General features: G+C 39.6%; 1 protein-coding gene and 1 pseudogene across 1 annotated transcript; both read right to left on the minus strand.

Annotated features, from left to right (window-relative positions):
* Positions 1–26344: 26344 nt before the first annotated feature.
* LOC142162319 (uncharacterized) lies at positions 26345–28091 on the minus strand. Its single transcript, XM_075218660.1, has 3 exons — positions 28053–28091; positions 27060–27293; positions 26345–26878 (listed from the first exon to the last, which is right to left on the minus strand). The coding sequence occupies exons 1-3, from the start codon at positions 28089–28091 to the stop codon at positions 26345–26347; spliced, it is 807 nt and encodes a 268-aa protein (XP_075074761.1).
* A 9113-nt stretch (positions 28092–37204) lies between these two features.
* Positions 37205–38313, minus strand: LOC107821489 (mitogen-activated protein kinase kinase kinase 20-like; annotated as a pseudogene).
* Positions 38314–72089: the final 33776 nt, after the last annotated feature.

Below are 72089 nucleotides of genomic sequence, written 5' to 3' on the forward strand. Positions count from 1 at the left end.
GACGAGCGTGGGATCGTGCACTATTGGGGATTGTGACTTAATCCATCCCGAGTGACTATTTTACCACGTATTTGACTGAAATCTATTTGCAATCATCATGATTTGGGCTGAGTGCCATATTTGGGCCTTGTGCCAACGATTTGAACCCTTAGGAGATTTTTGCTGGTATTTCTTCACTACTTTGACTTTATACTTGAACTCAATCATGTTATACTTCACTGTTTTCGTACTCAGCCATGTTTACTCCGTTTTAACACTTAAATGATCTTTTAAATGATAATCGGGCTTAGAATCACTATTTTACTGTTGCCCGAGTAGCTTGTGAGGATTTTGACTGATTAAGGTCGAGGACCTATGTTGTGAGGAAACATTTGATACTGATTATGAGGTCTAGGGCCTGAGACATGTATGCCACGACGTGGCTTGATTGATATGAGGCTGAGGGCCTAGTGATGATGCATGAGGTGGCTTGATATTGTGCTTGGGCCGTAAGGGGCCCCTTCAGGAGTCTGTACACCCCCAGCGAGCGCGGGTACCCATTGTGATGTGAGACTGAGCCCGAGGGGCTAGTATAGTTCTATGTGATTGTCCGAGGGGCTGGTATTGTTCTGAGATGTTGCCCGAGAGGCGAATTTGTTGATACTGTGCCCGAGGCGCGAATCTTTATGTGTTTATTTTCATAATTTACTGTCAATTACCTGCTAAATTGTTGAAAAAGGCTTCTCATGAAGTTAAATTAAATTAAAGGATTTTTACCTATCTTTCACTGGTTTTTACTGTTTTTAATGGTTGTACTGCTTCATTATAGCATGTTTTTGTGCCTTACGTGATTTCCTGCTTTGAGTCTTTATTTATGATTATTACTCTGAGTTGGAGTACTCACTTTACTCCCTGCACCCTATGTGCAGATTCAGGCATATCTGGCACCGCTCCCGAGTGTTGATCATTCCGGCTCAGGCGGATCTGAGGAGTCTCTAGGTAGTTGTTGGCGTTCGCAGCCCGGAGCTCTTCCCTATCTTATTCCTTTCTGTTCTTAGTTTCTGTATTAAGCTCTGTAGTTATATATATTTCGAGTATTCCGTTTTGTTAGATGCTCATGATTAGTGACGCCCTGGTATCGGGCTGTGTTTCGGTTGTATTCCACGTATTATACTATCATTTGCTTAAACTTTAGTTTATTTATTCATGTTTAGACTATTTCTTAAATGCTTAATTGTTAATAATCGGATAATGGGAAGTGTCGGTTGGCCTTATCTTCACGAGAGGAGCCATTACGACCGGGTCCGGTTTTGGGGTCGTGACATATAAGATCTTAGGTCTAAGGGTGATGTGAAAATTTTCAGTAAGTCCAGTTAGAGATTTGAAACACGAATAATTGGCGTGGGATATGAAGAAGAAAATCAGTTCAGTAATGAGGGAAAATTATATAATTGCCACAAGGAATATGTCTAGCATGTGTAAGAAATACAAAGTGAGTAGTATGATCACCGAGCTTAGTTATTGATGATAAAGTGATCACAGAAAAGCTATAAAATCATGCCTATTTATGTGTTAAGAGGGTAGTGCCATTGCACGAGACTCTAAAATTTAGAGTACATGTCAAATACTAGTTCATAATAATACTATAAGTGTTTTCAGGAAGTGCTTAAGAAGATAATCATGTGTGGAAAGTATAGCTCATGAAAGAGGTAGATAAGAGGACTATGTTGAAAGAAGTTCACTGCTTAGTCAAGGTAAGAGTTCGACTTTCGGACACCAAAGATAGTGGAGTTGTTGTCTTGAACAGGACCTGTTCCTCCTTAGTAGCCGAAATGTGACGACCCGGTCGGTCATCTTAAGAATTAATGCCCCGATCCCCTATTAACTACTTTCCCCAAGTTTATTTCTGCTATTTCGATTTTCCGAGATGTTCGGTTTTGAGTTTCGGAGAGTTTTGGGACACTTAGTCCCTAAATGAGAGCTTAAGTGTTGGAAAGTTGACTGTAGTCAGAACAGTGTGAAGAAGGCCTCAGAATGGAAATATGATGGTTCTGTTAGCTCCGTTGGGTGATTTCGGGGTTAGAAGCGTGTTCAGATTGTGTTTTGGAAGTCCGTAGCTAATTTAGGCTTGAAACGCCGAAAGTTGAATTTTTGAAGTTTTCGGTTTGATAGTGAGATTTTGATCCGAGGGACAAAATGGAATTCCGATAGTTGCAGTAGTTCCATCATGTCATTTGGGATGTGTGTGCAAAATTTTAGGTCATTCGGAGGTGGTTTGGTTGGGTTATTGATCAAAAGCTTAATTCGGAAAATTTTGGAAAACTTAGGCTTGAATCCGATGTGTTTTGGTTGATTTGATGTTGTTTGAGGTGTTTTGAAGATTGGTACAAGTTTGAATAAGGTTTTAGGATATGTTGATGCCTTTGGTTGAGGTCTCGTGGGTCTCGGGTGTGTTTTGGATGCTCAACAGATCATTTTTAGTTGTTAAAAAGTTGCAGAATTGCAGGTTCAGCTATTGCAGATATTCACTCTTCGCGTTCGCAAGTAGACCCTCGCGTTCGCGAAGAGGCAGTAGAGGTTAGTGAAATTTTAGCCTTCGCGTTCGCGAAGGGCTGGATACTTGTGAACCGCGTTCGCGATTGGGCTTCGCGTTCGCGTAGGAGGAAAATTGGCCCAGTAGAATTTACTCATCGCATTCGCGATTAGAGAAACGCGTTCGCGAAGGCTTGTCTGGGTAAATCATTGCGTTCGAAAGGGCCTTGTCACGTTCGCATAAGAGGACTTTTGGTCAACATCATTTTTGTGCTTCGCAAACGCGAGGCCTTGACCGCGTTCGCGAAGAAGGAATTAAATGCGTGGGCAGAATTTTTAAAAAGTTTATTTCGCGAATTTTAGCCTAGGTTCCTCAATTGTTAGGTGATTTTGAAACTTTTTGAAGAGGGTTGAAGAGGGATTCAAGGGGAATCACTTCGAGGTAATATTTTTGACTTCATAACTCGTTTTTATTTGATTAAGGACCTAATTAGTGGTGAAAATTTTTGGGAAAAATGAGTAATTAGGGTTTGAGTTTAAGAGACCTTTAAATGAGGATTTGAGGTGTCATTTGGACTCTGATTTCAATATTCTTTTTATGTAAAGACTCATGAGAGTACGAGGTTTCTAAAAATGTAAATTTTACTCGATTCCGAGACATGGGCCCGAGGGGCATTTTGGTCATTTTACCTAATTTTGCGTATTAGCTTAGAATTTAATTGTAGAGTCAGTTACTTGAAGTGTTATTTACATTATAAAATTGAATTGAATAGATTTGGGCCATATGGAGTCGAGTACTCGTGGCAATTTTTGAGCCGGTTCGAGGTAAGTGGCTTGTCTAACCTTGTGAAATGTGACGACCCAAAGGGTCATCACCGTAATTCTTCCTTGTTCCGTGCTTCCGAGGCCTTGAAAACTTCGCTTTTAGTTGCCTCGATATTGCGTGCGCAGTCCGGACGCGAAGCCGGAAAGCTTTTATGTTGAAATATGCGAATGTTGCGAGAAATTTGATGAATTTTGATATTTAATACGCATAATATTGACATTGGTCAACATTTTGGGTAAACGGACCCGGACCTATGATTCGACGGTCCCAGAGGGTCCGTAGAAAAATATGGGACTTGGGCGTGTACCCGGACTTAAATTCCGAGGTCCCAAGCCCGAGAAATGAATTTTTGTGTGAAATTGTTTTCTGAAATTAATTAAGGAAAATGAAGAAGAAAATTGATCAGAAAACTGTGGTATCGGGCTCGTATTTTGGTTCCGACGCCCGGTACAAGTCTTAAATATGTTTTAAGCACTATCTGTAAAGTTTGGCTAAAAACGGACGTCATATGACGTGTTTCAGACTTAAAATGGGGAATTTGAGTTTTTATGAAAGTTGAAAGAAAATCATGTGTTTGAGGCTTGATCCTATGTATATGATGTTATTTTGGCGATTTGATCGCACGAGTAAGTCCGTAAGATGTTTTAAGGTTGTGTGCATGTTTGGTTTGGAGCCCCGAGGGCTAGAGTGAGTTTTGAATGGGGCCCGGGAGGTCTTGGACTTAAGAAAATGTAGGTTCAGGTGTTGCAGACACCAGCGCGGCCGCGGTCATTTCCGCGCGGTCCGTGCTGGTGCCGCACGGCTGCGATGCCTTTCTGTGCGGTCCGCGTGGCTGAGTCTGAGGGTAGGGTTCAGGTTAACCAGCGCGGCCGCGCACCAAAACAGTGTGGTCCGCGCTGGAAGGGTTCAGAGAAGCCCCAATTTTTCTCCCACTCGGCGCGGCCGCAACACATTCTTGTGCGGTCCGCGCCATGTCCTCAGAAAGGTATACAAGTCCGGAAAATCTTAGTCATTTTTCACTTTTCAAAAACCCAAAACCTAAGAGGCGATTTTCCAAACAACGTTTCTTCTTCAAAACGATTGGTAAGTGATTTCTAACTCATTTTCTTCATTTCTTAACATCTTTTAACATGATTTCAACGTCAAATCAAAGATTTTCATGGGTGAAATTGGGTGTTTTGGGTAGAACCTAAGTTTTCTACAAATTGAGGAGTTGGACCTCAATTTGGGGTCCGATTTCAAAACAACTCATATATTTGGATTCATGGGGGAATGGGTAACCGGGTTTTGGTCCGAACCTCGAGTTTCGACCACGTGGGTCCGGGGGTATTTTTGACCATTTTGGGAAAAACCTTGTAAAATTTATTTTCATGCAGGGGGAGTGATTTATTTAGTAATTATTGATGTGATTAAGTAACTTATGACTAGATTTGAGCGGATTGGTGGTGGAATCAAGAGGTAAAGCTATACTAGAAGCGTGAGTTGAAGTTTGGAGCATTCGAGGTAAGTGTTTGTTCTAACTTTGGCTTGAGGGAATAGGATTAGGATGATATTTGCTACTTGCTAATGTGGAGTACGGTGTATAGGCATGGTGACGGTTATCTATGCACTGGAGTCTAGCATGACCGTGAGTCTTGATTGCTTTTAATTCGAATAATGTGACACAAGCTCCTTTTTTATTTGATAAGTTTCATATAATGTGAACGGTTGAGGAAGAATGATTTAAAAGGAGAATGTGTTGTGAATACTCCCTTGCCGGGATGTGTAGACTGATATATATATTCTCCCTTGTCGGGATATTTTGGGTTGTTAGCTGTACCCTTGCCGGGTTAAAGGTATTGAGTTGTTATTCTACCCTGAAGGGGTCTACTATATGAAGTCAGATATTACGATCTATATTATGGGATCGTGTGGCACGCCGTCCACTTATATATGATATTATAGGATCGTGTGGCACGCCGTCCACTTATATATGATATTATGGGATCGTGTGGCACGCCGTCCACTTATATATGATATTATGGGATCGTGTGGCACGCTGTCCACTTATATATGATATTATGGGATCGTGTGGCACGCCGTCCACTTATATATGATATTATGGGATCGTGTGGCACGCCGTCCACTTATATATGATATTATGGGATCGTGTGGCACGCCGTCCACTTATATATGATATTATGGGATCGTGTGGCATGCCGTCCACTTATATATGATATTATGGGATCGTGTGGCACGCCGTCCACTTATATATGATATTATGGGATCGTGTGGCACGCCGTCCACTTATATATGATATTATGGGATCGTGTGGCACGCCGTCCACTTATATATGATATTATGGGATCGTGTGGCACGCCGTCCACTTATATATGATATTATATATGACATTATGGGATCGTGTAGCACGCCGTCCACTATATATATATATATCATGGAAACCGGAGTTTCTTCTATTTATTTCCGATATTTCATTTTTATCTGTTACTCCCCGATAGCATGTCCCCTCCCAGTTTTACTTTGTATTATCTTGTTATTGTTTTCTTGCACTTGTTGTATATATATCTGTACATGTTAATTGTGGTAGGTACTGTCTAGCCTCATCACTACTTCGCCGGGGTTAGGCCAGGCACTTACCAGCACATGGGGTCGGTTGTGCTGATGCTACACTCTGTGCATTTTTGTGCACAGATCAGGGAGCAGCTTACGGACCGCAGCAGTAGGACTTCTGGGAGCTATCTTCAGTCCAGGGACTCTCGAGGTAGCCTAGCTGGCATTCGCAGGCCGAAGTCCCTTTCCATGTTTTTTTTGTTTGTTTATCTTGTATCAGACAAACATGATGTATTTTCCCTTCAGACATTGATTGTAGTATTCTGTAGTAGTCCGTGAGCTAGTGACACCAGACTCTGGGTAGCATTTTGGTTCAAACTTCCGCACTTTTGGTTTTCAGTTGCTTTAGATTTAAAGTCTTCCGCTTAGATTTTGTCTCGTTTATTATATTGTTTGAAAGAAAGCAGGAAAGGTGTTTTAAATATTTGGCTTGCCTAGCTCCGATAGTAGGCGTCATCACGACATCCGATGGTGGGAAATCCGGGTCGTGACAAGTTGGCATCAGAGCACTAGGTTACTTAAGTCTCACAACTCACGGACAAGCTCAGTAGAGTCTGAGGTATCGGTATGGAGACGTCTGTATTTATCCCGCAGAGGCTACTAAGTTAGGAAAACTTCACCTTGTTCATTCTTGTCGTGCGATTCTGTTTCTCAAGTATTGATTGTCTTTCCACTCTGTTCTTTCACAGATGGCGAGGACACGTGCTTCCTCTTCTACCGCGCAACAGCCTGAGCCCCTAGCAGCAGCCCCTATAGGGGCAGAGGGCGAGGCCAAGGCCGTGCCCTAGGCCGAGGCCGGGGCAGAGCTCAGCCCCGAGCAGCATTTCTAGCGACGGAGCCTCAAGTCGATTTTGAGGAGAAGGTTCTGGTCCCAGCTGTTCCAGTGGGCCCAACTCAGGTCCCATAGGGTTTCATAGCCACTCCAGTGCTTCAGAACGCTTTGGTCCAACTGGTAGGCTTTGTGGAGGGAATTTCTAGAGCGAGTTTGCTTCCCGTAGCTCTAGCCACATCTCAGGCTGGGGGAGGAGTTCAGACTCCCGATACTCGTACTCCAGAGCTGGTAGCTCCTCAGGCTCAGGTTCCAGCAGTTCAGCCAGCCGTGGCAGTTCAGCCAACTGTGGCAGCCCAGCCAGGTATTGCGGCTCAGTCCAGCGATGATATGGCTATGTCCGCGGATGCTTTGTGGAGGCTTGATCGTTTCACCAAGCTCTTCACAACCACATATAGTGGCAACCCCTCAGAGGATGCTCAGGATTTCATATTCAGCTGTCATGAGGTTCTACGAACTATGGGCATTGTAGAGACCAATGGGGTCGACTTCGCCACTTTTTGCCTGGCAGGATCCGCCAAGACTTCGTGGAGGGATTTCTGTTTAGCCAAGCCAGCAGGGTCGCCATCATTGACCAGGGATCAGTTTTCAGAGTTATTTCTGGGGAAGTTTCTTCCAGTTACTCAGCGAGATGCTCTTCGCAGGCAGTTTGAGCGTCTCCAGCAGGGTCATATGACGGTCACCCAGTATGAGACCCGGTTCATTGATCTTGCTCGTCATGCCATTGTGATACTCCCCACCAATAGAGAGAGGGTGCAGAGGTTTATTGATGGGTTGGCCCAGCCGATCCGTGTTCAGATGGCCATGAGTGCCAGTAGTGAGATTTCATTTCAGGAGGCGGCAGATGGTGCCCGCCGGATAGAGATGGCACTTGCTCAGGGATGTGGTCATGGGTCTAATAAGAGGCCCCGTCATTCTGGTGGATTCAGTGGTACCTCGTCTGGAGGTAGGGATTCTTATGGTAGAGGCCATCCTTCGAGGCCCTTTCAATCAGCTCTCCAGGCTTCTCATGGTACACCAGGTGGTCGTGGTTCTCATCCGCAGTATTCTGACCAGCAGCTCTTCAGTTCACCATCAGCACCTATCAGTGCACCACCACTTCGTTTTTCTCAGCAGCCGAGGGCTTGTTGTACTTGCGGCGATGTGAGTCACATTGCCAGATATTTCCCTCGAGCTTCCAGCAGCTCGTAGCAGCAGGGTTCTCGCCCGATGATCCAGGCACCAGTTGCCCCACCGCCTGCCCAGTCGGCTAGAGGCGGGGGTAGAGGACATAAATGTAGAGGTAGAGGTCTTAGAGGTGGAGCTCAGACCGCTAGAGGTAGGGGTCAGCCAGCAGCAGATCGTCCCAGGGATATGATTCAGGGAGGTGGGTCCCAACCCCGTTGTTATGCCTTGCCAGCCAGGCCAGAGGCTAAGTCATCAGATGTTGTGATTACAGGTACTATTCTGGTCTGTGATAGGGATGCTTCTGTGCTATTTGATCCCAGATCTACGTATTCATATGTGTCATCCTATTTTGCACCCTATTTGGTTATGCCTAGTGACTCGTTGAGTATTCCTGTTTATGTGTCAACACCGGTGGGTGATTCTATTATGGTCGACCAAGTTCATCGTTCTTGTATCGTAGTGTTTGGGGGTCTTGAGACCCGTGTTGATTTGTTGCTTTTGGACATGGTCGACTTCGATGTTATATTGGGGATGGATTGGTTATCCCCGTACCATGCTATCTTGGATTGCCATGCCAAGACCGTAAACTTAGCCTTACCGGATTTACCCCGTTTAGAGTGGAGGGGGACTTCTGGTCATTGTACCCGTAGTGTTATCTCGTATGTGAAAGCTCGGCATATGGTCGAGAAGGGATGTTTGGCCTACTTGGCATATGTTCACGATTCTAGCGCGGAGGCCCCTTCTATTGATTCTGTGCCTGTTGTTCGGGAGTTTCCTGAGGTTTTCCCTTCAGACTTGCCGGGTATGCCGCCCGACAGGGATATCGACTTTTGTATTGATTTGGCCCTGGGCACTCAGCCTATTTCCATTCTGCCATATCGCATGGCCCCGCCAGAGTTGAAAGAGTTGAAAGAGCAGCTTCAGGACTTGCTTGATAAGGGTTTCATTAGACCTAGTGTTTTGCCTTGGGGTGCGCCGGTGTTGTTTGTTAAGAAAAAGGATGGTTCGATGAGAATGTGCATCGATTACCGGCAATTGAACAAGGTTACAATTAAGAATAAATATCCACTGCCGAGGATGGATGATTTATTCGACCAGCTTCAGGGTGCGAGGGTGTTTTCAAAGATAGATTTGAGATCTGGCTACCACCAGCTAAAGATTAGGGCGTCTGATGTCCCTAAGATAGCATTTCTCACTCGGTATGGGCACTATGAGTTTTTGGTCATGTTATTTGGGTTGACCAATGCCCCAACAACATTTATGGAATTGGTGAACCGAGTGTTCAGGCCCTATCTGGATTTGTTTGTGATTGTTTTCATTGACGATATTCTGATATACTCCCGCAGTCAGGAGGAGCATGAGCAACACCTCAGAGTGGTTCTTCAAACCCTGAAGGATAGTCAGTTGTATGCTAAGTTCTCAAAGTGCGAGTTTTGGTTGAGTTCGGTCGCATTCCTGGGTCATGTCGTATCAGCAGCAGGTATTCAGGTAGACCCGAAGAAGATAGAGGCAGTCAAGAACTAGCCTCGACCAGCTTCAGCTATGGAGATTCGGAGTTTCCTAGGGTTAGCAGGTTACTACCGTCGGTTCGTGGAGGGGTTTTCATCCATTGCAGCCCCTATGACCAGATTGACCCAGAAAGGTGCCCAGTTTAGATGGTCGTATGAGTGTGAGGCGAGCTTTCAGAGGCTCAAGGTAGCTCTGACCACGGCACCGGTGTTGGTTTTGCCCACAGGTTTAGGGCCCTATACAGTCTATTGTGATGCATCTCGCATTGGACTGGGTGCAATGTTGATGTAGGATGGCAAGGTCATTGCCTATGCTTCGAGGCAGTTGAAGGTTCATGAGAAGAACTATCCAGTGCATGATTTAGAGTTAGCAGCCATTGTTCACGCATTAAAGATTTGGAGGCACTATCTGTATGGTGTGGCGTGTGAGGTGTTCACAGATCATAAGAGTCTTCAGTATTTGTTCAAGCAAAAGGAGTTGAATCTGAGGCAGAGGAGGTGGTTGGAATTGTTGAAAGATTATGACATCACTATCTTATATCACCCGGGAAAGGCCAATGTGGTGGCCGATGCCTTGAGTAGGAAGTCAGCCAGTATGGGCAGTCTTGCTTATATTCCGGTCGGTGAGAGATCGCTTACTTTGGACGTTCAGGCTTTGGCCAATCAGTTTGTGAGGTTGGACATTTCTGAGCCTAGTCGAGTATTAGCTTGCACGGTCGCTCGTTCTTCGTTATTGGAGCGTATCCGTGATCGGCAATTCTATGATCCCCATTTGTGTGTCTTGAGAGACACGGTGCAGCGTGGAGGTGTCAAGAAAGTAACCTTAGATGATGATGGCTTATTGAGATTGCAGGGGCGAGTTTGTGTGCCCAATGTTGATGGGGTTCGAGAGTCGATCTTAGCGGAGGCCCACAGTTCTCGGTATTCTATTCACCCGGGCGCCGCGAAGATGTATCAGGATTTGAGGCAGCACTATTGGTGGTATAGAATGAAGAAAGATATTGTTGCATATGTGGCTCGTTATTTGAACTGTCGGCAGGTTAAGTACGAACATTAGAGGCCCGGTGGTTTGTTTCAGAGGATTGAGCTTCCCGAGTGGAAGTGGGAGAGGATTACTATGGATTTTGTTACTGGACTTCCGATGACTCGGAAGAAGTTTGATGCGGTTTGGGTTATTGTTGATAGGCTGACCAAGTCGGCGCATTTTGTTCCTGTTGCAGCCACCTATTCGTCTGAAAGGTTAGCCGAGATTTATATCAGGGAGATTGTTCGCCTTCATGGGGTGCCGCTATCTATCATTTCGGATCGGGGTACGCAGTTTACCTCATATTTCTGGAGAGCGGTTCAGCGAGAGTTGGGCACCCAGGTTGAGTTGAGTACAACATTTCATCCCCAGACGGACGGTCAGTCCGAGAGGACTATTCAGATCTTTGAGGACATGCTCCGAGCTGGTGTCATTGATTTTAGAGGCTCGTGGGACCAGTTTTTGCCTTTAGCAGAGTTCGCCTACAACAATAGCTACCAGTCCAACATTCAGATGGCTCTGTATGAGGCTTTGTATGGTAGGCGATGTCGGTCTCCAGTTGGATGGTTTGAGCCGGGAGAGGCTCGATTATTGGGTACGGATCTGGTTCAGGAGGCCTTGGACAAGGTCAGGATTATTCAGGATAGACTTCGTACAGCTCAGTCCAGACAGAAGAGTTATGCAGACCGCAAGGTCAGAGATGTTGCTTTCATGGTTGGTGAGCGGGTATTGCTCCGTGTATCGCCTATGAAGGGCGTGATGAGATTTGGGAAGAAGGGCAAGCTCAGCCCTAGGTTCATCGGTCCATTTGAGATTCTTGATCGTGTGGGAGAGGTGGCTTATAGACTTGCCTTGCCACCTAGCTTGTCAGCTGTGCATCCCGTGTTTCATGTATCTATGCTCCGGAAGTATCGCGGAGATCCATCGCACGTGTTAGATTTCAGCACTGTCCAATTGGACAAAGATCTGTCATACGAAGAGGAGCCGGTGGCTATTCTAGACCGGCAGGTTCGACAGTTGAGGTCGAAGAGTTTTCCTTCGGTGCGTGTTCGATAGAGAGGTCAGCCTCCTGAGGCATCGACCTAGGAGTCCGAGTCCGAAATGCAGGGCCGTTATCCTCATTTATTTCCCGACTCAGGTACTTCATTCTTTTGTCCGTTCGAGGACGAACGGTTGTTTTAGAGGTGGAGAATGTGACGACCCAAAGGGTTATCACCGTAATTCTTCCTTGTTCCGTGCTTCCGAGGCCTTGAAAACCTCACTTTTAGTTGCCTCGATATTGCGTGCGCAGTCCGGGTGCGAAGCCGGAAAGCTTTTATGTTGAAATATGCGAATGTTGCGAGAAATTTGATGAATTTTGATATTTAATACGCATAATATTGACATCGGTCAACATTTTGGGTGAATGCACCCGGACCTGTGATTCGACGGTCCCGGAGGGTCCGTAGAAAAATATGGGACTTGGGTGTGTACCCGAAATTAAATTCCGAGGTCCCAAGCCCGAGAAATGAATTTTTGTGTGAAATTATTTTCTAAAATTAATTAAGGAAAATGAAGAAGAAAATTGATCAGAAAACTGTGGTATCGGGCTTATATTTTGGTTCTGACGCCCGGTACAAGTCTTAAATATGTTTTAAGCACTATCTGTAAAGTTTGGCTAAAAACGGACGTCATATGACGTGTCTCGGACTTAAAATGGGGAAATTAAGTTTTTATGAAAGTTGAAAGAAAATTATGTGTTTGAGGCTTGATCCTATGTATATGATGTTATTTTGGCAATTAGATCGCACGAGTAAGTTCGTAAGATATTTTTAAGGTTGTGTGCATGTTTGGTTTGGAGCCCCGAGGGCTAGGGTGAGTTTTGAATGGGGCCCGGGAGGTCTTGGACTTAAGAAAATGCAGGTTCAGGTGTTGCAGACACCAGCGTGGCCGCGGTCATTTCTGCGCGGTCCGCGCTGGTGCCGCGCAGCTGCGATGCCTTTCTGTGCGGTCCGTGTGGCTGAGTCTGAGGGTAGGGTTCAGGTTAACCAGCGCGGCCGCGCACCAAAACAGTGCGGTCCGCGATGGAAGGGTTCAGAGAAGCCCCAATTTTTCTCCCACTCGGCGCGGCCGCAACACATTCTTGTGCGGTCCGCGCCAGGTCCTCAGAAAGGTATACAAGTCTGGAAAATCTCAGTCATTTTTCACTTTTCAAAAATCCAAAACCTAAGAGGAGATTTTCCAAACAATTTTTCTTCTTCAAAACGATTGGTAAGTGATTTCTAACTCATTTTCTTCATTTCTTAACATCTTTTAACATGATTTCAACGTCAAATCAAAGATTTTCATGGGTGAAATTGGGTGTTTTGGGTAGAATCTAGGTTTTCTACAAATTGAGGAGTTGGACCTCAATTTGGGGTCCGATTTCAAACCAACTCATATATTTGGATTCATGGGGGGAATGGGTAACCGGGTTTTGGTCCAAACCTCGAGTTTCGACCACGTGGGTCCGGGAGTATTTTTGACCATTTTGGGAAAAACCTTGTAAAATTTATTTTCATGCAGGGGGAGTGATTCATTTAGTAATTATTAATGTGATTAAGTAACTTATGACTAGATTTGAGCAGATTGGTGGTAGAATTAAGAGGTAAAGCTATACTAGAAGCGTGAGTTGAATTTGAAGCACTCGAGGTAAATGTTTGTTCTAACTTTGGCTTGAGGTAATAGGATTAGGATGATATTTGCTACTTGCTAATGTGGAGTACGGTGTATAGGCATGGTGACGGTTATCTATGCACCGGAGTCTAGCATGACCGTGAGTCTTGATTGCTTTTAATTCGAATAATGTGACACAAGCTCCTTGTTTATTTGATAAGTTTCATATAATGTGAACGGTTGAGGAAGAATGATTTAAAAGGAGAATGTGTTGTGAATACTCCCTTGCCGGGATGTGTAGACTGATATATATATTCTCCCTTGTCGGGATATTTTGGGCTGTTAGCTGTACCCTTGTCGGGTTAAAGGTATTGAGTTGTTATTCTCCCCTGAAGGGGTCTACTATATGAAGTCAGATATTACGATCTATATTATGGGATCGTGTGGCACGCCGTCCACTTATATATGATATTATGGGATCGTGTGGCACGCCGTCCACTTATATATGATATTATGGGATCGTGTGGCACGCCGTCCACTTATATATGATATTATGGGATCGTGTGGCACGCCGTCCACTTATATATGATATTATGGGATCGTGTGGCACGCCGTCCACTTATATATGATATTATGGGATCGTGTGGCACGCCGTCCACTTATATATGATATTATGGGATCGTGTGGCACGCCGTCCACTTATATATGATATTATGGGATCGTGTGGCACGCCGTCCACTTATATATGATATTATGGGATCGTGTGGCACGCCGTCCACTTATATATGATATTATGTGTATTATCTTGTTATTGTTTTCTTGCACTTGTTGTATATATATTTGTACAGGTTAATTGTGGTAGGTACTATCTAGCCTCGTCACTACTTCGCCGGGGTTAGGCGAGGCACTTACCAGCACATGGGGTCGGTTGTGCTGATGCTACACTCTGTGCATTTTTGGTGCACAGATCAGGGAGCAGCTTATGGACTGTAACAGTAGGACTTCTGGGAGCTATCATCAGTCCAGGGACTCTCGAGGTAGCCTAGCTGGCGTTCGCTGGCCGAAGTCCCTTTCCAAGTTTTTTTTGTTTGTTTATCTTGTATCAGACAAACATGATATATTTTCCCTTCAGACATTGATTGTAGTATTCTGTAGTAGTCCGTGAGCTAGTGACACCAGACTCTGGGTAGCATTTTGGTTCAAACTTCCGCACTTTTGGTTTTCAGTTGCTTTAGATTTAAAGTCTTCCGCTTAGATTTTGTCTCGTTTATTATATTGTTTGAAAGAAAGCAGGAAAGGTGTTTTAAATATTTGGCTTGCCTAGCTCCGATAGTAGGCGCCATCACGACACCCGATGGTGGGAAATCCGGGTCGTGACATGGGGGGGACCCCCTCCCCCTAGGATATGATATATTTGATAATTGAAATGCCTTTTACGTGAGGTGATGAGCACGTACTTGAGCTAATTGTTGAAAAATCCGGTTTTTTCCTTAAGTATTTCAATTGAGTTCTTTTTCCTGTTTTATTCTACCTGTGAATTTAGCCTGTTACTTGTTTAGAAAAGCATGTTTAGTTGACTTAATTTCCTATTTGCTTAAACTTCCTTAATTGCATTACATGAAGCATGTTAGGCTAGAATTAATTGTTTACTTGGTACAAAATTTAGCTTAATTGGGTATTCTTGTGTTCCTGCTGTGTGTTTTTACTTTGGAATTACGGGATGGCATCCCGGAAGATCCCCTGTATGTATTTATGATCTGAACTAAGGTGTGGGATACCAAGAGATCCCTGACACATATATTGAGGATACCAAGAGATCCTCGGGATATCAAGAGATCCCTAACATATATTGAGGATACCAAGAGAACCTTGGGATACCGAGGGATCCCTAGCATATATTGAGGATACCAAGATCCTCGGGATACCAAGGGATACCTAGCATATATTGAGGATACCAAGATATCCTCGGGATACATTGAGGATACCAAGAGATCCCAGTTATCATCCTTGTTATGAGTGGTACTTCCTTGTGGTTTGCCTTCATCTCTGTTTCCGTTATTGTACTCTTATTATCCTGTATAGATTCTTACTGTAGATTCTCAATTGCACTGCTTATCTTATCCTGTCATCTTTATATTTTATTTAACCTCAGTAGGGCCCTGACCTTCCTAGTCACTACCCAACCGAGGTTAGGCTTGGCACTTACTGAGTACCATTGTGGTGTACGTATTCCCCTTCTGCGCATGTTTTTCATGTGCAGATCCAGGTACTGCTACTCAGGCCTATCATACTTGAGGAGACGACTGCTCTAGAGACTTCGAGGTACATCTGCCACGTCCGCAGACCGAGAAGTCCCTTTCTATTCCTGCTTTTAGTATTTTAACCCTTCTGTATTTTTCTGTTCTTATTAGACATTCCGGAGTTAGAGCCATGTAGTGTTTTTTTCTCAGCTTGTGGATCCGTGAGTTTCCGGGTTTTGGGATAGTGTATCATATTTCGAGAAGTTATGTATATATGCCGAGCGGCATTTAAATATTGTTTCCTTCTGTTTTTTCAGCTTTAGATTATTTATTCCGCAAGTTAGTTCATTTTTCGCATTTGTTAGGCTTACCTAGTCGTAAAGACTAAGTACCGTCACGACAGTTCACAGAGGGAGAACTGGAGTCGTGACACGAAGTGAAGGAGAAATGGCTTGAGGATACCTATTTGTTGCAGCTGAAAAAAAGGGATTCACATGCATAAGATGATGGCTTTTGAACAAGGGGGAGATGATGGTACTTTGAGTTACCAAGACAGATTGTATGTTCCAACCATAGATGGACCTAGCGAGGGAGGAAGATGTTAGAAGCCCGAAATTCCAGGTATTCCATCCACCTAGGTTTCCCAAAGTCGTATCATGATCTTAAGGAGATTTATTGGTGGAACGACATGAAAAAGAAGGTTGCAGACTTTGTGGCCAAGTGTCTGAATTTTCAGCAAGTGAAAGTCGAGCAGCAGAAAACTAAGTGTTTATCTCAGAACACACATATCCTTTAGTAGAGATGGTAAATATGGACCTTATAATAGGATTATCTCGATCATTTTGAAAGCATCATTTTTATGGGCGAAGGTATAGATTGCCAATTAGTTGGTTCGAAATTGGCGAAGCAGAGTTGTTGGGACCAGATTTGGTCAATCAGTTTATAGAGAAAATCAAGTTGATTTAAGAGCATTTGAAGACAGCTCAGAGTCGCCAAAAGTCCTATTCGAACATACAACATAGAGACCTAGAGTTTCAAGTTGATGATTGGGTGTTTCTAAATGTTTCGCCTATGAAAGGTGTTATAAGTTTGGGAAGAAAGTAAAGCTCAATCCCAGATACATCGGCCCATATAGGATCCTATGAAGGATTGGGTAAGTATCTTATGAGTTAGAATTTCCACAATAAATCACGGTTGTACACCAGTATTTCATGTATCATGTTAGAACATTCAAGTCAATTCAGTACTCAGATACTCATGTCAATCTAGTACTCAAATATTCATGCCAGCTTAATACTCAGATATTGATGTGAGTTTAGTGATCAGATATTCACGTCAGTTCAGTACTCGATTATTCGTGCCAGTTCAGTATTCATATATCCACGTTAGTTCAGAATTCGTGTATCTATAACAGACAAGTGTTCATGTATATGTATCATGTTATGCATATTATTATTCCCTATGGAGCTAGTGTTATGCTCTGTTAGCTGGTAGGTATTTTGGAGAAATGTCGGAGGTATCTAACCTTCTCATTCAGGCCTTATATTACAATCTCCATGTATTTCAGTATTTAGTCAATTTAGTAGCCATTCAGTCTAGTACCTCATCAGTTCAGTAATCGTGTATTCATTCAGTTTAGTATGCAAGTGATAATGAAAGTTCATGTTCCCACCAGACCCATTTAAGGTCCAGAGTTAGCCGAAGATACAGCCAGGACAATCATTCGAGGACGAATGATCCTAAGGGGGAGATAATGTAACACCCCATAAATTTGAATTAGTTGTGGATGCATTAAATGAGTATTAATATGATGGTTATCAATTGGTTATGATAATAAGTGTACAAGGCATATCATAAGTGATTTGGGGTCCAAGGAAAGACCTAAGTCTAAGCCAAGTTGGAAAATTACATGATAAATTAAAATTCTAAATGAGCAGGCACAAGACTATAATTTGGATGAGCATATCAACATTTACATAAGGTTTTATCTGATTAACAACCTATAAAATGAAAGATCTTCGAGTGTAGTTTCTAACGCTTCAAATGTTCGTCATTTGGACACTCTTACCAGAAGTTATGACCAAATTACCAAACACTGGCAGAATTTTACACTACAGCGCCGCCTCATGCGTCGCACCATGCGGCGTGGCTGTGTAGATTAACAAAACACTGCCAAATTTCGTTTCTAGGCATATTTTTCATTACCGTGCAGCCCCATGCGCCGCAGCTGTGCAAATCTTGTTTTTTTTTTAACCCGGCCCTATTTTGATATAAAACCTTCTAGAGTTATTTTTCCCACTTTATTTGGACGAATTTTAGGGTTTTCCTCCACTCTCTCAAGACCTCCAACCCGTCCCATCTTCAAGGTAAGGAATCTCCATTATCTTGGTATGAATTCCATCATTTATACACTAGTATTAATGAAATCTACATATAAAATACTTAGATCTTCAAGGGATTTCTTCAAGAACTCAAAGGAGGGTTTTGCAAGATTTCTTCCAAAAAGGTAATCCTACACCCTTAGACTTGCATGTATGGATTTATTGAGGGAATATAAGTATGAAAAGTATTGGAACTCTTGGTATGGTGAGTGGAAATCATAAGTTCCCAATTTGATTATACAACTATTATAGAGATTGAAAGATATTTATTTAATGGAACTTTGTTGGTTGGGTGTGGATGGATGGTCATATATGTGTTTTTGGAAGTTATAAATTGGCTAATAATGATGGTGGGATAAATTATTGATGAATGGTGGTAGTTAGATGAACTAATTATATGGTGATGAGATGTAAAGATTTATGCCTACAAGGTGTTTAATAATATGCCTAAATGGCTTAAGTTATAGAATTTGTTACTAATATTGGGTTTCATTGAATGTTGCTATTGTAGATTGAAGGTTCTTAGTATTGTGGATCATTGTAGTATCACTAAGGGGCGAAATTAAGGTATATGAGGCTAACTCTCTATGTTTGGGAACGTTAATGATTCTCCCTACACTACGTTTCTTTTACGACGTTACTAATTGCATAAAAAATAGAGTTTAGCCTAGTTCCTTAAATAATTGTAGAACTTCTATTCTCTAGCTTCATAACTCGTTCATGACTTTCATTCTGAACGTTGTGAGCTCAGTGTGTATTCAATATAGACTTGAGTTTGATGCCCCCGAGTCTTAGTATAGATTAGTCAATATGCCATAAACAGTTGAAATTTCAGTGTTCAAAATCAATTTAAGAATACATGTCTCAGTCTAGTCCTATTTAGTATTCCAGTATTATGTAACTTAGTGTGATCCAGTATTCCAGTATTATATACCTCAGTGTGATTCAGTATTTCACTATCATGTATTGTAGTGTGATTCTCAGTTCCTCATTAAATTCCTGAATATTGAACACCTGTATTTGGGCCTGAGGTCATAGTTTATGCTTTATGCATGTTTGGGCCTGAGGCCGTAGTTTATGTTTTATGCATGTTTGGTCCTGAGGCCTTAGTTTATGCTTTATGCATTTTTGGGCTTGAGGCCATAGTTATGTATACGTATACTTGGGCCAGAAGATATAGCTTGTGCACATATATATTGGGCCCGAGGCCGTATCTTATTCAGATAAACAGGTTGTTCATCATTCAGAAGAGGGAGTATTCGTATCCTTACTTCCTTTGTTCAGTTCAATTATTGATTATCATTTCAGCTATAAGTTATCATTTCATTTACCAGTTATCAGTTCAGTTATCAGTTATCAGTCATCAGTTATCATTTCAGTTTTAGTTTCAATAATTATCATTTCAGTTATCAATTATCAATTATCAATTCTCAGTTATCAGCTTAGTTCCGTTTCAACATTTATAATTCTTTCTTTCAGTTGCTTTACATACTAGTGCAATTCAAATGTACTGACGTCCTTTTTACCTGGGGCCTGCATTTCACGATGCAAGTAATGATTTACAGGTTGTTGATTCAGAGTGCTAGGATTTTCGTACCAGCTATTTGGTGATCCCCAGTTCTTTCAGGGCATTATCATTACTTTACAGTCTTTCAGTGGTTACAGATAGACAGTGTTTTCAGTACTTCAATAGAGGCTTCATAGACTAGAGTAACAGCTAGACAGAGTCGTAGGCTTTTCATATTAAGGTGTGTTGACTACAAATATGTTGCAAAATTGTATTAGTATTTCCACACTTTGATTGTTTTATCATTCAGACTTTCAGTATATCAGCATGTGTTAGTTTATCTTCTGCATTTAGTGTGTTATGATATCACATGTTGATTCAGCCAGCCAGTTGGTTCGCTCGATCATATGTAGACAGGCACCGAGTGTCCTGTTACGTCTAGGCCCAAGCTCGGGGCGTGACATTACTATGTGTAACTAAAATTTACCTCTTCATCTTCTTTAATTGATTTAATCAAAAAGATTTTAATATCTTTTGGTCAAACAACTACGAAGAATGTTATGTGAATATTCTCTGCTTCTCTCGCCTCTGCTACGTAGTGTATTTTTGTACTAGTAAGTATTTTGGTTGCTTAAAAGTTTTGTTTCTTATTTGGCTATTTAGTCTGCGTTTACCCTATTATATTCAGTCTCCTCTCCTATTCCTAAATGGAGTAGTACAAAATTTTAATATGTTACTTCAATTTTATATTATTGTCGCATAAATTATTCTAGAAACTAATAAATTATTTTGAAGATGAAAATCTTGAACAAAGTTTATATAAAAATGAAACTTATCCTCTATTATAACTCGTAAACATTTTTCTTTGTAAAATTGTCCATCTGCATAAATTAATTAAGTTCTCCTCAATTTTACTACCGAATATTGGCCAATAAAAATGAAGAAATTTTATTTTTATATCTAAAATCTCATTAACAGTCCTCTTTATTTTTGCTTGAAAGTTGAAATATACAGAATATTAATGCATAAATCCGTAATAACAACAATTTATTTTAAAGCACAAGTGTGAAGCATAGTTTAGGAGATTTGGCAATTATATCTTAATTTCATTTATTTTAGATATTTCCTTTAAAATAACAATTTTTTAGTAATCTACCAAAACAAAAAACAATTTTGTAGTAATCAATTTCCTATTATCTAATATGCATCTCCAATTCTTCTTGCGTAATCAATTGAAATGTGAATAGGCTTTCTCAATTGAGGTAAACACCAATTATGCACAAGTAGAAATAAAAGCAACCGAGATAATACAAGCATAATACCTTATCTACACTCGTAATTCTATCTCTAAAATTAAATTAGACATGACAAAGGGCAATGTCTTAAACTTGAGAGAGCGGTTTCCAATTGTAGGGCAAATTTCAGCTTTGAAATTAGAATCAAAAGCCCTATAACCATATAGCGACTCTCGCATTGAGAATCCACAAACTATCGAGTCTTTGAATGCAAGTTATACCCGAAATCATTAGATATAAAACACGTCTGTCTGGGCGTCACGTACCACATTGTTAAAAAAAACTGTTACCAAGCACAACGTTCACAACTTCAATTGGATGCAAGCCATCAAAATAGACATGGGCATTCGTCTTTGAACAACCATTTCCTCCCATTTTGCATAAACTTCCAGTTCCACCTTCTTCTATTGATGCAAGTCTGTAGCTTTTAAAGAATAGCTTTTTGCTAGTGATACTCAACTGGTGCTGAGAACGACTCAACTGGTGCTGAGAACGAGTGGAAGATTTTGTGACCATATTAGTTACTCCTATTTTCAATAAATTACTATGTCTAAGTGACTTTCATATTACTTAGGTAAAATTAAATAATTTTTCGTTAAAAAAATATTTTAATTGTTTTTGTCACTAACTTCTTCTTCTCTGTATAATATAAAGGGTCAAATCTATGTCAATCCCATCTCGGTGATTAGTTAAGTGATTCTAATTTGACAAACTAAATTTATAGAAGTTCGGGAGGACTCTTAAAAGAGGTACAAAATGCATATATAATCATCATTCAAATGTATGCAGCTAAACAGAGATGTTTAGATGCAACTCTTATCATTGCATTGTTCTGATGTTGTTATTTATTATTTGTTGATGTAGGACATGTTTACTGCTGGAACTGAAACTTCATCTACAGCTATTATTATTTGGGCAGTGTCAGAACTGATGAAGAACCCAAACGTCATGGCCAAGTAATGTTGTACGGTGGGCCGGGCTGGGATCGGGACCGGACCGGGTCCGCGGTTCTAACGGGCTAAATGGGTCTGGTGGGCCGGTCCTTAGTGGTGCAAAAAGTCTGTGGCGGGCCGGGTATGGTAAAAAAGCCCACGAGCCCGGGACCGCTAAGCCCGGGACCGGCTAGCGGGTCTGGGCCGGTCTTACCGGGCCTAACGGCTACTTTAAAAAAAAAAAAACAACGGTCAAAAATTAAAATTATAGCCGTTGGGCTGCAATTTTGACCGTTTGGAAGTTTAAAAAATAGTCATTTGGCCTTCAAACTTTATTTTAACCCCAAACTTTATATAATTACACTTTTTCCCAATTCTCAACTATAAATACCCCCTCATTCTTTCATTTTTACTCACTAATTCATCAATCTCTCTACTATAATTGCTTGTTTTATTGTTGAAATTTCGTGAAAAATTGTGAAGTTGGTGAATTGAAGTATTCAAGTCTTCAATGATTTTCAATTTTCAAGAAGTTGTTCGGCAATTCGGTAAATGCGTTCCAACTCTTAAGTTTTAATATTATAGTTTTGTTAGTTTTATTTAGTATAATTATAATTAATATGGCATTTTCTTTGAAAAATATTTTTGGTGGTAAGGGTAAAGCTAAAATTGGTGAAAGTAGTGGCCAACCTACTACCCTTCCCCCGGCTCCCCGACCCAGACCTGGTAGACGTCCTGCTGCTCCTATTCTTTTTGATAGTGATAACCCCTGTTTTCAATTTTCTGATAGTCAATTTTGCCATAATGTTGCACCAGGTCAAAATTTAGATGATGAAACTATGAATGCTCTTTATCCTAATGAAACTATCTTTGAAAATGATGAGGAAAATGAGGATGAAGATGAAACCCAACCGGATTTAGATGATATACCTACTAGTCCTGTTAATAACCCAACTGATGTACCGTCCGACCCACCTGTAGAAACCCCTAGTTTTAATAGACAACCTTCTAAACGCCTAGAAACATCATTAGTTTGGAATTTTCTTACTCAAGTAAGAGAACAAAATAAGGCTAAGTGTAAAACATGTGGGAAATGCGCATAAATATACTGGAGACCGTAGTGGCACGGGTAGTTTGACTAGGCACATAAAAATACACCCTAGAGATAAAGCTAGATATTTACAAATGAAAGCGCAGCTAGAGAGAACACATGTAGATTCTGATGTTAACCCTAGTACATGTTCAAATCTAGTTCAACCAGGAATTAACACTGTGACCGGAGGTATTTTATATTACGATCCAAATAGAGATCGTGAAGAATTAACAAAGATGGTTACCGTTATGTGCTTACCCTATTCTTTTCCCTCTAATCCTAATTGGGTGCATTATATTAGAAGAGTTTTTAATCCTACTTATAAAGGTTGACCTCGCGCAACAGTTAAGAGCGATATTTATAAATATAAACATGAATATGAATAGTATTTGCGGTATTTATTTACTCATATAAGTAATCGGATTTCTATTACTACTGATATTGGTAGAAGTGGTAATGATTGTGATTATCTAACTGTTACAAGTCATTGGATAGATGAGGAGTGGACAATACAAAAACGCATTATTGCGTATAGAATAATTAATTCATGTCACACAGGTAAGTTTATAGCTAACACTGTTGCAGATATTTGTAGATATTTTTGCTTTAGAGATAAAATAATGGCAATTTCTATGGATAATGCTTCTAGTAACACTAGTGCTATAGGCATACTTACAACAACACTAAATCCCGCATTTAGGAATATATTCCATGTTAGATGTATTTGTCATATTTATCATTTAATTGTCGGTGATGGTATGCGAATTTTAAATTTAGAAATTAAAAATGTTAGAATGACTCTTAATTGGCTTTTTTATTCAAACCGTAGAAGTAGACTAAGAGAATATTTTAAAAAATGTGATGAATATGGCCTTAGAGAAAGAAAGGTTCCTAAAGCTTGCCCGACTAGATGGAATTATATGTACGAAAGTTTAGTAGTTGCATATGAATATAGAAACCCAATTAATGCAACGTTTAATGCTCGGGTGGGTGGTGAGGATGATGATGAAATGCTTACTACTCAAGATTGGACGAATGTTAAAATTCTTATAGATTTTTTAGAACATTTTCAAATTGCTACAAATGCATTTTCTGGGCAATATTATCCTACTATTTCAAACTGTTTAGTTTATATTGCAGCACTATGTGATTTGTTTGTTGAATTTTCGGAGGGTGGGAAAATTTATCAACTTGCTATAAATGCAATGAAAGAAAAGTTTAAAAAATATTTTTTCCCTATCCCTCCTATTTATGGTGTTGCTGCAATGTTAAATCTTACAATGAAATTAGGAGGTCCTCATTTTTGGTACTCAAATATTTATAAGGCTTTAGATCTTTCAAATGAGGAATTTGCTACACTTGCAGATGCAAAAGTCTCAATTAAAATTAATGCTCAAACAATTTATAATGATTATCAACTTGCCTTAGAGCATGCTAGGTCAAATGTTCCAACCCCTACTTCGTCTAGTTCACAATCGTCTAAAAGAGCTGCGGGCTTAAAAGCACTTAAATCTTGGACGGTAGATTATGGTGTACCTTGTACTTACAATGTAGATTATGGTGTACCTTGTACTTTGGCATATCTTCTTTTAGTTTTTTTTCCCTTTTAATGGTGGTATTAGTACCTTGTTGTGCTCATTCCATTGGGGGGAGGAAGACTAAGAAAGATATACCATTTTTGGTAATAAAAATTATAAGACATGCCCTTGAATATCTTTTTGCAATATTTTTTTGTCTTTAACTTGCAATTATTTATAAGCTATAATATATATACATAACATACAATATATACTACAAGAAAATATATAAGGTAATATATATACATAACATACAATATATACTACAAGAAAATATATATATATATATATATATACATAACATACAATATATACTACAAGAAAATTTATAAGATAATATATATACATAACATACAATATATACTACAAGAAAATATATAAGGTAATATATATACATAACATACAATATATACTACAAGAAAATATATATATATATATATATATATATATATATATATATATATATATATATATATATATATATATATAAGAAATTATATTTGAAAATATATATACATAACATACTATATATAGTATACTATATATACAACAAAACAAGATTTTTCAAAATTCAAAATGAGGGCCCCACCCCCAATGACCACCAACGGCTATATTGCACAAATAGCCATTTTTTTTAATTTACAAAACTAACCTTCTCTAACACTATAAATACCCCCTCCTTCTTCTTCATTTCAATACTCAATACTCATTTCTCAATCTAAATTTCTCTCAATCTCTCAATCTCCAATTTTCAAGACTTCAAGTCTCAATCTTAATTTTCAAGTTACATCATGCCTCGTTCGGAAAGAGTGCGCTTATTTGTTTCGCACTACTATGAAGTGCTTGAAGAAAATGAAGAAGGCCAAATATTAAAATGCAAGAACTGTGGAAAAGTCTTAAATTTTCGTTCAGGGTGTACCACAGGCATTTTAAGGAGGCATATAACGTATTGTGTTGATGCTATTTATCCGCAAATTCATTTTTAAGATATTTCAACAATTTGTGTTATTTTAAAATTATTAGACGTATTTATGCTTCATGTTGTACTTTCTTATTAATTTATTATGCATGGCAATTTAGTTTTACTATTGTTTTGTTATTTTACTTTTTCGTCAAGCACTTTAATAATTAGATTTCTACATATATATTATTTATATAGACATGATATGGTTTACAAGAAATTGCCTTAAACAAAAAAATAAATAAAAAAAAGCCCGGAAATAAAAAAGCCCGTTAGGCCCACTAAGCCCACGAGCCTGACCCGTTTAGCCCAGGACCATATGGGCTTAGGCCCGTCACGGGCTGGTTCCATCCGTTGAGCCCACGAAGCCCGGGACCGTGAGGCCCGGGACTGCCAGAGCCCAGGCCCGCTAAGCCCAGGCCCGTTAAGCCCGGCCCGTTAAGCCCATTTAGACCCAAGCCCGGACCAGAATACAACATTATGGCCAAGGCACAAAGTGAAGTGTGACAAGCCTTCAAAGGGAAATCGAGTTTTGATGAAGAAAATCTTGATAATTTGCCTACCTAATGTTAGTGGTTAAAGAAACATTAAGGCTACATGCTCCAAGTATAGTGCATAGGGAATGTAGGGAACAAACATGTATTGATGGATATACAATACCTTCTAAGGCCACAGTACTAGTTAATACATGGGCAATTGGAAGGGATCCAGAAGTTTGGCATGACCCTGAGAGTTTTATACCAGAGAGATTTGAGAATTCTTCTATTGACTATATAGGAAATCACTTTGAGTTTATTCCATCTGGTTCGGGAAAAAGAATTTGTCCAGGAATGCATTTTTTTTGGTAACTAACTTATTTTTATTAATCACCAAAGAAATATTTACATTCCCACAGCTTAGCTCACACGGCTAGCTATCTCATTAGGCGACTACAGGATACTAAACAGTCATTTCCGACTAAGTTCCAAAATCTACCTATTGAAGAAATTCCAGAACAACAAAAAAAAAACCTATTCAAACTGAAGACTATGTAGATAGGCTTTGGCTCCAGGAGGTATACACACATTACATATGTAAGCAACCTCCTTCGCAATAATTTGCCATTGTCTGCTTCTTTTTTCAAAAACTCTGAGGTTCCTTTCAATCCAAATCTAGTACAAAGCTTCTGCAAATACCATTTTGAACACTTGTGCCTGCTGAGATTTACCTTTACAACAGGTGATGATCCACTGGTTATGTTGCTGCCAATCTATGATTCTAGGACATTGAAGTTGCATCCATTGAAGTAGTTTGGTCCAGTAGTGTATTCACACTTCCAAAATAAGTGTTCTCTATTTTCCTCCTGCCTTTGGCATACACATTGCGTATCCACATTAAGCCCCCATTTACACAACCTATCAGAGGTTAATAGCTTTCCATGCATCATGAGCCACATTGAGAATTTAGCTTTTGGTTGCACAACATTGTTAAACACTAAGCTTTTCCACTCCACTCGACTGTAATCACCAAGCAGAGTCAAGTATATTTGCTTGATTAAGCTTTTCTTGAGTGATTGCGTATATTGTTGATTCTCTAGAACTGTATTGGCCTCAAATACTTTCCTGACCATCCAACAAGCTTGTTGTGGTATTGTCCAATTGGTGAAGTTATGCCCCTTAATATAGTAGGTGTGAATCCATCGAATCCACAATTTGTCCTGCTTATGCGCTAGATCCCAACAAGTTTTGACTATTGCTGCACGATTCCAAATCCTTAGGTTGGTGATGTTGAGTCCCCTCCAGCCCTGGGCAAACACATTATATCCCAAGCAACCAAGTTTTTTTTTTGTGTGTGATTACATTGCCACCTGACCAGATATAAGATCTGCATATTCTTTCAATCAATTTCACCACCTTAGTAGGAATCACAAATAGTTGAGCCCAGAAAGCCTGAATTTCAAACAAAACACTCTACAGTAACGGTACCCTCCCTGCAGAGGACAATGTCTTTGCAGTCCAAGAAGTGATCCTTGCAATCATCCTGGAGAGGTTGCCACTGTAGTATACTGAGTTTCTTTGTGATAGCGGAACTCCAAGGTACTTGAAGGGTAATTCTCCAGCTGTGAATCCTAATTGCTGCAGTATCTGCTTCTTATGCTCTGTAGGAACTCTACCAAAGTAGACTTCACTTTTGTTCAAGTTTGCTTGCAGCCCAGATGCCTGTGAGAATTCCAGAAAAGCAGTTTGGTTTAGCTAATTTTAGATATCCTTTGGCTCGGCTTCTCTACCACTTTAACTGGGAGCTTCCATATGGAACTAGTTCGAAAGATTTGGACATGAGTGAGAAACCTGGAATGAGTGCAGCGAAAGCTAGAGATCTGTATTTAATTGCCAAAAACGATGAATGTTTAGATGTCGTGCTTTAGTTTGGTGCTTAATTGCCCTGGAAATGAGCAAAGAATAAGCTCCACAACTGGTTTTACATTTTTGGTTCAAAAGGTCAGATCAAAGAATCTGTTCTGCCATTTGTGTAATATGTAATTATATGACCACATTTTTGTTTCTCTTTTCTCTATGTAATTGTTTTTGAGCCACATTGATATCCCAGATTTAGTTCAAACGATCAAATCAATTCCCTTATCGATAAATATAGATTCTAAAACTGATTAATGATTTAACATGTAACTTTCTATCAGATCTCATTCATTTGGTTCCCATCATGAAATTATCAGTAATACATTTTTAACATGACCACATTCATATCATTCTAGTTGTATGTATTCTATGAAAGTATTTTATCTTTTTATGTCTTAGCAGATGTCTTGCCTTGTTCTATTTCATTATACATGTCTAATTCCACATTCATCCAAAGAAACAGACTAGATATGGTTAGAAACACTAAGGCAAGAACAAGTTTAATATCTCAAGACTTTACTTGATGAGGAATTATATCTAACCAAGCCAAATAAAGGTGAAAACTTTTGCTTGACGATCCATGACCAAATTGCTATTAACCATGCGGTTTAGATGTAGTATTATATTTTATTCTTTATGAAACAATTGTTTATTTAATTTATTTAATTCAATAAAATACTATTTTAAATAGATTATTTATTACATGTGTGTCCTTTTAATTATGTAGTAGACAATTTAGTGTATGGAGTCTTAGCTCATGTGCAGAAGATTAATTTGTTGGTTCTCATAATTAATAAACTATATTCACCATCAAAGATATCGTTGGACAAAATATCTTGATGATTGTAGCACAAGATTATAGTATAATTTGTCTTGATTATGAGAATAGTTTTACTCCAACTTCTTGTGCTAGTATACTCAGTGTATATTGAACGAATCAAGTAGAGAAAAGATGTTTATTGTACTGAATATATAAAATATTTTCTCTAATTCATTAAATGAGCTTATACTCCTAATCTTGATATAATTATTATGATCAATGTAATTTGTTTATTATTTTGATTTATCAAAAGGTACGACTCTATTTAGAGTTAGTGTATGCATAATAGATTGGACAATAACGAATAACATTTGTGAATAATAATTAGTTGATAGAATCCATGACTCGGTTTTGAGTTTGATGATACCCTTTTATGTAAGCTTATAAGTTTTCATGTGAAAACCTGGCCGATGAATTTTGTATCCGTCACATGAAATGTTTTAAGCGGAATTGTAAAGGATTTAATTAGTTGATTAAATTAAATTTTCAGTGATTTAATTTAATTAACTGGTATTTGAGATCTTAACACGGGGAGTTAAAATAAGTGTTATTGGATTTTCGAAATTCATATTGAGGAGTTCAATTACAGTTTTTTAGTGGAATAAATTGCAATTAATTATAGTAAGAATTAATTCATGCTAATTTTGAATTAGTACTATAATTTGTAGCCTCGTATTATTTTTGTGGTCCCTAGCTCCCTGCTATACTTAGTAAAAACTTGGACAAGACTTGGGTAAAAAATAATTTGGGAGAAAAGTCATCTAATAGAGTTGGAGTAGGATTCTACTTGTAGAAGAATAATCCTACACGTTTTTGGAGGAGGATTTTCGGCCAAAATAACTCTATTAAAGTAAGACTAATTTCACCCAATAACTCATCTTTTTAGAGTTGTATTGTTCTTGCCCACTCAAAAGCAAAATCGTCCAAGGTTTTACTAGGCAAATAGCAGAAGACTTCAACCCTGAATTCTTGCTGTTTGGAAGATTTGTGCAACTATTTCAAGAGGTTAGTGCTTCTAATCTTGTTATTATTGCATTGTCTAGTTTACATGTATTTGATGCCTGAATTGTATGCTTGCTTTCACTGCGCATGTTCTGTCATGGGCGGCTTTCCAGCCATGCCCCATGACCCCTTGGGCGCGCCCCGTGGCGTCCTAGCAAGCCTTCCAATGCCTAGCGCCACGGATGGCCCCGCCAAGGGTGTGCCTCTGTCGCCCCTGTGACTTTTGCTATAAGTGACAAGCACGCATGTGCCTCTGTCGCCCCACCGATATCCCTCGCCAGCGCCCAACCGCAGGCAGATGCCAACAGCACTGCGCGCGCAGACAACGCCGCGTGCGCAGACCCTGATGCCAAAGACTATGCTGCCGACAACGGACCTGTTTTCTGCCTTATAGCAAACTAAGTCTTTTTCATTGTAAATATAGAGTAGTTTTATTTTATGTATTTCCATTATGTTTCTCTAGCTTAATCAAGTCTAGTGTTGTATCTTTGGACTATTTTTTTTAAGCATTATTAGGGTGGATCAAGCAATCAAACTTTCTAGCAAGCAAACAATTCTCTGTACTGGTGTCTCTCCCCCTCGACACTGCGTTGCCTTCCTGTAATAGCTTTCATTAATGCAATCAAGCTTTCTTTCATTCTCAATTCTCATTCCTGTTCTCTCAATTTCTCTTGACATTTGTTTTCCCGTACGTCACTGACAATCTAGTCTAGCGTACGGAGGGGACCTCAGTTGGCGGACAACAACTGCACTGACATCAGTTGCTTAGCCTTACGTCGCCCTTCCAAGGAATCTCAGGAAGGCGCCGCATAATAGTTGGTATCAGAGCCTAGGCTCAACATCGGACGAGGGAACGCATTGCCATTACCACCATTTCTGACCATGGTGAATCATGGGGACCGCATTGTGGCCCTTGAACAGACGGTTGATGGATTACTGCCCATCATGAATACGGTGCCTGAACTAAGAACCAGCCTAGGGCAAAGGTTGGATGACCTGGATCGCAGGGTGCTCCAGGCCGAAGTTGACATAGAAAACATCAGTCGTGACTCCGAGGGAGATCGGCAAATGGCAGCCACAGAGGCAGCCGAAATTTTTGGCAAATTCGAGGGACTCCAACAGGAGTGTGCCGAGGATTTAGCTTACAGGGAACAAGAGGCAGACAGGGTGACTGCCATGCAACAAACTATTGACGACTTGACAGACAAGCTCAATGTTGTCAATTCTGCTTTACAGGGCCTGCTGCGAGGCGGTGGAAACCAGATCGGGGGCGCTGCAAACCCCACTTCCGCGACACAAAACTAAAAATTCCTGAGCCAAAGCCATACAGTGGAGCTAGGAATGCCAAGGAAGTGGAGAACTTCATCTTTGATGTCGAACAATATTTCGATGCTGTTGGGGGCCTAGAAGAAGCTAAGAAGGTAGCAACTGCTGCTATGTATCTTCAGGGTGATGCTAAACTCTGGTGGCGGGTAAAATACGAAGCCATCAAGGCCGGTGAAGATGCTCTCGAAACATGGGCAGAACTGAAGGCAGCCATCCGCCTACAGTTCTTCCCCGAAAATGTTGAATACAATTCAAGGAGAAAGCTACGGGAGCTCCGCCAGACCATATCCGTGCAGGACTACGTGCGGGAATTCTCCGTGCTCATGCTAAGCATACGCTACATGGGGGACAAAGACAAGCTCTTCACTTTCCTAGAAGGGCTGAAACCTTATGCCCGTATGGAGCTACAAAGACAACGGGTAGATACCCTGCCCAAGGCGATCCAAGCAGCTGAATGCCTTGGGGACTATCAAATGGAAGCTCGGAAGGATAGGCCTCAACCGCCTGCCCGATCGGGATTCAAAAGGGGCCAGTCTAGCAATGGTGGCCCTAGCAGAAGTGGGGGAGATCGGAGCTCAACCAAACCTAAGGCTCCTTCCACAGGCAGCAACAGTGTTGCGTCTAACAATAATGATAGGGAGAGGAAGCCTCCTTCAGGATGCCGTCATTGCGGCGGACCACATTGGAACAATGAGTGCCCACATGCACAGATGAATGCCCATCAGACTTTTGATGATGGGACGGATGACGATTCAGACGATGCGGATCAGACTGAACCAGTAGGTGCCTTCAATGCAATTGTTGGCTCCATTTCTGAGGCATTAGCAGAGACTAGTGCTGGTATCCGTAAGAAGAAGGACCCATGTCCAGTCACCAAGAAAGGGAAAAAGAAGGCGGATGATGAGACTCCTCTTAAGCACGAGAGGACCTTAATGTTCGTTGAGATGAAGGTGAATGGCAAGCCCATTCGGGTCATGGTAGACACGGGTGCTACCCACAACTACTTAGCCTCGACTCAGGTGGAGCGCCTTGGTCTAGTTGTAGGGAAAGGTAGAGGCCGTGTCAAGGCTATCAACTCACCTCCCCAGCCAGTGGGTGGAATAGCCAAAGAAGTACCGGTGAAGCTTGGCCCTTACGAAGGAAAATTCAACCTGCGCGTGGTGATCATAGATGACTTCGAGTTGACAGTTGGATTGGAATTCCTGAGGCAAACCAATACCATGCCTGTACCGTGTGCTGACATGTTACTAATGATGGGAGCAAACGGGACCAAGCCCTGCATTATCCCGTGCATGCCCATGAATATGGCCGTTGAAAACATCTCGGCCTTGCAGTTGAAGAAGGGGGTCAAAAGAAATGAACCCACGTTCCTGGCAACCCTCTGCATCGAAGATGTAGAACGCTCCTCGGGTCCCATTCCTGAACCCGTAAAGGAGCTACTACTAGAGTTTGAAGATGTCATGCCACAAGACATGCCAAAACGACTACCGCCTAGGCGCACTGTGGATCGTGAAATTGAGTTGGTGCCGGGCGCGAAGCCACCTGCCCGGGCGCCTTACAGAATGTCACAACCCGAACTCACCGAGCTTCGGAGACAATTGACGGAAATGCTAGACACAGGGATTATCGTGCCCTCCAAATCCCCATACGGGTCCCCTGTGCTATTCCAAAAGAAACATGATGGTAGTCTACGACTCTGTGTGGACTATCGGGCTCTAAACAAAATTACTGTGAAGAACAAGTACCCTATTCCGCTAATGGCAGACTTGTTCGATAGACTGGGTGGTGCGACGGTGTTCACCAAAATAGACCTAAAGACAGGTTATTGGCAAGTTCGGATTGCTGAGGGTAATGAGCACAAGACGACCTGTGTGACAAGATATGGGTCGTACGATTTCCTGGTTATGCCATTCGGCTTGACTAACGCCCCAGCTACATTTTGCACTTTGATGAACCAAGTCTTCCGAGAGTACATTGATGAATTCGTGGTGGTCTACTTGGATGACATTGTGGTATATAGCCAAACATTGGAGGAACACCTGATGCACTTGCGGAAGGTCCTAGCTCGATTGCGGGAGCATGAACTATATGCGAAGCTATCTAAGTGCTCCTTTGCTCAAAAGCAAATTGACTTCCTCGGACATGTCATCAAGGAAGGGCGGATCAAGATGGACCAACAGAAGATTCAGGCAATCACAGATTGGCCGCCGCCTAAGGATATCCACGCCTTGAGGGCATTCCTTGGTCTATGCAATTTCTATCGGCGATTCGTGAAAGACTACTCCCTCATTGCAGTACCATTGACAGAACTCCTCAAGAAGGTCACGCCTTGGGAATGGGGACCCAAGCGAGCGGAGGCCTTCAACGCATTGAAAGCGGCTATGTCTAGTAGCCCCGTCTTGGCCCTTCCTGATCTGGCCAAGCCATTCGAAGTACAAACAGATGCATCTGACTATGCCCTCGGTGGAGTCCTGCTACAAGAAGGGCATCCTGTAGCGTACGAGAGCCGGAAGCTAAAAGATGCAGAGCGGTGCTATGCCGCCCATGAGAAAGAATTATTGGCTGTCGTCCACTGCTTGCGCCTCTGGAGGCACTATCAAATGGGAACCCTATTCGTGGTCAAGACAGAAAACACAACTGTTAGCCATTTCATGACCCAGCCGAAGTTGAATGGTCGACAGGCCAGGTGGCAGGAACTCCTAGCTGAATTCCACTTCAACCTGAAGTACCGAAGTGGGAAGACCAATCAAGTTGTTGATGCGCTCAGTCGGAGAGCTGATCTAGCATCGGTGTTCTTACTCGCCACCCTAAGGGGGAGCGAAGTAGCCACCTCCATCAAGGACCAGATACAAGATTTACTCATCAAAGACCCTGCTGCACAGTATTTGGTTGATTTGGTAGGACAGGGCAAGACTCGCCATGTTCTACATGGAAGATGGTTTTCTGAAAGTGAAAGGGAACCGACTTTATGTTCCTAAAGGAGGAGATCTATGAAGGACTCTTCTGGCGGAATGTCATGATACTCTATGGGCCGGCCATCCCGGTGAAGAACGTACCATGGTGTTACTTCGCCGTGCATATTATTGGCCTCAAATAGCCGATGATGTTGCTCAGTATGTGAAGACTTGTCTAGTATGCCAGAAGGACAAGTCAGACCGCTTAACACAGGCGGGACTCTTGGAACCACTAGCTGTCCCAAAGAGACCTTGGGAAAGTGTTTCCCTGGATTTCATCACCGGATTGCCCAAGGTCGGAGATCTAACAACTATCTTGGTTGTGGTAGATCGGTTTTCCAAATATGCTACCTTTATTACTGCCCCGCAATATATATCAGCAAAAGATACAGCTCGACTCTTCTTCTCTCATGTCGTCAAATATTGGGGCCTACCCAAAGGCATTGTTAGTGATCGTGACTCACGCTTCACTAGCAACTTTTGGACCCAACTCTTTAAGTGCCTTGGGTCGAAGCTGAGTCACAACTCAAGTTTTCATCCGCAATCTGATGGCCAGACGGAGTGGTTCAATGGTATGTTGGAGGAATATCTCCGTCATTTTGTAACCGGATCGCAGAAGAATTGGGTGAAGCTTTTGGATGCTGCTCAACTGTGTTTCAATTCACAAAAGAGCTCTAGTACAAACATAAGTGCTTTTGAAATTGTTACCGGACAGCAACCGCTACTCCCACACACAATCAATGCACCAAATATGTCTAAATCTCCTCGAGCTGCTAGCTTCTCTAAAGAGTGGAAGCAAAATTTGGAGATAGTGCGGAGCTATCTTGTCAAGGCTCAAAAGCGGATGAAGAGGCATGCTGATCAGAATCGTCGCTTGTTGAATACCAAGTAGGAGACAAAGTGATGGTCAAAATTCCAAAGCGTTACTTATTTGCGGGGGTCCATGACCCTCGCTTATTGCAAAAATACATTGGACCCTTGTCCATTAAAAGGCGTATTGGGAAAGTTGCATACCGGGTGGATACCCCAGCTTGGTGGAAAATTCATCATGTCTTCCATGTCAGCCTCCTGAAACCTTTTCGGGAAGATACGGAGGATCCTTCAAGGAGCCAGCTCACAATACCCAGTATTCGAGGGCCCAATTCAACCGGGAAAAGGCGTGTTGAAGCTATCCTTGATGATAGAGTGATTCATGCCTCAAGGAAAGATCACCAAGAGTTCTTGGTGAAATGGCAGGGCTGTGATGCAGAGGAGAACACTTGGGAGAGGGGAACAAACCTCAAAGCCTACAAGAGCCTAATTGAAGATTATCTTGCAAGTAAGGCGCCGAGGACGTCGCCAACTCAGGTGGGGGAGAATGTCATGGGCGGCTTTCCAGCCGTGCCCCATGACCCCTTGGGCGCGCCCTGTGGCGTCCTTGCAAGCCTTCCAATGCCTAGCGCCACGGATGACCCCGTGGTCTTGGCCGCGCCAAGTGACAAATGCGCATGTGCTTCTGTCGCCCCACCGATATCCCTCGCCAGTGCCCAACCGCAGGCAGATGCCAACAACGCCGTGCGCGCAGACCCTGATGCCAAAGACTATGATGCCGACAACGGACCTGTTTTCTGCCTTATAGCAAACTAAGTCTTTTTCATTGTAAATATAGAGTAGTTTTATTTCATGTACTTCCATTATGTTTCTCTAGCTTAATCAAGTCTAGTCTTGTAGCTTTGGATTATTTTTTTAAGCATTATTAGGGGGATCAAGCAATCAAACTTTCTAGCAAGCAAACAATTCTCTGTACTGGTGTCTCTCCCCCTCGACACCGCGTTGCCTTTCTGTAATAGCTTTCATTAATGCAATCAAGCTTTCTTTCATTCTCAATTCTCATTCTTGTTCTCTCAATTGCTCTTGACATTGGTTTTCCCGTACGGCACTGACAATCTAGTCTAGCGTACGGAGGGGACCTCAGTTGGCGGACAACAACTACACTGACATCAGTTGCTTAGCCTTACGTCGCCCTTCCAAGGAATCTCAGGAAGGCGCCGCGTAACAGTTCTAATGCTTGCTTCCGCTGCGCATGTTCTAACACAAATTAGCCTAGTCCATTCAAGAATGTTAAATTGATACTTCCATCAAAATGGTACAGCTAAAACTTCTTTCCATGTATGTTGGCTGTAAATTTACCAAAACCCAGAATTACCAGATTGATCCGACTTTCTGCATTAAATTCTTCAAGCTCCAAATTGGGGCATCAGACAAAACATTTAGGAAAATGGTTACCGTAAAATGGTTTTTGGAGGATAAAACAGAACATTTAGGAAACAAGTTGGAATTGTTATTTATCAAGGAATCTGACCCGCTACTTTTCTGAAAGTCTCCATATCATTTTCTTTGTAGATGGAATTGTCAATTTTGAATAACTAATGTTTCCATCACCATAGCGATCTAGTCTTTTGGAATTCTATTAAACACATTACACACTAAGAAACTTGTGTGATGAATTAGCAACATATAAAATTCCAGAGCTCACTCACGTAGTTAAAATTGTGTGCCATTTTAACACAATTTAAATCCTCTAATTTCATCTGTTTAGGAAAAAAGACAAAAAAAATGAAAAAAGGAGTTAGCAGATCAAGGCATAAGCAGCAATATGCTATTCTACAAGACATTATGCTATTCAAAACAGAAGATTCTCTATTGTACATTCTTTAGAGGACATTTAATTTACAGTTAATTTACTTTGATAGCAGTAATAAAGGCCAGAGTTACAGTGTGATCGAGGCACTGTTTCTTCCAACTATTTGTTGAAGAATCTCCTTGCGTTCATTATTTTCTAGAATATTTCCGGAAGTTTGTTCTTAAACTTAGTACTATTATTTTTCTAATTCTATGGTTTCCCCTGATATTTTCAGATTCCTCTTTATCACAAAAGATGAAACTATTAAGAAGCCGGTTGTTTCTAAATTGGTTGACAAATGACCGGGCGCTAACATGGAAACTAGAAGTGAAGCAGATAAGTCATATTAATGAAACCAAAGATTTCTGAAACCTAGCAGATCAACCATACTAACAAACTCAACTGCTGAGTAGCATTTATGAATCTTTAACAGAGCTTGCAGTTTGAAAATCGACTAGCACTTAACATTAGTGAATGAAACAGAATCGAACTCTGCCAGTTTTACTAAGGTATGTATTACAAACTGATGTCACTCATCAATCACCAAAAAAAAAAAGCTTACAACAAGTCGCCTTTCTTTGTAAGGAGCATTGATCAACTATGACCATATATAAAACTTTATTTTATTCAACCAAAAAGGGCTGCACCTGAGATCATCTTCATCACAGGCTGCCTACGCACCCCCAACAAATTCTAAAGAGGGATCAAGCCCACACGTAGTTCTTTTACATACACAGTATTCAATTGTATTGTTTTTGATCTAACAAGGGGCTGCATCTGATCATCTTGGTTGCAGGCTGCCTACGTACCCCTAACAAATCCTAAAGAGGGATCAAGCTCACACGTAGTTCTTTTACATACATTACAAATCAATTATCAATCTGAGTATCTACTTTCAGTATCACCAGCAGCCTTCACTAACTTCTTCAGATTCTCTTCTCTGATTATTGCATCAATGTCCTATGATCAGATCACGGTTATGTGGTTGTATCTTGAATGCTATCTTCTGCTGCGGTCTGCGTAAAATGATCTTTAGCTTCTTAGCTGTCTTTGTTGCTGGATGGACATTGTCTTCTACTTTGGATGAATTCAGGAACGGGTGGTTCAATAGCATGTCGGCTATACAGCGTGAACTGGGATTCTTGAATGCTATCTTCTGTTGCGGTCTGTGTAAAATGATCTTTAGCTTCTTAGCTGTCTTTGTTGCAGGCTAGACATTATTGTCTGCTACTTTGGATGAATTCAGGAACGGATGGTTCAACAGCATCTCCGCTGTCCAACGTGAACTGGGATTCTTGACCAGACACCTCTTCAAAAAATCTTGTGCTTCGTTCGACAACTTTGCATTCTGAAACATTGGTTCCTCAAACCCGATTCTGTATAAAACATTCGAATCTTGACTATCTTCATCTGATTCCCACAGCGGTGTCCCCGTCATCAACTCGTAGACAGTGCAACCAAGAGCCCATATATCAACTTCTGGTCCGTACTTTTCGTCAACCACGGATTCTGGTGCCATATACCTTTCAGTTCCTCTCAGTCCCTGCTTTCCTGTTCTGCTCTGTTCCAAAGTCATAGAGAGCCCGAAATCTGTGATCTTGGCTGTTTCATCAGAGCCCGCAAGAAGAATGTTATCGGGCTTGATGTCGCAATGAATAACTCCTCTGCTATGTATGTGAACGAGCCCTAAAACAACATTCCTCGTGTGTTTTCTAACTTCAAACTCTGACAGTCCTTTCCTGAGTTGTAGTTGTGAAGACGACCGGCTAAGCTTCCTCCGGAGGCATATTCGAGAAGTAAGTTGTAAACGGCGACGCCATCTTGTAGTTCAATATTAGGTCTGAAACAGTGAATTACGTAAGGCGAGTCTGCAAACATGGTGAGGAATGCCTCTTCTTCTTGCAACGATTGAGAGCGATGGGGTAAGCAAGATTTTATGGCGATGAGAGGTGGAAGACGCTCTAACGTGGGAGGTTGATTATCGGAAGTCGAAGCTAAAGAAACAACTCCAAATCCACCTTCACCCAATGTTCTCACACTCTTCCACAAGAGTGAAGCCATTTCTGAAAGTAATTTGTGAAATATCACGATTTAATTCGTGAACGTCTGCTGCTGCTGCTTCGTACTCTTATATTGTAAGGTGAAGTTGTCCCAATCCTTTATTAAGTAGGATTCTACTTTTGTTTCCTATTTTTACTTTCCATGTTTCTGTTACGGCCCTATTCTTTTTCTCAAATCCACGTATTTAAATTCCACTCCTCTCCGGCAACAATTCTTTTTTTTTAGCACTACTAACTCTATTTTTATAAAATTCCATAACCGTCCTTTTGATTTTTAATATAAACGTATATACCACTTTCAAGGAAATTCTTGCAGTGAAGAATGGAATCAAGAAATTCAACTTTTTCTTGATACATACAGAATTTCTGATAGAAATGGATATGAAGGCCTTCCCAAAGATGCTCCACATAAATGCAAAAATTATTCTCAATCTTCAGCTTCTCAGATGGGCACAATGGTTCTCTCCATACAAATTTCAAGTCAAGCACCTGAAAGGAAAGGATAATATTCTCGTAGATTTTCTGTCTCGACCGGAAGAATTCTCAAAGAGATTTTCCCCCGCAAAAATGAAGTCAAAACAGAAGCTAATCAGCCACATCTTCATGTTTTCAAATGTACCATGAACAAGTTCATTGAAACCAACAGATCATCCACCGGAGTTGTGCAACCTCATGGATCCCTTTGATCCATCAATTTTAATGGAAAGAAGAACTTATTATGAGCTCCAAGTTTTCCGACAACATGGAGGATCCATCCTTAAGCCTTATGGGGTCAATCCAGAATATCCGTTCTGCCATATATTCATAGCTAAAGCTAAGGATTTTCCACAAGAACTATTATAGTTTTTCTGGTACTTATGCCATCAGTATTATATTTTCATGGAATTCAAATGCAACGCCTTCAAAGTTTTTGATAACATTGCACCAGCTCTAAAAGTATTTTTGCTATGGTTCAAACATAAAAGATATTGGATAAAATGTTTCAACGATTCTTACACAACAAAGGTATTCATGTTCCATAGGCCAATGAAGATTATTAATGGAAAAGTCCAGGTGAAGCAGAGGCATCATTCTGGTGGAAATTTTCCGTGTCCATTTTATCAATGGAGGAAGAATATAGCGAGGCACAAAGAATCCTTTTCCAGCAAAATAGGTGCATCCCGAGAGAGATATGGCCAAAAGATTGGGCAAGCTGGAATTATACCAACACTCATCCTCACTGGGAAAGAGACCGGGAAGCAGCAAAAGAGTATCAAACCCCATACGAAGTCATCCGAGAAAGGATCACTCACAATATTTCCAGATTAAAGTTGCGGATTACATCTCTCAGTCCAAAGGAGAAAGAACACAGCGGAGAAGGACCGTCAAGTTCCAGGCATTACTACACAAGATCTTTGAAAAATGCCTAGAAGACAACCCTAGAATCAATGAAGGATAATTATCTAAATCCCTACTAATCCCACCCTAATCCAACATTACCCACCAAAAAACCCTCAAAAATCATCTACCCATGCCATGACAAATTTTCACATCTTTCCATACTATCCGGGCACCACTTCCACTTGTTTTCACATGCTTCCACATGCTTCGTCACATGCAACACCCTACTTTCACATGTAGTCACATGCTCCCTCATACTTTCACATGCTACACCATGTATATTTCACCCCTTTCACATGTTTTCAGGAGCTTTTTAGTTATTTTGCCTTAAGTCTTTCACATGCCAAGAAGGACCCACATGTAGATAAGTTTGTCATGTAAGATAGGTTTATTTATTATGTAAGTTTGTCTTGTAATAACCTCCTAGTCCTATATAAAGGAGGCCTTGTAGTAGTTGGAAGATCATCTTCTAACATTTGTAAATCTTTTGTGATATATTACATATGAGTGCTTTCTAAATTTTCCTCTTGTTCTTTCTTTCGAATGGATGGAAAGGCCGGTCCATGTATGAAAATAGAGTAAGTATACTCTTTGAAAGTTAGCTTATTGTAGTATGAAAGTTTTCTGAGTTATAAACAACTAACGTTGGTTATAGTACAAAAGTTTTCTGAGTTGTGTAGCTTGGAAAACCATCCCTTATGGGTTGTAGAAGCCAGCCCCTTTGTAGGAAAACTTTTGCGACTATAAAAAAATTAATTGTTTGTGTAGCTTGGCAAGCCGTCCCTTATGGGTTGTTGAAGTCAGCCCCTTTGTAGAGAAACTTTCGTATCTAAAATTTAGTTTGCTTTCTTGGAGTATCTTGCTCTGTTCCTTATACTGCGGTATCAGAGCCCATCCTTTCGAAGGGAGGAACAGGTTACTAAATGTGTCTGAGTTATTTCCATCATCATCTTCCTTTGAAAAAATGAATATTTCACCTGCTCTATATAAAACCGTATCCAAAAAATATGATTACCTCTATGAAGTAGATATCCTGCCCGACAAAAAGTATCCTCCACTGAACTACCCCTCATAAACCCCTACACAGCTTTTTCCAAAAATTCATTTGCACCCTGGACCCAAATTCGTTCTTTAGTTCAACACAGACCAAAAGGAGTCAAAGAATATGTTGTTGCCTCAAAACTTGACCAGCATCCTATTCTTGCCACTCGAGAGGAGCAATTTATCACTCTTCAAATCCTGGATGATTTTCCCAGACAATGGTAAGATCATGGTTTTACCCATATCCATTTTGGTGCTATCTGAATCGCTTAAACATATCACGGAAGAAAAGGTCAACCTGTTGTAGCTCACATTTCTCTTCTAGATACAAGATACTTGGAGTACCAATATGCAAATTTGGGTACTGCAGAAGTTACACTGTATGCCGAGACTGTCTTCATAACTATCTTTCCAAATTTCAACATGTCCCTTTATGATCCATACTTAACCGAAGCTCTAAAAATCCAAGTCCAAATCCAAGGAGCCCTTCAAGCCAAAGATTCTATCCAAGCCATTCTTATTCACCAAATGGCGTGGCGAGTCCAAAATCACGCTATGGATCTTTGCCTTCCCAGAGGAGAAAATGTTTTACTCTTAAATATTGATGCTACCAAAGTAAACACCATGTGCACCCAAATACCCAGACAAATTTCCAGAGATGAACTTGTAAAAATTCTTCCTGAATCCTGGATCACAAATTATGAAAATTTAAGAAATGACAAAACCATTTGCATAAGCTTGACCATTCCCATCTCAAAAAGCCCAATAAAATCATCTTCTCTTGCCAAATGATTCAACCCAAAGATACAATAGATATATACCCTAAACATGATGGAGAGTTCTTTTGGAATATACAAAGAATCATGGAAGAACATGACTGGCGTCAAAATTTTGACAAAGAAGGAAAAAGGCTTGGTGGTTCAAATGTCCCTTTACGGGACACTGCCCTTGGGGTCTTAATTGCGACTGCCAAAACTGTTTGGAAGATCCAATTGGAGAATATAATGAACACCACCAGTGTCATTGGGAAAGGTTCGGCCTCAACAAAACCAAACAAAAATCCAAGAATAAGGGGAAAATCACTGAAAATCAATTTCGAGCCAAATATGCAAATAAAGATCCTTCAATTGGCTCATTAAACCGTCCATGTAAATATGAATTTCTTGTCAGTTACAAACCCCAGGAATGGCCAAAATTACCAGAAAAATTCACTCCAAGCTGGGAGGATAGTGAAACCACACCCAAACCCAAATCACCATCAGCTCATACGCCAGAATCCAAAAAGCCACTTGAACCTGAAACTTCACTAACTCAAAAACCCACAAATCCCACACAACCACAGATATTCATGCTAAGTCCTTCAAACTCCAGTCATACCCAAGATTTTCCTTCACTTCAACCTTTTGAAAAAGAGGGTATAAGCCATGCTCCAAAAATTCCCAAGAAAAACATAGTGAGAAAAATCCCCAACAAGTGAAATCGAAGCAACAATGAACTAGCAATCAGAAAACTCCATCTGCCAAAATAAGGTGTTGAGAAACATTGGCAACACCATAAAGAATGTGAACCATACACAAAACAAAATGATGAGCAAAGTGGAAACAATTGAGAAAAAGATGGAACAGACATCGTCTCACCATGTCGGACTAATCAAGGCCTTGGAACTAAGATTGGAAAATTTACAATATGAGATTTGTCCACCAGGAACTTCACTTTTCCAATTCTTCCAACAACAACAAAAGGAGACGATTTCCATTAGAGAACAAATTCAACTTTTGAGAAATGACCACTTTGAGACACAAAAGGGGCCAGTTTTCCCCTCAAAACCGACCTTCTTCCCGATGTCTCGACAAGAATATTCCCTACGTAAATTAGACTACACCTTTTCTACTTTTCCGTCTACCTCACAAAATCCAATCTCTTTCACCCAACCCTTAAAAGAAGAACATGATTTTGATATCGCAAAAATGATTTGAGAAAGGAAAGATGCCCTTGCAGCACAGAAACAAACCAAGAAAAGGCGTGACCAAGGAGAAAGTTCAAAAGGATCAAACCTCGAAAATTTGATGATTTTTTACCAGAAGGCTCCAGACCTCTATATCTCCCAGCCAAGATGCATATAAGAAGAAGATACTCCATGGTCGAAATCTCTAAATTCATCAGATGATGAAACAATGGAAGATAGCTCTCAATCAAGCAATGAATCCACAACAAACTCTTCTGAAAACGACAATCCCCCAATATTTGTAAACCAGCCAAGAGACCCAGAAGTATCTGAAGTAGATGAGGAACAAGAAGGCATGACATATGAGCCAATACCAGAAAGAAGATATGAGCCCATGGCGTGGTTTCCACACTTTCACCTTAGATGACGTCAAGGTTTCAAGATGGACTCAAAGGATCCAAGACTTCAATACTTAGATGGTGACCAAAAATTTGGTGGAACGAGAAAAGTATATCATCCTGTCAGAACTCACTTCATGGTTCTCAGGAGTCCTCAGAGATTGGTAGAACTCACTTGGAATTCAAGACAAAAATACTTTTCTTACTTCCCAAGATTTTGCCTTCAACATCAGGATCCTACATAAAGTTTTCTGTGGAGATACTGGCCAAATACAGGAGAAAATATGAAGACAACTCTTCCAGATGAAGTGTGTGTCATTCGACAGAAATGACATTGACAAGCATTTTAAAAAAATGGCGAATATATACTTTGAAATCGGCGGAGACATCAATCTGAAGCAAGCCTTTGTCTCTTCCCTTCCAAAGCTGTTGGCAAGCCGAACCATGACCATCATTGAAGAAACGTTTCAGTCCATAACAATCCAATAAATTGGTTACATCAGGCAAGCTATTTTCGTCGCATTGGATGACATTTGTACAAAGCGCTCAGCCCTAAAGCAAATTATTCAGCATAATCTATGCTTGACAAAGCATGCTACAAATCTGATCTAATCACTGGATCAGGATGTTCCTACCACATATCTAGGCGACAGAGAGAATTCAAGAGGTTCAGATGGCCAAGAATTCCAGATGGAAAATCAAGGTCCAAGAGACGCACAAAATATTTCAGACACAGAAGGCCATGAAATTTTCACAAGAAGAACATATGCTTTATTTGCCATAAGATTGGACATTTCGCAAAAAACTATCCCCAATCAAGAAGATCTGTCAAACTCCTTGAAGATATTGAAGATTACACTGGCATACATCTTGGAAAAGAGGAGGACCTTTAATCCATATTCTCTGTGGATGATGAACCTAATGAAGAAACTTTATTCTCTCTTGATGTCTATGAAGATCAAGGCAATGATCACTACTAAATTTCAGAACCAGTTATCGAAGCCCAAGAAGAGATTAATGCTTTTGTAGTTGTTCCTTAAGTAGAGCTCAAGGTCTATACATCCAAATGGGATAAACCAACTCGAGTTATTGCTTTCATCGACACCGGAATTGATTCCTCACTCATAAATCCTGTGGTTCTCTCTGAAGATCAATGGGTGCCACACTTTAAGGATTTTAATACTGCATCAAATGGAATCCTGACTAGCACCGTCATCACAAACATCCGGTCACGATTGAGTTCTTTCCAGGATTGAAGTACATAACCAAGCTGATAGGGTCTGATGTACCAGGAAAAGATCTTATTGTTGGATTCGACATTTATAGACAACTTAGAGATCAACTCCAGATCAAGGCTAATGGGATAGTTTTTAAAAACCAGTTCAAACCTTATTATGAGATTCCAAGGCTATTCCAAATCACCAATGACGAACAAATCAAAGAAATTGAGCAAAATCTCATTGAATATTCATGTGCTGAATCAGACAAGGATTTCATGAAGAAAGGGAAAAGCCCATTATGGAAAAACAAAGAGTTTTTTATCAAGCTCCCTTTCAAGAAAAATGAAAACATCAATCCAACAAATGCCAGTCATTCAGGTATGAATCTAGATCATCTTCATCTTGCAAAGAAAATATGCGAAGAACTTTTGGAATTTGATCTAATAGAGCCGTCAGATTCACAATGGGCATGCGAAGCATTTTATGTCAACAAAAGAGCTGACCAGACAAGAGGAAAACTCAAGTTAGTTATTAACTACCAACCCCTTAACCATTTCCTCCAAGATGATAAATTCCCCTTCCCAAATAAACTCACTCTTTTCTCCCACTTAGCCAAGTCCAAATATTTTTCAAAGTTTGATCTAAAATCTAGATTTTGGCAATTGTGAATACACCCTGAAGAAAGACCTAAAATGGGATTTTGCATCCCCGATCATCACTTCCAATGGAAAGTCATCCCTTCAGATTAAAAATTGCACCCTCTTTATTTCAAAAGGCCATGATAAAAATCTTCCAGCCCATCCTCCATACCTCCTTAGTTTACATTGGTGACATCTTGTTATTTAGTGATACATTGGAAGAACATGTCAACTTACTTCGTCAATTTAATGCATTGGTAACACAGTACGGGATCATGCTTTCTACAAAAAGATGGTTCTTGCAAAAGGAGATCGATTTTCTCGGAATGCATTTTGTCAAAGGTGAATACAGTCCAGGACCACATATATGTCATGAATTACTCAAATTTCCGGACACCAACCTCACAACAAAGAAGATCCAACAGTTCTTGGGTGTAATAAATTATGTAAGAGATTTCATCACAAATATCTCTACATACATTTCACCGCTTAGAGAAATGCTCAAGAAAAATACTCCATCATGGGGAGAAAAACAGGATGAAGCAGTCAGAAAAATGAACGAGATATCTAAAAATGTCAAGTCCCCCTACATCTCTTCAGATGGAAAGAAGATACTGCAAACTGATACCAGCAATGAATATTGGAGTGCTGTTCTATTTGAAGAAAATGATGGTCAGAGGAAAATATGTGGATACGCCAGTGAAAAGTTTAGAGATGCCGAGCAGCATTATCACTCCACTTTCCAGGAAACTTGCAGTAAAGTATGGAATCAAGAAATTCAACTTTTTCTTGATACATACAGAATTTCTAATTGAAATGGATATGAAGGTCTTCCCAAAGATGATCCAGATAAATGCTAAAATTATTCTCAATCCTCAGTTTCTCAGATGGGCATAATGGTTCTCTCCATACAAATTTCAAGTCAAGCACCTGAAAGGAAAGGATAATATTCTCGCAGATTTTCTGTCTCGACCGGAAGAATTATCAAAGAGATTTTTTCCCGCAAAAATAACGTCAAAACAGAAGCTAATCAGCCATATCTTCATGTTTTCAAATGTACTAGGAACAAGTTCATTGAAACTGACAGATAATCCACCACAGTTGTTCAACCTCATGGATCCCTTTGATCCATCAATTTTAATGGAAAGAAGAACTTATTATGAGCTCCAAGTTTTCGACAACATGGAGGATCCATCCTTAAGCCTTATGGGGTCAATCCAGAATATTAGTTCTGCCATATATTCATAGCTCAAGCCAAGGATTTTCCACAAGAACTATTATAGTTTTTCTGGTACCTATGCCATCAGTATTATATTTTTATGGAATTCAAATGCAACGTCTTCAAGAATTTTTATAACATTGCACCAGCTCTTAAAGTATTTTTACTATGGTTCAAACCTAAAAGATATTGGATAAAATGTTTCAACGATTCCTACACAGTAAAGGTATTCATGTTCCATAGGCCAATGAAGATTATTAATAGAAAAGTCCAGGCGCAAGTAGAGGCATCATTCTGGTGGAAATTTTCCGTGTCCATTTTATCAATGGAGGAAGAATATAGTGAGGCACAAAGAATCCTTTTCCAGCAAAATAGGTGCATCTCGAGAGAGATATGGCCAAAAGATTGGGCAAGCTGGAATTATACCAACACTCATCTTCACTGGGAAAGAGTCTGGGAAGCAGCAAAAGAGTATCAAACCCCATACGAAGTCATCCGAGAAAAGATCACTCACAACATTTCCAGATTAAAATTTGTCTTGTAATAACCTCCTAGTCCTATATAAAGGAGGCGTTGTAGTAGTTGGAAGATCATCTTGTAACTTTTGTAAATCTTTTGTGATATATTACATATGAGTGCTTTCTAAATTTCCCTCTTGTTCTTTCTTTCGAATGGATGGAAAGGCCGGTCCATGTATGAAAATAGAGTAAGAATACTCTTTGAAAGCTAGCTTATTGTAGTACGAAATTATTCCAAGTTATAAATACAGGGACCAACCTTTCCATCCATTCGAAAGAAAGAACAAGAGGGAAATTTAGAAAGCACTCATATGTAATATTCATAAAATATTTACAAAGGTTACAAGATGATATTCCAACTACTACAAGGCCTCCTTTATATAGGACTAGGAGGTTACTACAAGACAAACTTACATAATAAAATAAACTTATCTTACATGGAAAACTTATCTACATGTGGGTCCTTCTTGGCATGTGAAAGGGGTGAAATATACATGGTGTAGCATGTGAAAGTATGAGGGAGCATGTGACTACATATGAAAGTAGGGTGTTGCATGTGACGAAGCATGTGGAAGCATGTGAAAACAAGTGAAAGTGGGGCCCAGATAGTATGGAAAGATGTAAAAATTTGTCTTGGCATGGGTAGATGATTTTTGAGGGTTTTTTTGGTGGGTAATATAGGATTAAGGTGGGATTAGTAGGGATTTAGATAATTATCCTTCATTGATTCTAGGGTTGTCGTCTAGGCATCTTTTCAAAGACCTTGTGTAGTAATGTCTGGAACTTGACGGTCCTTCTCCGCTGTGTTTTTTCTCCTTTGGATTGAGAGATGTAATCCGAAACTTTAATCTGGAAATATTGTGAGTGATCCTTTCTCGGATGACTTCGTATGGGGTTTGATACTCTTTTGCTGCTTCCCGGTCTCTTTCCCAGTGAGGATGAATGTTGGTATAATTCCAGCATGCCCAATCTTTTTGTCATATCTCTCTCGGGATGCACCTATTTTGCTTGAAAAGGATTCTTTGTGCCTCGCTATATTCTTCCTCCATTGATAAAATGGACACGGGAAATTTCCACCAGAATGATGCCTCTGCTTCACCTGGACTTTTTCATTAATAATCTTCATTGGCCTATGGAACATGAATACCTTTGTTGTGTAGGAATCGTTGAAACATTTTATCCAATATCTTCTAGGTTTGAACCATAGCAAAAATACTTTACGAGCTGGTGCAATGTTATCAAAATCCTTGAAGACGTTGCATTTGAATTCCATGAAAATATAATACTGATGGCATAGGTACCAGAAAAACCATAATAGTTCTTGTGGAAAATCCTTGGTTTGAGCTATGAATATATGGTACAATGGATATTCTGGATTGACCCCATAAGGCTTAAGGATGGATCCTCCATGTTGTCAGAAAAACCTGGAGCTCATAATAAGTTCTTCTTTCAATTAAAATTGATGGAAAGGGATCCATGAGGTTGAACAACTCCGGTGGATGATCTGTGGGTTTCAATGAACTTGTTCCTGGTACATTTGAAAACATGAAGATGTGGTTGATTAGCTTCTGTTTTGACTTCATTTTTGCGGGGGAAAATCTCTTTGAGAATTCTTCCAGTCGAGACATAAAATCTGCGAGAATATTATCCTTTCCTTTCAGGTGCTTGACTTGAAATTTGTATGGAGAGAACCATTGTGCACATATGAGAAGCTGAGGATTGAGAATAATTTTTGCATTTATCTGGATCATCTTTGGGAATGTCTTCATATCCATTTCTATTAGAAATTCTGTATGTATCAAGAAAAAGTTGAATTTCTTCATTCCATTCTTTACTGCAAGAATTTCCTTGAAAGTGGAGTGATAATGCTACTCGACATATTTGAACCTTCCACTGCTGTATCCACATATTTTCCTCTGGACATCTTTTTCTTCAAATAGAACTGCACTCCAATATTCATTAAGGGCATCAGTTTACAGTATCATCTTTCCATCTGAAGGGATGTAGAGGGACTTGACATTTTTATATATCTCCTTTATTTTTCTGACTGCTTCATCCTGTTTTTCTCCCCATGATGGAGCATTTTTCTTGAGCATTTCTATGAGCGGTTAAATTTATGTAGAGATATTTGGTAAGAAATCTCTTACATAATTTATTACACCCAAGAACTATTAGATCTTCTTTGTTGTGAGGTTGGTGTCCAGAAATTTGAGTAATTCCTGACATATATGTGGTTTGGATTGTATTTACCTTGGACAAAATACATTCCGAGAAAATAGATCTCCTTTTGAGCAAGAACCATCTTTTTTGCAAAAAGCATGATCCCGTACTGTGTTACCAATGCCTCAAATTGACGAAACAAGTTGACATGTTCTTCCAATGTATCACTAAATTACAGGATGTCATCAATTTAAACTAAGGACGTATGAAGGATGGGTTGGAAGATTTTTATCATGGCCTTTTGAAATAAAGAGGGTGCAGTTTTTAATTCGAAGGGCATGACTTTCCATTGGAAGTGATGATCAGGGATGCAAAATCCCGTTTTGGGTCTTTCTTCAGGGTGGATTACCAATTGCCAAAATCCTAATTTTAGATCAAACTTGGAAAATATTTGGCCTTGGCTAAGTGGGAGAAAAGAGTGAGTTTATTTGGGATGGGGAATATATCATCTTGGAGGAAGTGGTTAAGGGGTTGGTAGTTAATAACTAACCTGAGTTTTCCTCTTGTCTGGTCAGCTCTTTTGTTGACATAAAATACTTCGCATGCCCATTGTGAATCCGACGGCTCTATTAGATCTAATTCCAAAAGTTCTTTGCATTCTTTCTTTGCAAGCTGAAGATGATCTGGATTCATGCCTGAATGACTGAATTTTGTTGGATTGATGTTTTCATTTTTCTTGAAAGGGAGCTTGATAAAAACTCTTTGTTTTTCCATAATGGGTTTTTCCCTTTCTTCATGAAATCCTTGTGGGATTTAGCACATGAATATGTTCAATGACATTTTGCTCAATTTCTTTGATTTGTTCGTCATTGGTGATTTGGAATAGCCTTGGAATCTCATAATAAGGTTTGAACTGCTTTTTAAACTATCCCGTTAGCCTTGATCTGGAGTTGATCTCTAAGTTGTCTGTAAATGTCGAATCCAACAATATGATCTTTTCCTTGTACATAAGACCCTATCATCTTGGTTCTGTATTTCAATCCTGGAAAGAACTCAAATGTGACCAGATGCTTTGTGATGACGGTGGTAGTCAGGATTCCATTTGATACAGTGTTAAAATCCTTAAAGTGCGGCACCCATTGATCTTTAGGGAGAACAAAAAGATTTATGAGTGAGGAAGAAGCTCTGGTGTCGATGAAAGCAATAACTCGAGTTGGTTTATACCATTTGGATGAATAGACCTTGAGCTCTACTTGAGGAACGACTACGAGAGCGTTGATCTCTTCTCGGGCTTCGATTACTGGTTCTGAAATTTGGTAGTGATCATTTCCTTGATCTTCATAGACATCAAGAGATAATAAAGTTTCTTCATTAGGTTTATCATCCACAGAGAATATGGATTCAAGGTCCTCCTCTTTTCCAAGATGTATGCTAGTGTAATCTTCGATCTCTTCAAGGAGTTTGACAGATCTTCTTGATTGGGGACAATTTTTTGCGAAATGTCCAATATTATGGCAAATAAAGCATCTGTTCTTCTTGTGAAAATTTCCTGGCCTTCTACGTCTGAAATATTTTGTGCGTCTCTTGGACCTTGATTTTCCATCTGGGATTCTTGGCCATCTGAACCTCCTGAATTCTTTCCGTCGCCTAGATGTATGGCAGGAACATCCTGATCCGGTGATTAGATCAGATTTGCAGCATGCTTTCTCAAGCGCTGGATTGTGCTGGATAATTTGCTTTAGGGCTGAGCGCTTTGTACAAATGTCATCCAATGCGACGAAAATAGCTTGCCTGATGTAACCAATTTGTGGGATTGTTATGGACTGAAACTTTTCTTCAATGATGGCCATGGTTCGTCTTGCCAACAACTTTGGAAGGGAAGAGACAAAGGCTTGCTTCAGATTGATGTCTCCGTCGATTTCAAAGTATATCTTCACCATTTTTTGAAAATGTATGACAATGTCATTTCTGTCGAATGATACACACTTCATCTCGAAGAGTTGTCTTCGCATTTTCTCATGTCTTTGGCCAGTATCTCCGCAGAAAATTTCTTGTAGGATCCTGATGTTGAAGGCAAAATCTTGGAAAGTAGGAAAAATATTTTTGTCTTGAATTCCAAGTGAGTTCCACCAATCTCTGAAGATTCCTGAGAACCGTCAAGTGAGTTCTGACAGGATGATATACTTTTCTCCTTCCACCAAATTTTTGCTCACCATCCAACTATAGAAGTCTTGGATCCTTTGAGGCCATCTTGAAACCTTGACGTCATCTAAGGTGAAAGTGTGGAAACCAGTTACAACTGGTTTTGACGCCATGGACTCATATCTTTTTTCTGGGATTGGCTCATTTGCCATGCCTTCTTGTTCCTCATCTACTTCAGATACTTCTGGGTCTCTTGGATGGTTTACAAATATTGGGGGATTGTCATCTTCGGAAGAGTTTTTTGTGGATTCATTGCTTGATTGAGAGCTATCTTCCATTGTTTCATCATTTGATGAATTTAGAGATTCCGACCATGGAGTATCTTCTTTTGATATGTATCTTGGCTGGGAGGCATAGAGGTATGGAGCCTTCTGGTCAGAAATCATCAGATTTTCGGGGTTTGATTCTTTTGAACTTTCTCCTTGGTCTCGCCTTTTCTTGGTTTGTTTCTGTGCTGCAAGGGCATCTTTCCTTTCCAAACCATTTTTGCGATATCAAAATCATGTTCTTTTTTTAAGGGTTGGGTGAAAGAGATTGGTTTTTGTGAGGTAGATGGAAAAGTAGAAAAGGTGTAGTCTAATTTAGGTGGGGAATATGCTTGTGGAGACATAGTGAAGAAGGCAGGTTTTGAGGGGAAAATGTCACGCCCCGAACCTGGGCCTGGACGTAACACGACATTCGGTGCCTGACTACATGCGACCGAGTGAACCAACTGGCTGGATGAATCAACATGTGATATCATAACATACTGAATGTGGAATATAAACTAATACATGCTGATATACTGAAAGTCTGGATGACATAAATCAAAGTGCGGAAATACTAATACAATTCTGAAACATATTTGCAGCCAACATGACTTAACATGAAAAGTCTGAGACTTTGTCTAACTGTTACTCTAGTCTATGAAGCCTCTAATGAAGTACTAAAAACACTGACTGTCTGAAAATACCGATGACTGTAAGGTAATGATAATGCCCCGGAAGAATTGGGGATCACCAAGTAGCTGGTACGAGAAACCTACCGCTCTGAATCATCAACCTGTAAATCATTACCTGCATCGTGAGATGCAGGCCCCGGGAAAAAGGAACGTCAGTACATTTGAATTGCACTGGTATGTAAAGCAACTTAAAGAAATAATTATAAATGCTAAAACTGAAACTAAGCTGATAACTGAGAATTTATAACTGATAACTGAAATGATTACAATTGACACTCAAACTGAAATGGTAACCGATATCTGATAACTGATAAGTGAACTGATAACTTGTAATTGAACTGATAACTGATAACTAAACTGATAACTGGTAATTGATAACTGAAGGGTAACTAATAATTGAACTGAAAGGAAGTAAGGATATGAATACTCCATTTTCTGAATGATGAACAACCTGTTTATCTGAATATTAAACTGCGACCTCAAGCCCTATATATATATATATATGTGTGTGTGTGTGTGTGTGTGTGTGTGTGTGTGCACAAACTGCGGCCTCGGGCCCAAGTATATGTAAACATAACTACGGCCTTAGGCCCAAAGATGCATAAAACATAAACTTCGGCCTCAGGCCCAAAGATGCATAAAGCATTAACTGCGGCCCCAGGCCCAAATATAGGTGTTCGACATTCAAGGATTTAAAATTAGGAATTGAGAATCATACTACAATACATAATAGTGAAATACTGAATCACTCTGAGTTACATGATACTGGAATACTGGATCACACTGAGTTAGCTAATACTGGAATACTGAATCATACTGAGTTACATAATACCGGATTACTGAATAGGACTTGAATGAGACATGTATTCTTGAACTGATATGCTGAGTAAGCTATACTGAGACTTAGGGACATCAAACCCAAGTCTATATTGAATACGAACTAAGCTCACTACTTTCAGAATGAAAGTCATGAACGAGTTATGAAGCTAGAGAATAGAAGCTCAACAACTAATCAAGGAACTAGGTTTAACTATATTTTTGAGGTAATCGATACATCGTAAAAGAAACGTAGTGTAGGGAGAATCATTAACATTCCCAAACATAGAGAGTTAGCCTCACATACCTTAACTTTCTGCTCTTGAGCGTAATATAACATTCGCCAACCCCTTTCAACTTCAATCTATATCATTACAAGTCAAAGGGATTCCATATTAGCAATAATACTCATGTTTTGGTCACTTAGGCATTTTCTCAAACACTTGGTGACATAAAGCTTCATAGTCCTTATTAATGGTGTTTTTACACTCAATAACCCATTCTCTTGCTCCCAAATAAATTCTAAAGTCTCAAATGGTTATAATCAACATTATTCTTTATCACCCATAAGGTAAACAACACCCTTAACCAATAATCAACAACCCAAACCTATAACCATTCATGTTTTTCTATCAAACCCATCAACTCATATCTTATGAACTAGAGTCTATAACCATTAATTCAATGATAGAATCAATTAGAGGGTGAAGATATTATCTTTTTGACGTTCAATCTTCTTGAATTCGAATTCTAGGGTTTTTTCTCTCAACAATGATGCCCCAATCGAATATCTAATGATATGAAGAGTTCACCCATGTTAATAAGATGTTGGGAAATCAAAATTATCTTAGAATCACCATTAGAACTTACCTTGGGTGGTGGAGGGACCCTTAAGGAGTTAGGTTTTTGAGAGCTTTCCTTTCTAGGGCAAGTTTTTATGTTTTAGGGCTGTGGGGGACAAAATAGGGCTAAAAATGACTTCCCAAGTCATCCACCGCGACTCAGTTGGTACGACCGCGGTAAATCACTGGGACACTGCCTCACCACCGCGGTCGCAGTAAAACACGGCAGGATCGTGGTGGTTACACACCATTCTGTAAAACGGGTATAACCTTTTGCACAAAGCTTTGTTTAGGCTTCACAATATATCGTTGGAAAGATATTTCAAAGGCCTACAACTTTTATTCTTTGAGTTTTCCCAAATTCCTTTCAAATTTCACTAAAACCTGCTGTAACACGGACCTTCTACAAACTTACTTGATTTTGTCAAATCTTATGCACCTCACTTTCCATCTTGATTTTGAAACAACTATTTTCAGCCATAATCATCCCGATGGGACTTCACATGTCAAAAATATAACCTTACTATTCCTTTAACTCATTCATACCTAAGCCGAATATACGGGGTGTTACATTATCTCCCCCTTGGGATCATTCGTCCTCGAATGATTGTCTTGACTGTAACTTCTGCTAACTCCGGACCTTAAACGAGTCTGGTGCAAACATGAACTTTCATAAACATTTGTATACTAAACTGAATGAATACATGACTACTGAACTTTTGAGATAGTGAACTGAATGACCACCATATTGACTGAATATTGGTTTGCCATGGATACGTAAATACTGAACTAACATGGATATATTAATATTAAACTGGCACGAATATTCGAGTATAGAACTAACATCAATATCAGAGTACTAAGCTAGCATGAATGTCTAAGTATTGGACTAACATGAGTAGCTAGGTATTGAGCTGACATCAGTATCTGAGTACTGAACTAACATGAGTATCTTAGTACTGAACTAACATGAGTGTCTGAGTACTGAACTGACATGAGTATCTAAGTACTAAACTGTCATGAGTATTTGAGTGCTGGAAACTTGAATGTTATAACATGACACATGAAATACTGGTTGTACTACCGTTAACTCTAGTGGTAACTCCAACTCATAAGCTAATTGACCGATCCTTCACAAGATTCTATATGGCCCAACATAGCAGGGACTATGCTTCCCCTTCTTTTCAAATCTCATAGCGCCTTTCACAGACAAAACTTTCAGAAACAACCAATCATCAACTTGAAACTCTAGGTCTCTATGCCGCACATTCGAATAGGACTTTTGGCGGCCTGAGCCGTCTTCAAATGCTCTTGAATCAACTTAACTTTCTCTATAGTCTGATAGACCAAATTTGGTCCCATCAACTCCCTTTCAGCAACTTTGGACCAACCAATTGGTGATCTACACCTTCAGTCATAAAAATCATGCTTTCAAAATGAGCAAGATAATCCTATTATAAGGCCCATATTTACCATCTCCATTCAAAATATGTGTATTATGTGATAAAACAATGGGCTTTCTGTTGCTCGACTTTCACTTACTGATAATTTGGATACTTTTCTATAAAGTCTACAATGTTCTTTTTCATGTCGTTTCACCAATAAATCTCCTTAAGACCATGATACATATTTGTGGTACCTGAGTAAATAGAATACCTAAAATTCTGGGCTTCTAGCATGATCTTCCCTCTTTAAGTCCATCTATGTCTAGAACACACAATTTGTCGTGGTACCTCAAAGCACTATCATCTCCCCTTATTCTAAAGCTATCATTTTATGCCTGTGAATCCCTTCTTTCAGCTATAACAAGTAGGGATCATCAACTATTTCTTCTTCACTTCACCTACTAAGGGGGATAAGTTCTGTTCTAGACAACAACTCCGTCATCTTCGGAATCCGAAGTCGAACTCCTATCTAAGATGGTGAACTTCTTTCACCAGAGTTCTCTTATATACCTCAATCATGAGTTATACTTCCCACACTTGATTATCTTCTTAAGCACTTCCTGAAAACACTTATAGAATTAGTGTTAGCTAAGTCTATACTCCGAAAATTAGAGTCTTGTGCAATGGCACTACCCTCGTGGTACATAACTGGCATGTTTTTATTGTTTTCTGTGATCACTTTATCATCAATAACTAAGCTCGATGATCATTCTACTCACTTTGTGTTTCTTATACATGCTAGGCATATTCCTTGTGGTAATTATACAATTTTCCCTCAATACTGAATTGATTTTTTTTTTCATATCCCATGCTAACTATTCGAGTTTCAAATCTCCATCTGGACTTACTGATGGTTTTCACATCACCCTTTAGACCAAAGGTCTTATACTTGTGGATCCGTTTCCTTTTTGTTGGGATCCAAATAACTTTCTTCATTTTCTGCAATTCTTTGCACTCTACGTCATGACGACTCATCTTTCAACTTACTTTTGAGAACTTTTTCTTACTAGGAAAAACGAAATTATTCACTTAACGGAAAGTTAATGTATTCACAACTATCATATACAATCTTAATGATTTAACTCTACTCACACTGTCAATCCTGGAGAAACCATATTACGAAAATTCCTAAAGGCTATTCTTCTATAGTTTTCTCTCACACTGCCTAGCTGATTTTTTTCCCACTGCCACTGTACTTCGAGTTTAACTTAAACTCTTTGGGTTCTAACACATGCATTCGGTATTTCAAACTGCCATCCACTCACTAGAGATAACCTGGCTAAGTGAATCAAATTGTACCTCTAGTAGCTCTGCTGAAATTGCTAATTTGTTGTATCTACTCAACACTAACTTAATATCCTTTTTCTAACAACCTGCTAGTGTCATATTTTCTTCTCCTGCTTTGAATAACTAAAATGAAACATAAGGTTACTCCTAAATTCCCACATCATCTGACCATATTCTTTTGTCGTGCACTATCATTCTTTTTGAACTATGTACATGGATCACACCTAGGGGAATTTCATTTGTCTTAAATAAATTAGAATATCTAACTCCAAACTTTCTATACACTTCAAAATCATATCAGATTATAAACATTCGGGGTAAACACTTAGTCATATAACTTATGGGGAATTATCATATCCTTTATCTCATAATAATAGCTACTTCTTATAGCAATTCACTAACATGGTACTTTCTAATTCGGATTTGAATAAATCTAAACAACTTAAAATCGTTCCCTGAAATTCACTATTGGCTGCTCTTAGTTCTCATTGCATGCATCATATCATCTAGTCATTTGCATGAGTTGTACGAAATCACATCTTTGGTAATAACAAACATTTCTGACTCCTAGGTATTTTACCCTTAGGCTCTTTTCTCTCCAAAACTATAGTGACCAATGTTAGGGTCTGCCATCTGAACTATCATCATCCAACTTATGGCTCCATTTCCAATAATTAAAAGAAATTTCTCTCTGAGGTAAAACACATACGATTACCATAGACAAACTTATTCTTCAGAGTATACCATCATATAATAAATCACTTACTGCACCATCCAGTGAGTCTTGGTCTTAATCCCTAAAACATGCAGAGATTTTGCTATAATCACTGTTACTTACATTTTCTTTGAGCATCCATATGCATCAAAGTATACTCACAAGTCTCCAAAAATTTGGATACACTGAAAATTGGAGATATAGTAACTGAATAACAAACAACTGGTATACTGAATAACCATAAACCTGCTAACTGAAAGACTGTATAACTGGTAACTAAGTTAAACTGATAACCATAAAACATACTGACTACTTTTGTATTTTTTGATAAGGTTATGCTCCAATCTGTACTACTATCCATTGCATCCCACTTTTAAAATCCTCTAAAGTCTCATATTTACCAACATGTATTCCATGATTATACCCCAATGGGTAATTATCCTCTCTAGGACCTTACGTTTCTTATGCGCGTCGCTTGGGAATCCAATACATTTGGAATTCGATAGGAAGAGAAGGTTACCTTTTGCTATAAGCTTTATGGCATGATCTAGAGTAGAAAGAAGTGAGACAATCCTCGATGTCATGGTAGTGGACCATTTATATGAGTGGCCGACACACACATATAAAGAAAACTCCACTGGGCACGGCTTCATTGACTCCCTAGGACACTTGAACCTAGTGCTCTGATACCAAGATTTGTCATGCCCCAAACCTGGGCCTGGACGTAACACGACACTTAGTGCCTGACTACATGTTGTCACACCTCCTTTTTCCGTACCCGAGAGGGTACAAGGGAGTTTTTTCCAATTAAAGGACAATCGAAACGGGATTGGTTTGTTTATTTCAGAGTCGCCACTTGGGAGTTTTAGGGTGTCCCAAGTCACCAATTTTAATCCCGAATCGAGGAAAAGAATGACTCCATATTACAGTCTGCGTACCAGAAATCCGGATAAGGAATTCTGTTAACCCGGGAGAAGGTGTTAGGCATTCCCGAATTCCGTGGTTCTAGCACGGTCGCTCAATTGTTATATTTGGCTTGATTATCTGATTTTATACAAATATGAACTTATGTGCAAATTTTAACTTTTTACCGCTTTCATAATTGTTATTATTATTTTCTACAAGTAATTGCAACGTTGTGAAAATATATCCCGAACCGCGTTACAATCAATGTACCCGTGGTCGTCGACACATTTTGACTCTATTGAGATTTGGATTTGGGTCACATCAATGTGCACCCGTGTTTAAGAAGGTTAAATTATTAAAGGTGCGCCTAAAGCAACTAGCGTATTGTTATTTTGGGAAGGCCGTAAAATTTGCTAAACGGCCTGTTCCGAATTCTAAGTATTTTAATATATACATTTAAAGGGCCCCGCAGCTTGTGCATTTTTGTTTGTCGAGGCTCGTCTCATTTTTATTTAAAAGGATAAACCTACAGTGACTATATTTTCCTATTAAGTTCGTCTCTAAAATAAAAGAAAATCTCTTAATTAATTACATGCTAAAAACGTAACTTATTAATTATTAGTTTATGGCTAATGCGAATGGAAAATTGCGACCGAGTTTGTACAAAGAAAAACTGCTTTCATTCTATATTCTATTATTCAATAATACTAAAACGTGAGATTGACACACCATAATATCAAAACAGATTAACTATTCTTTGATTAATTTAAACTAACATTATTAGATGAAGAAGTTATACATATGTGACATCGTTACTAATTTAATCAATCAACTACATTTTTATACAAAGAAAAGAAAATTATATTCAACCACAAATCTAACTAGGAGGAATTCAACAGGAACAAAGCCTGATTAATATTTCATTTTTGCTTCAAGCCGAGATTGTACAAATGTGTACCTGGAAATAGCAGTACAAGAACAAAAGAAGGAGAAGTCAGCAGCAGTAATAACACAGTAACAGCAGATTCAGCAACACCGCAAACCAGTACAGTAGGAATAGCAGAAAACTCAGGAGACTATAAACGACTCCAAGTATAGAGAAGAAGTAAAAGGCAGGAAGGTTCTGACTATTTCAGATCTTAAGCGAGGCAATGAAGTAGTAACTATTCTTTTTCAACTTCAAAAATCTCCAAAATGAATTCTGCCCCTGTATATTCAGTGTATCCAGAATGTAGGGCAGATGAACCCAAAATATCCTATTCGAGGGCGGATGAACCCAAAATATCCTATTCGAGGGCGGATGAACCCAAAAGATCCTATTCGAGGGCGGATGAACCCAAAAGATCCTATTCGAGGGCGGATGAACCCAAAATATCCTATTCGAGGGCGGATGAACCCAGAATATCCTATTCGAGGGCGGATGAACCCAGAATATCCTATTCGAGGGCGGATGAACCCAGAATATCCTATTCGAGGGCGGATGAACCCAGAATATCCTATTCGAGGGCGGATGAACCCAGAATATCCTATTCGAGGGCGGATGAACCCAGAATATCCTATTCGAGGGCGGATGAACCCAGAATATCCTATTCGAGGGCGGATGAACCCAGAATATCCTATTCGAGGGCGGATGAACCCAGAATATCCTATTCGAGGGCGGATGAACCCAGAATATCCTATTCGAGGGCGGATGAACCCAGAATATCCTATTCGAGGGCGGATGAACCCAGAATATCCTATTCGAGGGCGGATGAACCCAGAATATCCTATTCGAGGGCGGATGAACCCAGAATATCCTATTCGAGGGCGGATGAACCCAGAATATCCTATTCGAGGGCGGATGAACCCAGAATATCCTATTCGAGGGCGGATGAACCCATCTTCAAAAACTTGGAATTGTCTTACCTCCGACTGTCTTTCTTAGAATCGTGTTGTCTTGCTATCTCTTAAAACTTGAATTGATTTCCTCGTTCTTTCGAGAAAATTTTCGACAAATGGCAGAAAATTTTCTGTCCCAGTGTTGGTGGTTTCCTTGTGGCATGTTTTTTCGCCATTAACAAGATTTCCTTTTCCTGCTTCAAATCAAAGAAAATTTGTTAGTTTTAACACATGGTGAGTGGTCGTGCCACTCTTGCTGGGGATGGTTTTTCCCTTTCCCTCTTCCCCGCTCTGTGCTTCATTACGCTATCAAAACTTGCTGGGGATGAATTTTCCTTTTCTTCCTTCCCCACTCTGTGTTTGCGACCAACTTCTTTTCACTTTATCGCCTTATCTTTGGCCTATTGTATTCGCCTTTTGCTTTGCATCATTTTGGCAACTGGTAGTAAACTCTAAAAATCCTTTTCAAAAACAAACTGTTGGGGAGGTAAAATCTTTAAACCAAGAAATGAAAAAGTGAAGAATTTCAAAAATAGAAAAAGAAGAAGTCTTTCTGAACAAAATGTTGGGGAAAAGGAAAGAAAAGAACTTATCTGAATGATATAACTGATCCCAACGATCATGTCACGCATTCCGGATTAATCAACCCAGTCTATTTGTATCAATCAACCCTTCGGGCGGCCTCATGTTGCTGGGGATAAACAGGCACTCAACTTTTTGCCAAATGTGGATCCTTCCCGCCAATCTTGTCTTATCGCCTCATAGTGCCCTTCGAGGGGTTTTCACTAATAAGACTCTCTCATTTCTCTCAACTCCCGCCGCCTTATGGTGCCTGTGAAGGTTTTCACCGATAAGACTCTCTCATTTTATTTTATTTTTCAGCTGGGGATTGGAGTGCTGCCGATATGACTCTCTTTTTGGGGGATTCTTTCGGCTATCAATTCATTTCCAGCTTATGATCTTCTTTTTTGCTGGGGATCAGAGTGTTATTCCCGACTTCCATTTGCATTGACTTAACACTTCTCAGTTACTGATCGGGAGGTCTTTTTTGGACATCAATAGGGGTTTTTGTGTATGGCTGAAAGGAGAAAGGGTATCCAAAGTTCAAAAATAATTTTTAGGGGTAAGATAGTACAACTCTTGGAATCAAACTTTCTTGCCAAAATTACAAGCGCCAACTTTTGCCCCAGTTTTTCTTGCTTGGAGATTTTTATTTTGTCACACTATGTTATCTTATGCACACTATGACCGAGCCGTGAGGCGCCTACGTATCCTCTTCGAGGAATCAGGTCAAACATAGTTCCCAATTCCTTTGTTTTTTTTTGTGACTTTTCTTTTGTTCTTATTATCATTACTTTTTTTTTCATTTTCATTACTGATTCCAAAAGAGGGGTATGAAAGAATAAATAAGGCTCAAAAGGGGAAGCAAAGGTTAAAGTGTTTGGATAGAAGAAAGAATTGCCTCCGTCATTTCATTCTCTGATAAATGCTAAATACAAACAAACAACAATTACAATCATACATAATATCTCTTAACTGCGTCAGAATTGATAGCCATGTCGACGTATTTCCCTTAGATATTTGTTGATCACAAAGCGTCATTGGGCTTGCTCTGTTTAGATTGCAATAATCAACACACACCCGGATTTTCCATCTCCTTTTTTTTTTACACTGGCACCACATTAGCCAACCAATCAGGATATCGAGCGACCCGAATAACCTTAGCGTTCAGCTGTTTGGTTACTTCTTCCTTAATCTTCACACTTACGTCGGTTTTGGACTTCCTCAATTTTGCTTGACGGGGTGAAATGCTGGGTCAGTGGGCAATTTTTGAACCACTAAATTGGTGCTTCAACCCGGCATGTCGTCGTATGACCATGCAAAATGTTTTGAATTCAGTAAGTGCTTTGATTAGTTCTTCCCTGATGTTTGGTTCCATATGGACGCTTATCTTAGCTTCCCTGATGTCATCCGCATCCCTTAGATTGACAGCTTCCGTGTCAGTTGGGCTCTTTTTTCAAATTGGCTCAACTCTCTGTTAATTTCTTCGAAGGCTTCATCCTTATCGTATTCCGACTTATCATCACAATTTTGTACTATAAGTTCGAAATCAAATTGATTTTTTAGACTAGGTTGAAGATCCGTCGTGCATGCCATGTCATTAGAACCAGTATAAAGAGAACTGTTCAGAAGAGAAAAATAAGAAGAAAAATTAAAACAAAATAAGGAATGAGAAAAAAAACTTTCACTTTATTAAAATACGGGATAGCAAGGTTTCACACTTTGGCGAGCACAAGAAAAATCTGGATTACAACCCTGGAATAATCCAGACAACAAAAAAGAAAATCAGAGCCCACTACCAAGACTCCCTTCGTATAGGAAGAGGAGTAGTCGTTCAATTGTTGATTTTTGCTTTCAACCCCACAAACTGCACATCTGCCTCGTTGGACCCTTTTCCAACACCATAACTGGCTTGTCATCCACCTTTTCCAACTATACCACCGCTTTTCCACTGGTTAACATTTCTTTTGAACCGACACGGATCATCATCACTGTTTGTGAGGGTTTCTTTAGCTCCCCTCCTTCGTGCACTAGCTCAATCATGTGGGTTTCAAGGTGTGCCGGCAACGGGTTCTGATTGATGTTGGGCGCCTCTGGTGTCTGAACCTCAATCTTGTTGGTGTCAATAAGATTTTGTACTGCATGTTTCAACTTCCAACACTTCTCGGTATCATGTCCGGGAGCCCCCGAACAATACTCACAGTTTACCGAGTGGTCCATATTTTTGGGAAGGGGATTTGGCAATCTGGGCTCAACAGGACTCAACAAGCCTAACTGCCTTAATTTGTGGAACATGGCAGTATAGGTTTCTCCCAACTCAGTGAATGTTCTTTGTATTCTTTCATTTCTGAAAGCCTGATTTCCCCGAAAACCTGCCCCTTGAGGGTTCCTATAAGCTCTTCGCGGTGGATAGGTGTTTTGCGATGGTGTATGTGTGTTATGGGGAGCCGGTGCGCGCCATTGCGGGCGAACCGAAGGCTGAGTGTATGTTTGGGCTTGGTGCACAGAGAAGTGTGGTTCTTGAGGTGGATAGTAGTATTGTGGTGGGCTGTATATGTAGTTTGGCCTGTGGGGTCTGGGTTGGTTGTAGTATGGTTTACCAGACCTGGACCAACTGCTTGCCTCAATCGTGGCAATTTCTTCTTTCTTCTTTCTTCCCAGCGCACCTCCCGTGCCGCTCTGAATAGCCTGGGTTTTTGCCTTGAGTGCTAAGTAATTCAAGATTTTGTCAGACCTCAGACCCTCCTCTATCATGACCCCTATCTTTACTACTTCATTGAAGGATTTCCCAACCGTCGTCACCAAGTGACCAAAGTAAGTTGGATCCAGTGTCTGCAAGAAGTAGTCCACCATTTCTCTCTCTCTCATGGGAGGATCAACTCTGGCTACTTGCTCTCTTCAGCGGAACCCGAACTAGTGAAAACTTTCCCCGGGCTTCTTCCCGGTCCTCAACAATGTGAGACGGTCAGGGACTATCTCGAGATTGTATTGGAAATGACCTGCAAAAGCCTGCGCCAGATCATCCCAAGTGTACCATCTGCTGGAATCCTGCCTGGTATACCATTCGAGTGCCGATCCGCTCAGACTTTGGCCAAAATAGGCTATCAGCAGTTCATCTTTACCGTCTGCCCCTCTCATTTTGCTATAGAAACCCCGCAAGTGTGCCATGGGGTCACCGTGCCCTTCATATAAATCAAACTTAGGCATCTTGAACCCAGCCAGGAGTTGGACGTCCGGGAAAAGGGCATAGGTCTTTGTAGGCCACACTGACCTGGTTGCCCAATTCGTGCAGGTTCCTGAAGGACTGCTCCAGGCTTTTGAACTTCCTCAATACCTCCTCTTGTTCTGGGACTTTAACCGGCTTTTCAATCTCTGTCGGTACCTCCAAGTGTGGATTGTAGGCATGTGGTTCGGGGGCATGGAATGTGGGCTCAGGGGGATAGTATTGCGTATCGTGAGCCTGAAACAATGGCTCGTTGGAGGATCTTTGCAACGTGGCTGGCGGAGGTGCCCCGACGACGGGGACGATTGGCGGAGGAGGGTTTTGTTTGGGTGGTGGAGCTTGGGGATTATAGGAAGTATCCCTTTGGTAGTATTGGGCAACGGGGAAGCTCGTTGAAGGGCCGGGTAAAGGGTATTTCGGTGTGTGTCCCGGTGGGGAAGTAGGAGTGACGAGTGGTTCGGGCCCCTTTTGCGCCTTAGCCATGGCTAGCTGCATTTCATGCATTTCCAATCTCATTTTTTCTATATTGGCCATCGCCTCCTTCAGCATCTGATGTGCCGCCCCTTCCGACTCAACACTATTTTCTGAGCCAGTCATGCTTTCTAGTATAATCCCTTTTGGTCTTGTTTGATAATGGTATGGTGCCAGTACGCTTTAACAACTAACTGTTTGGATTTGGACAAACAACAAACTTGTTAGCGTTAAAGTTTTAACAGATATTGCAATTGCATGTTGGGGAACGCAATTTTCTTAGGCAGTTAACCATTTCTAACATGTTTTTTTTTCTACCGCGTGCATCCTCCCGCGTGAAACCCTTCATTCCACCCTTTTTTATTTATTCTTTGTGCCTTTTTTATTTATTCACTTTCTTTTTCTTTTTTTCTTTTTTTTTGTTGTGGTCGAATCTTATGGAGATTGCCTACGTATCATGCCCCCGCATGAATCAGACCTTGCGTAGTTCGGACCAATAATAGATAAACAATAATGAACATTTTTTTTTCAATTTTCATATTAAAACAAACTGAGTTTCAAAGGTTTGAAGATGACCTACAAACTCGAAAATCAAACAACCCACATATTCTAATCAAAAGATTTACAAACTCAAAAACAAACGGCCAGCTTCCTTTCCCCGTTTGTCAAATGCAACCAAACGGCTATTTTTGCAAATGTTGCCCCTTCCAAATCTCACATGAATTTTGAGGCTGGGGAGGATTATTTTGACACTTTACAAACTTGTCCATTCTTTTACGAAAATAACCTTTCGACAACTGAAAGATACTCTAAGGCTATTTCGGCGAGAACGGTTTAAGACGCGGCCGGAGCTGGCTCGGTTTATTATGACAAAATTCAAACGGTATTCACCTGACCGCTGACTCTTTGTTTTTTTTTTCTTTTCAAAATTATGAAAAAAACTGGTGTTGCAAACACGGCCCTTCAGCGCCTCGGGGACGAAGATTTCTAAGGCTGTGTGGGTCCACTAGACAAAAAATCCTAAACATGACCCAAAAGGTGGCTGTTTATGCAAAGTCAGCCTTTCGGCGTCCCTTTAGGGAACATTCGGCTATTTATGACAAAACAACTTCACCTGACTTATTTATGACTCTTTTTATCTATTTTCAAATTAGAAAACTCAATATTGCAAGCACGGCCTTTCAACGTCTCGGGGACGAAGATTTTTAAGGCTGAGTGGGTCAACTGGATCAAAATCCTAAAATGACCCAAAGGTGGTTGTTTATGCAAAGTCAGCCTTCCGGCGTCCCTTTCGGGAACATTCGGCTATTTATGACAAAACAACATCACCTGACTTATTCATGACTCTTTTTATCGTTTTCAAATTAGCAAACTCAATATTGCAAACACGGCCTTTCAACATCTCGGGGACGAAGATTTTTAAGGCTGAGTGGGTCAACTGGATCAAAATCCTAAAATGACCCAAAGGTGGCTGTTTATGCAAAGTCAGCCTTCCGGCGTCCCTTTCGGGAACATTCGGCTATTTATGACAAAACAACATCACCTGACTTCTTTATGACATATTATTTTTATTATTATTTATTTATTTTTGGTTATTTTAGCAAAAATGGGGGTTGGACCCGATGAGGGTTGCCTACATATCTCACATCCGGTGAGAATCAAACCCGCGTAGTTCGGGCCTCGTGAATAAGTAAATGAACTAATTTTTTTTTATTGGAACTGTGAAAGAACTGCTCAAAGGAAGTATATATATATTTTTTGATTGATTTCTTTTTGAAAGAAAAACTTGTAAAAATTCCTTTTCTTTTGATTTGAACTTTGAGAATTTCAAAAGTAAAAGGAAGTTTTTTTTTTCGAATTTCCATTTGTTTTTTTTTATTCTAAAGAAAAAAAATATTTTTGGAATTTTACTTTTGATAAAAGAAATGCTTCTAAAAAATATTTTTTGAATTTTGAATTTTCTTTTCAATTTTGAAAGAAGAATCAAAATATTTTCGGATTTTTTTTTCTTAAAAGAAAACATTTTTATTATTTTTGTTTTATCAACAATGGAAAATAAAGATATTTATATTATTTTTTGCAAGACATATCTTTTTGGAATTTTATTTTGAATTTTCTTGGCAAGACAAATACTCTTTGCAACAAACAAAGATATATATATCTTTTGGAAATAAAAAAAACTTTTCGGATTTATATATATATATATATATATATATATATATATATATATATATATATATATATATATTTGTGACAAATAATGAAAGATTTTTTTTATTTTTTGCATTTTCATAAGCAAATAAATAATAAAAAAAACCATTTCAAAAATAAGACTCTTTTTTATTTTCATTTTCATGGCAAGACAAACTATATATTTTTTCTATTTTTTATTTTTGAAAAACAAAAACAGAACAACGACTTTTTTTTTCTTTTCTTAGCTTTTAATAAAACAAACTAATAAGACATTTTTTTTCATTTTCTTAAAATTTCGGCAGAGTTTTGACAGTATTTGGGCATTTGTTTTCTTTTCAAAAATAAACAATCAATTCCCTAACCGCTATTTCGTTTTTTTTTCAATTTCAAAATATTATTCCTGATATTCACAAGTCAGTCAGCACACAAGTCCGAATCAAATAAATGCGCAAGTAGTAGCAAGTAAGATGCATCAGGATGGTCATTTTCATTTTTGGTACACCTGTCCTAGACAGACCCAACCCCTGTGTTGGGCCTCCAAAGTCAAATGCACGTGATACAAACAAACGTTCCTACTAGGGATCCGGCATGTGGCTTTGTTATACTAGGTTTAGAACCTGGGTGTTTGTTCTAGACCTGGCTTACCCGAGTGGACAGCTCGAGCCGAGGAGGAGGCGGCAGTCCGGGAATACAGAAGCTTCACCGGCTTTGCGACTTATCCAAACCTCGTTCTAAATTGGGACTTGACACTATACAGAAAAGAAGTCGTACGAAGTACACCCTTCTTCATGATTCAGAAGACTCAGAGAGAAGATGGGTTTCGGCACAATTTATATACAGTTCACATAATATCAAAGCGGTAAAAGCATCATTTAGCACATTAGGCTCAAACACATGTAAAAATCAGATAAAGCCAAATATAACAATTTATCTAAGCTCGAATTTCTAACCCTGAACCAGTGGTTCTGGGTGTTTGTCCCCAGCAGAGTCGCCAGAGCTGTCACACCTCCTTTTTCCGTACCCGAGAGGGTACAAGGGAGTTTTTTCCAATTAAAGGACAATCGAAACGGGATTGGTTTGTTTATTTCAGAGTCGCCACTTGGGAGTTTTAGGGTGTCCCAAGTCACCAATTTTAATCCCGAATCGAGGAAAAGAATGACTCCATATTACAGTCTGCGTACCAGAAATCCGGATAAGGAATTCTGTTAACCCGGGAGAAGGTGTTAGGCATTCCCGAATTCCGTGGTTCTAGCACGGTCGCTCAATTGTTATATTTGGCTTGATTATCTGATTTTATACAAATATGAACTTATGTGCAAATTTTAACTTTTTACCGCTTTCATAATTGTTATTATTATTTTCTACAAGTAATTGCAACGTTGTGAAAATATATCCCGAACCGCGTTACAATCAATGTACCCGTGGTCGTCGACACATTTTGACTCTATTGAGATTTGGATTTGGGTCACATCAATGTGCACCCGTGTTTAAGAAGGTTAAATTATTAAAGGTACGCCTAAAGCAACTAGCGTATTGTTAATTTGGGAAGGCCGTAAAATTCGCTAAACGGTCTGTCCCGAATTCTAAGTATTTTAATATATACATTTAGAGGGCCCCGCAGCTTGTGCATTTTTGTTTGTCGAGGCTCGTCTCATTTTTATTTAAAAGGATAAACCTACAGTGACTATATTTTCCTATTAAGTTCGTCTCTAAAATAAAAGAAAATCTCTTAATTAATTACATGCTAAAAACGTAACTTATTAATTATTAGTTTACGGCTAATGCGAATGGAAAATTGCGACCGAGTTTGTACAAAGAAAAACTGCTTTCATTCTATATTCTATTACTCAATAATACTAAAACGTGAGATTGACACACCATAATATCAAAATATATTAACTATTCTTTGATTAATTTAAACTAACATTATTAGATGAAGAAGTTATACATATGTGAGATCGTTACTAATTTAATCAATCAACTACATTTTTATACAAAGAAAAGAAAATTATATTCAACCACAAATCTAAACAGGAGGAATTCAACAGGAACAAAGCCTGATTAATATTTCATTTTTGCTTCAAGCCGCGATTGTACAAATGTGTACCTGGAAACAACAGTACAAGAACAAAAGAAGGAGAAGTCAGCAGCAGTAATAACACAGCAACAGCAGATTCAGCAACACCGCAAACCAGTACAGTAGGAATAGCAGAAAACCTAGGAGACTATAAACGACTCCAAGTATAGAGAAGAAGTAAAAGGCAGGAAGGTTCTGACTATTTCAGATCTTAAGCGAGGCAATGAAGCAGTAACTATTCTTTTTCAACTTTAAAACTCTCCAAAATGAATTCTGCCCCTGTATATTCAGTGTATCCAGAATGTATATCGGGTGTATACTTCTCACTCCGTCCGCCCTCGAATAGGATATTTTGGGTTCATCCGCCCTCGAATAGGATATTTTGGGTTCATCCGCCCTCGAATAGGATATTTTGGGTTCATCCGCCCTCGAATAGGATATTTTGGGTTCATCCGCCCTCGAATAGGATATTTTGGATTCATCCGCCCTCGAATAGGATATTTTGGGTTCATCCGCCCTCGAATAGGATATTTTGGGTTCATCCGCCCTCGAATAGGATATTTTGGGTTCATCCGCCCTCGAATAGGATATTTTGGGTTCATCCGCCCTCGAATAGGATATTTTGGGTTCATCCGCCATCGAATAGGATATTTTGGGTTCATCCGCCCTCGAATAGGATATTTTGGGTTCATCCGCCCTCGAATAGGATATTTTGGATTCATCCGCCCTCGAATAGGATATTTTGGGTTCATCCGCCCTCGAATAGGATATTTTGGGTTCATCCGCCCTCGAATAGGATATTTTGGGTTCATCCGCCCTCGAATAGGATATTTTGGGTTCATCCGCCCTCGAATAGGATATTTTGGGTTCATCCGCCCTCGAATAGGATTTTATTTTCTAATTGTTGTTGAAGCCAGGCGCCCACCTGTATAACGAGAGGAATACTTTTTGTCTGTCCATTTCATATTTTATGCGCCCACCTGTATAACAAGGGAATACATTCCACGCCTTTACCAATAGGAGACGCATTTCCTCCTAAGTTCATTTTACCCATAGGAGATGCATTTCCTCCTAAGTTTACTTTTACCCATAGGAGACGCATTTCCTCCTAAGTTTAGTTTTACCCATAGGAGATGCATTTCCTCCTAAGTTTAGTTTTACCCATAGGAGACACATTTCCTCCTAAAGTTTAGTTTTACCCACAGGAGATGCATTTCCTCCTAAAGTTTATTTTATCCATAGGAGAGATATTTCCTCATAAGTTTAGTTTTACCCATAGGAGAGACATTTCCTCCTAAGTTAGTACTGAAGTTGGGAGCCCGCCCATATAACAGAGGCATACATTTCTGTCCTTTCATTCTGTTCTAGGTCGTCCACCAGTAAAATGCAGGAATACTTTCTATTCTAGGTCGCCCACCAGTAAAATGCAGGAATACATTCTGTTCTAGGTCGCCCAGCAGTAAAATGCGGGAATACATTCATGTTCTAGGTCGCCCACCAGTATAATGCGGGAATACATTCAGTATTTTTCATTACAAGCATTGAAGTTGGGAGCCCGCCCATATAATAGAGGCATACATTTCAAGATCAAGTCAGAAAATAATAAAATAGAGGGTTACAACAAGAATCCCCAGCAGGAAACAATAAAAATCCCCAGCACCGGGAAACAGAAGGTTGCAACAAGATGTCCCAGCACAAATTCAGGCGCATGAGTCAAAAGGAAGAAAGGACGCGTCTTGAAAGAAGCAGCTGGTGAACATTAAATCATGCCCAGCATAACAAGTCTGATGAAGAAAGCGTACCCACCAGAGGAACCGCCGAAAAGCTTGATGAAGAAAGCCATGTCCCCAGCGGACCGAGCAAAATGATGAAAACTGGTATTCAGAAAAGCAAAGGGCCAGTATCATTCCAAAATTCAAGGAAGAAAAGCACCGAAGGAAACACAAGCCGACAAGAAAGCAAGGCAACAAGAATAAATTTTAGCCTAGCCTAGCTTTTTGTTTTCTTTTAAGCACGGTGTAACAAGGAGATCGGTAAGCAGTGATAACAGCATGCAACAGCAGTAACATCGCAGTCCCACGGTAGTCCCAGCTACCAAAAACTTCCCGAACTACATTGACCTGATTCCTGTTTAGCCCAGGATATGTAGGAAACCTTTGAAGCAAAGGTTCGGTCAAATCTTTTTCAAAAAAAAAAATGCTTCACACGGAGTACTCAGATGGGCAAAAATCGCTCGCTTTATCTTTGCACGAAAACCCTTCGTGTCTCCGGGCAAAGAGGGGCAGCTGTAAGCACGTGATTTTTGCCCTATATGAGAATTACTCCCAAAAAATTCAAAAATAAAATAATTTTTCTTGGTGTGCAATTTTTGTGATATTTTGTGATATTTTGTGTAACTATTTGTATGTTTGTCTATGCATGTTTATTTGATTAATAAAAAATACAAAATATGTCGCATTTTTGCATGTAGGATTTAATTCTACAATTGTTAGTAATTAAATTTGTTTACAAAAATTAAAACTTACAAAAATAGGCATCTTTTGCATTTTTAGCATTTAATGTCCAAATGAATAATTTTATGCTTAATTATTACTTAATTGTGCGTTAATTGTTATTGGAAGTTAATTTGCGCTTTTATAACTTAATTTAGTTCTTAATAATAATTTAAGTACTTTTATAATTTAGTTTTAGAAAAATAAAAGAAGAAAAGAGAACAAAAATACAAAGAAAAATCGGATTGGGACACTTCTTCAATTTCAAACCACAGGCCCAAATAATTGCCCAACTTTCCTCATGACCCGGTCCACTTCAAACCGGGTCGACCCGGTCCGCTCCATTAACCCAATACCCCTTCTTCATTTTTGTCCAACACAAAACAAAACCAAAAAAATAAAAAATAAAAGGTGAATTATCACTATTAATAGTTTTATTTTTTGTTTTTTATATATATAAAAAATCCGAAAATATTTTATTTATTTTATTTTTATTTTTATTTTTATTTTTATTTTTATTTTTTAAAAAAAATATATATAATAATTTCGGGAATAATTTAAAAAAAATAAGAAAAAGGGAAGTATTGAATAAAAAAATATAAAAGTAAAAATAGGTGAAATTCTCTTCTTTTTTTTAAAAAAAAAGTAAAAGAATGTAGAAAATTTAAAAAAAAAAATAAAAAAGTTTTGTGGAAATGTTTAAAAAAATTTAAAAGTAAAAGAAGGTTGGAATTAAAAAATAAATATAAAGGTATCTGAAAATTTAAAAAATTTAAAGTAATTGAAAGTAGCATTTTGAAAAGAAAAAGAAAAGATAGTGGTTTGTTTTTTAAAGAAAAGTTAAATAAAGTGAGATTCTCTTTTAAAAAAATAAAAAGTGGGATTTTAAATAAGATAAAGTAATTAAAGTTGGAATTTTAAAAATAAAAGTAAATAAAGGTGAGATTTCTTTTTCTAAAAAAATAAAAGCAATTTGTAAGTGAGATTTCTTTTAATTAAAAAAATAATAAAATAATAAAAAACAAATCTGAAAATTTCGAAAATTTCGCTATAAATAGAAGAGAAAATTTAGGAATAAGGGGTGGGAAAAAAAGAGGAAAAACTAGATATAGAGAAGAAAAAAGGAGGTGGCGGAATGAGAAGTATACACCCGATATACATTCTGGATACACTGAATATACAGGGGCAGAATTCATTTTGGAGAGTTTTG

The sequence above is a fragment of the Nicotiana tabacum genome, chromosome 7 (assembly GCF_000715075.1).
Source record: "Nicotiana tabacum cultivar K326 chromosome 7, ASM71507v2, whole genome shotgun sequence".
Classification (NCBI taxonomy): domain Eukaryota; kingdom Viridiplantae; phylum Streptophyta; class Magnoliopsida; order Solanales; family Solanaceae; genus Nicotiana; species Nicotiana tabacum.

Bases quoted from the DNA above. Each gene is read 5' to 3' on its own strand.
- LOC142162319 (XM_075218660.1), bottom strand. From the start codon at position 28,091: ATGGTTAATAGCAATTTGGTCATGGATCGTCAAGCAAAA. The intron at 27,294-28,052 runs GTTTTCACCTTT...GAATTCTCACAG, and splicing joins TCATGGATCGTCAAGCAAAA to GCATCTGGGCTGCAAGCAAA. The intron at 26,879-27,059 runs GTACCGTTACTG...GTGTTTGCCCAG, and splicing joins CATTGTCCTCTGCAGGGAGG to GGCTGGAGGGGACTCAACAT.